Source organism: Rattus norvegicus, chromosome 1, assembly GCF_021556685.1.
Source record: "Rattus norvegicus strain SHRSP/BbbUtx chromosome 1, alternate assembly SHRSP_T2T, whole genome shotgun sequence".
Lineage (NCBI taxonomy): Eukaryota > Metazoa > Chordata > Mammalia > Rodentia > Muridae > Rattus > Rattus norvegicus.
In genome coordinates, this window is record NC_141534.1 from 532,281 (window position 1) to 604,369 (window position 72,089).

Here is a 72,089-nt window from a genome sequence, read left to right on the forward strand (position 1 = left end):
CAAATTCAAAAGTCTACTGATAGAACTAAGTAGTTTTAAATATACAGTTCTGCAGAAAGGGAACCCTGGCATAGAGAAAAGGCATAGATGCCATGTTGGGAGCGATGCCCTTGAAGCCCTCCATTGTTGATGTTATTATTATGGTTAGAATTAAGTATGACTGGGTTCATGGAAAATCCCCAGCCAGCTGCAGAAGACTAATACAAATCAGGTGGTCAAGAAAAATAATAATATGATAAAGACACCCTGCTGACTAATAGATATGACAAACCTGTGACCTTTCTGACATCCTGCCCTAACCCTGACCACAGGAATATTGTGTCCTTGGCCTGTGTAACTGTTTCTTACTCTCCCCCTCCCTCTGTTACCCATGTTATGGTATAAATTCAGCCTTGGGAAGAAATAAAATTGTCGCCTTGATCAGACTCTTGTCTTGGCTTCCTTCTTCACATCCTGTGTCCCCCATTCTCTTCCAGGTACACCCCTGCACCAGTCGTTTACAAATGGTGCCCAGTGTGTGGCTGTTTGGAGGTCTCCTGGAGGAGAATGTCATCCCCAGTGAATAGGCAGGCCTGTCTTTCTTGTTTGTTAGAGCCTTTGCTCCCCCTCAGAGCTTTTGCTCCTCCTTGGAGCCTTTGCATTCATGGACTACCGACCTTGGTTCAGAGGCTTGGTGTGTGTTTCTCTATGGATGACACAGATCTCAGTGGTGAGTGATGGGACAAGCATTCTACAGTTACCTTTTGTGACAGGACTCAGGGAGTCATTCAAGATGCGAAGAATAGGGATAAAAAAAAAGAAAAGAAAAAAGAAAAAAGTAAAGAAAAAATTTTTAAAAATGCTTAGATTTTGTAGAGATATTTGTCCATAGTTCCCCCAGGAGGAAACAATTAACACAAAAGATAGTGCAGAGTTAGTGATTGTTTTTGTTGCTGAAATATGCCCTCTGTAATGAATAAAAATTGTGTGCTTTTTGGGTTTGAGGTTGCCTCTTCCTGTATGGTTGGGCAACCCCACTTACCTGGATTAAAAACCTTATACCCTCATGCTATTGCAGTGGTCACTTTGTCAATCTGTGCTCTGTGGGTGGCGCTCCTGAGGTAGGGCCACTATGGGGTCTTACAACATTTTGGTGCACCTGCCAGGAACTGTGCTCCCCCAGACTACAATTGATGAGGATATCGGAGGTAAGCTCTAGCAAATCTGTGTTTTGTGTTCTGTGTTACTTTCTGTTTTGTCTCTGTGTTGTGTCTCGTCTTTGTTTCATGTTGTCTTGTGTTTGTCTTCGTCTGCTGTCTGAAGAGTTTGAGTCCCCCCTGGAGAGAAGTTAGAGTCCCCTTGGTGGTTGCTGTGGGTCCTGTGAGGGGCTTATGTCTGTGACAGGCAGACGTGCTAGTTGTCACAGGCCACAGGCCCTAAAGGATGCTCTAGGAGGAGAAATAATCTAGAGGAAACTCTGGTATCTCGTTGGGAGGTGCGATCAGAGATGGTCCTCCTCTTCCTGGAAGCAGCTAAGGTTAAGCTGCAGTTTGGGCCAGGTACTGAAGGTATCAGGCATTTGTGGAAATTGCTTATAGGACGCCTTGTCTTGGTCTTGTTTGTCTAGTTTGTTTTCTGCGGTATTGTCGAGTATCTTTTTGGCTTTTGCTTCACTTTTGGACTTGGACTGATGACTGTGTTTGAAATCATGGACTTTAGACTGTGTTTAAATCATGGAACTGTTTGTTTTGTTTGTCAAGGAATGTTACTTGGTCCTCTTGGTGCTTAACTTGGAAATGATTTGCTTGAAAGAAATTGTTTTCTGCCAGGGAGTTTTGTCTTTCTCTCTTGAGCCTCCTCCCCAAGAAGAGATGCCCCTCCTTTTGAACCCCTTGCCCAGTCTAGCAGATGTTAACAGTTTATCACACATGTATATGAAGGACTCCAGGTTAGCGAATGATCTTGTCTGAAGTAGGCATTAACAAGAACCTGAAAGCTTTGCCTTGGATCCTGAAGAAAGAATCTCCCTATTGCTTAGACATTCATAGATTCTAAGAAAGGGAAGCACAGAGTGAGGAAGTGTGGGGCTGAGGGTGGCAGCTAGCAAGCAAACTGCAGGCTGCGCACAGGCAGCTGCGCAGCTCAGGCCAAGTCAGCGTAAGAGGAGTTTCAAGGTGATGAGCCCGGCTGGGGTTGAAGCTTTAGAGCAAAAAGATAGATTATTATGAGACTTTTGGCCCTGAAAAAAAAATTGCAGTTGCTGCCTTCAGTGGCCAGACCTTCAACACTTGCTCACAGAAGGAGAGCATTCATTAAGAGAAGTTCTTTAAGGGAGCTTGCCTTATCTGCTGGCCCTATTCCAGGAGAGGAGTTGATCTCCAACATTGAGTTACCTTCCCCGTTAGTCATCATTGACATAGAGAGTGCCTCTGGTTCTAACCCTGCAGCAGTCAGTTCCTGCCCCTGTGGTCAAAATGCCCCAGGTTGGGGGTCAGGGGAGCCCCTAAAGTATTTTCATAAAGAGTGTGCAGCAGACTGTGAATAACTTTGTTTTGCCAGACAGAACAGGCTTTACTCTAGGATGATAAGAGGAGAAAGTCTTGGCATTGGCTCTTCAGCTTACTCCAACTGGAGGCTGTGGCCAAGGTCAGGATCAATGTTTTCTTTTCCATGGTCCTCTAAGCCAGTAAGACAGCTTGGTGAAGGACTGTTACTGAAGTCCTGGGAGGGCTGTAGTTCTATTAAAGATCAGTATTCCAGTGTTAGCAAACTCTATATTGGATATAAGAGGCAGGAAGCCCAACTCAATTGTGAGACTGCCTCAGGAATGGCAACAGAAAGAGTCCTTATAGTCAGTTATCTCTAACTATAGCTTACTCTCTGATACCTGAGGCTTCAATCGGATAACACCCTCCTGGGCAAGTCCCCCTTCAATACTCAGATGCTATTCTCTCCTGGTCTCTTGGCTCAAGTTCGCCAGGCACGTCTGACTGCCTGGAAGAAAATTCCCCCCTAAAGTGGATGAGCCATACAATTCTTTTGTCAGCTGCTTGGCATCTAGCACCCAGGTCCTAACCATCTTCCATCCTTTTGTTATTAGTTCTTACTGGAAGCCTAGTGATGTTTGGAGACTGGATCTCTTGAGAGGCAGAGCCACCGAGCTGACACTGAAGGGAGGTACTCCTTAAGCAAAATCTAAGTCCAGAGAGACAGCCGGTAACAGATCAGCTGCCCCTCTGCTCACCATTCTGTTTCACAGGCACAAAGCTTGCATTTGTATTTGCAATGGCCTTTTCATTCCAAGAAAGCTGCCTCGTTTGTTTAGCTGTGTGACTGAATGATATTTGTCACCTGATCTGGTTGTTCCACCATCTCTCTCCAGGCCAACCTCTAGCTTTCTTGCCTGGCCCCTTTCTCCTGTTCTTAAGAATTTTATCACCTAATACACTGCATTGCTTGACTTATAATATTTCCCATCCTACTAATATACATGTCCCAGATTCCCATTGTGAAGGTTCTAATTCTAAAACAAGGGGATGGTGCATCCCCCTAAATATTAAATTTACCTCCGCGGTTTGAAACCAGGATTGGACACATGGATATACTTGGGGTCTTAGAATGTTTCAATCAGGTGCTAATACAGGGATTATATTTACCATAAAATTGTTCAAAGAACCTGGACATTCCTACTCCTCGGCTTCTGGGCACTGATCCAAAGAAGGAGCCCAGGGAGGCACTGAACATGGCACAAGGTACACGAGACTTCATCTACAGCCTGCACTTCACTGAGAGGAGCTGCTTGCCCAAAGAAGTGCACCACTTCGAGACCATTGCCATCGCAGAAGAAAAATTGGAAGCCCTACCACCCCACTCCAGGACAGCTGTATTCTTCTACAATGTGATACCTTTTGTAGGGTTGACTTTTTGGATAATGCAATTATGATTGTTACATGAAACCAAATTGAATTGTCTATTGGAATTATTTTGTGAATGTCAACAATGGCAGTCAACATGTTATTTTTCCTTCTATATATCAACATATTATTTAACTTTCAGTTATTGATACTGTACTGTGCTGAGTTGGGGTTTGCTTTTTTCTGACATAACATGCATGGGATAACTATTAATGTCTTTATTTTTTCCCTGATGGTTATAATTCAATGCTGAGGTTTCTCCAAATTATTTAAAATGTTTAATATCAGTTAAAATTGTAATTCTCTGCCTGGTGGCATCCTTTCTGTGATATTTTATGAAATTCTGGTTTGTGAGAGAAAGTCAGTGCTTAGATATTTCCTGTGTCTTAGAATATGGTTAAAGAAAACATGAAACAAGTCAGAAAAGGCTTGGAAGAGAGAAAATGTGAAAGAGAAAAAGCTGAGAACTGGTATCAAAATTGGTCTCTGTTGGGTCCCCCAGTAGGTCTTCTTTTGCTTGTATCTTTTGGCCCTTGGACATTTAATTGTTTAACCATCTTTGTTAAATAACATGTAGATAATATAGCAGCAAAACTTATTCAGGTATATTGTCATAGGCTAGCTATGGAGGATGCTTTGATGATGGCCAAGCTCACCTACACATCTCCTCCCAGCCCAGGCAAGGACATTTTTTGTCCTTCAGCCAAATGAGGCCAACATTCTTTTCTGCCTGCTGTCCTGATGCCTTTGCTGAAAAATCAACAAATCGTCACCCCTGCGTGCTGAGCTGGACAGTCAATGATGGGTAAGAGAGTGATATATTCAAGAATAAAGGGCCTAAGACAGGAGGGCCGCCATTAGCTGTTGCCTTATCCCATGACGGATCCTGGCCACAAGATTCTCTTGGCTATGTGACAAATATTACTCCAACCTAAGACAGACACAGTTCCCGAGGGGCTCATTCCAGGACATCATGGCCATTTGGCCACCTTTTCATTTGACTATAAGGAACGGGGAGATGTTGGGAGCGATGCCCTTGAAGTCGATCATTGTTGATGTTATTATTATGGTTAGAATTAAGTATGACTGGGTTCTTGGAAAATCTCCAGCCAGCTGCAGAAGACTAATACAAATCTGGTGGTCAAAATTAAAAATAATATGATAACATTTGACGTGTTAAGATACCCAATGTGATGACCTGTAAAGTTTCTGAAAAACCAACATCCTGCTGACTAATAGATATGACAAACCTGTGACCTTTCTGACAACCTGTAAACATCAGCCTACTCCCCGACCATACGAATATTGTGTCCTTGGCCTACATAAATGTTTCTTACTTCCCCCTTCCTCTGTTACCCATGTTTTGGTATAAATTCTGCCTTCGGGAAAAATAAAATTGTCACCTTGATCAGACTCTTGTCTTGGCTTCCTTCTTTGTGTCTCTTGTCCCCCATTCTCTTCCAGGTACACCCCAGACCCTTCATGTATAACATTTGATCCAGTTGATAAGATATAATTGTCCACCTAAACATACAAAACCCTGTACACATTTATAACATCCTGTAAGTTACAGTGTGGAATCAACATCAGCCTCCATATTCTATTTTGGTGGCTTCTCTCAGTCTCCTGCTCTCTTGAGTTCCTGGTTCCTTCTCTTCCTTCAATCTTTTCTCCAACCTGTCCTTCCTTCTCATCCAATGACAGGCCTCATTCTATCTTGTGCCTGCCTCACCTGTGACATCACCCCACACAGGGAGGCTCTAAGATGAATGACCGTAACACAGTTTTCACAGTATTTTGAATTCCCCTATACAATGTCTAGAAATACAGTTTCTCCTACAGGATATGGAAATTCATATTAGAGTGTCTATGGATCTTGGAAGACTGCTATCAACTGAAGTAACACAAATATTTTGAAAAATACAATGTTAACATACATACATTAAAATATTTTGTATACCTAATTCTAATTTTAATTTTAATTACACTTATTGTATTTTTAATTTTTTTTTGGTTCTTTTTTTTGGAGCTGGGAACCGAACCCAGGGCCTTGCGCTTCCTAGGTAAGCGCTCTACCACTGAGCTAAATCCCCAGCCCTGTATTTTTAATTTTTATGTTGGTTATTTTACTTATTTACAATTCAATCGTTATTCCTCTTATAATATTCCCTTCCAAAAAACCCCTATTCCACCTGGTTCTATGAGGTGCTCCCCCATCAATCCATGCATTCTTGCCTCACCACACTAGATTTCTGGTAAGCTATACATCAAGACTTGACAAGACCAAGGGCCTACCTTTCCATTGATGCCAGATAAGGCCATCCTCTTCTACAAATGCAGCTGGATCCATTGGTACTTCCGCGTTTATTTCTTGGTTGGTGGCTTAGTAACTGGTAGGTCTGGGAGTTCTGCTTGAATGATATTGTTCTTATTGCCTTGCAAATACCTTCAGTTCCTTCAGTCCTTTCCCTACCATGTCCATTCCTGCCCCTGTGCTATATCTGATGTTTAGGAACAAGCATCTGCTCTTTAATGATAAGGCTTTGGCAGAGCCTCTCAGAAGACAGCTATATCAGTCCCTGTTAAGAAGCACTTCTTGACATCAGCAGGAGTGAGTGGGTTTGGTTGCAGCATACGACATGGATCCTCAGGTGGAACAGTCTCTGGATGTCCTTTCCTGCAATCTCTGTTCCCCTTTTTGTCATTGTATTTCCTTTAGACATTAGTGATATTGGTAAAAATGCTGAGAAGTGTGAGTGGTCTCATTCCTCAATAGGAGGGAGTGCCTTATCTCTCCAAATGGTCTCTACAGGTTCTCTCTCCCTTTGTTGAGTCTTTCAGCTAAGGTCATTCCTATTGCATCCTGGAAACTTCTTGCTTCCATGGAATCTGGGACATTCCAGTAATTACCTTCAGTTTCCAATTCACCATTCCTTTATACCTCTGTTCAAAATCCTTTCCCATTTGCTTTCCCACCCTTTTTTTCCATCCTTATTAAATTGGGTATTTCTTATTTACATTTCAAATGTTATTCTCTTTCCCAGTTTCCATGCCAACATCAACCTAACCCCTCCCCCACCCTTCTCTATTGGTGTTCCCTCCTCAGTACTCCCACAATTACTGAACTCTCAAACAAGACTCCTGTTCACTGAGAGTCCAGCCTTAGCAGGACCAAGGGCTTGCCTTCCACTGGTGCACTTACTAAGCTATTCATTGCTACTTACCTATTTGGAGCCCAGGATCAGTCCATGTTTGAGATTCTTCCCCACTTTTTCTTCTATTAGTTTGAGTGTATCGGTTTGATGTAGAGGTTCTTGATCTACTTGGACTTAAGCTTTGTATAGGGTGATAAGCATGGATCAATATGCATTCTTCTACATGTTGACCTCCAGTTGAACCAACACAATTTGCTGAAAATGCTATCTTTTTTCGATGGGATGGTTTTGATTCCTTTGTCAAAAATCCAGTGACCATAGGTGTGTGGGTTGATTTCTGGGTCTGCAATTATATTCCACTGTTCTATCTGCCTGTCTTTATACCAACACCATTCAGTTTTTATCACTATTGCTCCATAATACTGCTTGAGTTCAGGGATAGTGATTGCTGCGGAAGTCCTTTTATTGTTGAGGATAGTTTTAGGTATCCTGGGTTTTTTGTTATTCCAGATGAGTTTGCAAATTGTTCTGTATAACTCTCTGAAGAATTGGATTGGAATTTCATTGGGGATTGCGTTGAATCTGTAGACATCTTTGGGTAAAATGGCCATTTTTACTATATTAATCCTGCCAATCCATGACCATGGGAGATCTTTCCATCTTCTGAGATCTTCAATTTCTTTCTTCAAAGGCCAGAAATTCTTATCATACAGATGTTTCACTTGCTTGGTTAAAGTGACACCGAAGTACTTGATACTATTTGGGACTATCATGAAAGGTGTCTTTCCCTAATTTCTTTCTCAGCTTCTTTTTGTTTTGTGTAGATGAAGGCTACTGATTTATTTGAGTTAATTTTATACACAGACACTTTGCTGAAGGGATTTCTCAGGTTTAGTAGTTCTCTGGTGGAACTTTTGGGATCACTTAAATATACTATCATATCATTTGCAAATAGTGATATTTTGACTTCTTCCTTTCCAATCTGTATCCTTTAATCTCCATTCGCTGTCTGATTGCTCTGGCTAGGACTTCAAAAACTATATTGAATAAGCAGGGAGAGTGGGCAGCCTTGTCTAGTCCCTGATTTTAGTGGGATTGCTTCAAGTTTCTCTCCATTTAGTTTAATGTTAGGTACTGGTTTGCTGTATATGGCTTTTGCTATGTTCAGGTATTGGCCTTGAAATCCTGTTCTTTCCAGGCTTTTATCATGAAGAGGTGTTGAATTTTGTCAAATTCTTTCTCAGCATCTAATGAAATGATCAAGTGGTTTTTATCTTTCAGTTTGTTTATATGCTGGATTAGGTTGACAGTTTTCTGCATATTAAACCATTCCAGCATACCTAGGATAAAGCCTACTTGATCATGATGGATGATTGTTTTGATGTGCTCTTGGATTCGGTTTGCAAGAATTTTATTGAGTATTTTTGCATTGATATTCATAAGGAAACTTGATCTGAAGTTCTCTTTCTTTGATGGATCTTTTTGTTGTTTAGGTATAAGAGTAATGGTGGCTTCATAGAATGAATTCACTAGCACTCCATCTGTTTCAATTTTGTGGAATAGTTTGGATAGCACTGGTATGAGGTCTTCTATGAAGGTCTGATAGAATTCTGCAGTGAACTCATCTGGATGTGGGCTCTTTTTGGTTGGGAGACTTTTAATGACTGCTTCTATTTCTTTAGGAATTAAGGGGTTGTTTAAATGGTGTATCTGTTCTTGATTTAACTTTGGTACCTGGTATCTGTCTAGGAAATTGTCCATTTCCTCCAGATTTTCAAGTGTTGTTGAATATAGGCTTTTGTGGTAGGATCTGATGAGTTTTTGAATTTCCACTCACTCTGTTGTTATGTCTGCCTTTTCTTTTCGGATTTTGTTAATTTGGACACACTCTCTGTGTCCTCTGGTTAATTTGGCTAAGGGTTTATCTATCTTGTTGACTTTCTCAAAGAACCGGCTTTTGATTCTGTTGATTCTTTCTATGGTCCTTTTTGTTTCTACTTAGTTGATTTCAGCTCTGAGTTTGATTATTTCCTGCCTTCTACCCCTGGGTGTATTTGCTTCTTTTGTTCTAGAGCTTTTAGGTATGCTGTCAAGCTAGTGACATATGCTCTGTCCTGTTTCTTTCTGCAGTCACTCAGAGCTATGAGTTTTCCTCTTAGCACAGCTTTCATCGTGTCCCATAAGTTTGGGTATGTTGTACCTTCATTTTCATTAAATTCTAAGAAGTCTTTAATTTCTTTCTTTATTTCGTCCTTGTCCGGGTTATCATTGAGTAGAGCATTGTTCAACTTCCATGTATATGTGGGGATTCTTTCCTTATTGTTATTGATGACCACCTTTAGACTGTGGTGGTCTTATAGGACACATGGGATTATTTCTATCTTTCTGTATCTGTTGAGGCCTGTTTCAGACCGATTATATTAAAAAAAAAAAGATTTCTTAAAAGCACATCTCTAAAAATCAAAGAGATCGTAGCCTCTCCTTAGTGGAGATCTCCTGTTCTCAATATGTTTAGGTTTGTGAGAGCTCATTTGCTACCAAAACTTACTAATTGGTATTGCTTTATGCAGTGTTGTCCTGTGGTACAAATACTATCACTAGATATTACTTAATTTTATTTGATGATTTATGAAAACTTTTTTATGACGAAGCAAAATAGACATGTTGAGCACCATCTAACATTTTAAAACTATCAAATGGTCAATAAATCAATTTATCCTTTTATTTCTGAAGAACATTTAAATCTGGTCGAACTAAAAGAACATAACACTTTTGGACAAATATGCACCCTAGCAACCCTGCATTAGAAGCCAAGATGGAGAAAACCTCCACAATAACCATACCCTTCCCCCTGGTGCTGTGGTAGACAGGAAGGAAGGTGATCCAAACACTGTAGAAGACCAACATGCTAAATGTTAGGAAATTGGCTTCATTGAATCTGTCAGGAATGTTCCTAGCCAAGAAAGCCACAGTGAAGCTCCCCAGAGCCAAGGAGCCCAAATATCCCAAGACAAAGTGGAAGGCAATGACTGAGCCTTTGTTGCAAATGATGATTATCTTTCCATGTTCAGATTGTGTATCTCTGTCAATAAATGGAGGAGATGTCACCAACCAGATTGCACAGAGAACAAGTTGGATTAGGGTACAAATGGGAATGAGCAAGTTAATTGCCCCTTTTATCATCATCCTTCTTATCCTTCTCCCTGGTGTAGTGAGCTTGAAAGCTGTGACCACAGTTATTGTTTTGGCCAGCACAGTAGAAATAGCAACTGTGAAAAATATTGCAAATGTGGTCTGCTTCAGGATGCAGGTGGCCTGGTTGGGATGTTCAATGAAGAGCAATGAGCAGAGAAAACAGAAGGTTAGAGATATAAGCAGGATGTAGCTGAGAATGCAGTTATTGGCTTTCACAATGGGAGTATCCCTGTACTTCACAAAAGTGACTAGTACTAGAGTTGTGATGGCTGAGAAGGACAGGGCCATGCAGCCTAGAGCCATCGCCAGTGGATTTTCATAAGCGAGAAATGTCACAGCTCTTTGGAGGCACTTGCTTTGTTCTAAGTTGGCGTATGAATCATCTGGACACCGCACACACTGTTCCATATCTGCTGGCAAAGAACAATAATCCCTTATAAGATATCATGATCATGTAGTTAATAATCATATATTTGTTTTATTCAGAGGATATATTAATAAATAGCTTGGTGTTGAGAATATATTTTGTTCATTATTGCTCTAGGGTCTACTAACTTAAGATTGCTGTTAATTAACCTATGCTTTGTGAGGGAACAAATCGTTATCATAGAAAATGGAAAAGTTATCTCTTAAACAAAAATGAAATAAAAATATGATGATTACTAATATGCATAATCTCAGTTCATTTTATTTCTCAAACTATAAATTTGCTCTTGCCGACATATTTTTTGATGCCGGTTGATGAAAACCATTAGGTATTGTGTTTGCTCTGGGAATTGTGCACTTTGTCTGTATCTATACATAGGCTTGTGAACATACAATTCCTCATCCAAATGCTGTTTGTGTAAAGGAATATTCTCATTTTTGAAGCCGTATTGCTCATAAATTTATGCATGTCCCTCTTATTGTGGCATCTTTTCCTTTCCCCCAACTAAACTTTCCATGATTATGGGTATAGAAAGTTATGGCATGAAGATTATTGATATTGACATTCATCCTGCTTTCCTTAGTTAGGCTGTAATTAATGATAAGCACTCTCCCATTTCTTGTGGCATTCTTTAAATCATCACTCTTTTCCTAATTCTTTGATAGGAAATGCCTAATCCTTTATGACATGTAAGTTCTTAAAATATGTTTCAATAGAGAACACTTGTTGTTCTGAGCATCTTGTCTCTGTCAGGGACTAAGCTGGGTGACACAAAGATATTAGACAGTACATTTAGTCAAGATTCTTTGTACAAAGAATGAAAAAAGAGCAAACATCTGCTTAGGCTACACCTAAAATTATTTTTTAAAAATTGTAACACATGTATGTCCCACTAAATATTTTCTGCATAATATAAAACCATTAAGCATTGTATTGTGAGAGACATGAGTTGTTTGTAGAAGATATTGCAGGTAATTTACTGGGTCCAAGTGAAAATGATATTACTTAACTAATTAAATTCTGAAACATGGAGATTTTTGGGCTGTAGTTTCCATCTAGGTCATATCATATTTCTAGTTTGTAAAGAGAAGGTATTCAAATTCATCATATTTTCTTCTGCATGCAAGCATGTACCTGTATCATTGGCAATCTCATTTTCTTGGCACTGTACACAATCAAAGCAGCAGTCGGCTGTTTGTTTCTGATGGCTTTTTCTGAATCCTGCAGTACATGTCTCACTACACACTGAGGAGGGAACCTGAGGCAATACACATACAGACACACAGACACACAGACACACAGGCACGCACACACATATAAATATAAATCATATATAATAATATATATACATGAAATATGCACATTATATATGTTATATAAATATGTATTCAATATGTATGTCTGTGTGAAGATCTTGAATACATCATATATAAAATGAACTATAGATTAGGAGAGAACCTGAGGCAATACACATACAGACACACAGACACAAAGACATCCAGACATACACACACATAGACACACACACACAGACACACAGACAGACAGACAGACAGACACACACACACATATATAAACATGAACTATGCACATTTTATATGATATATAAATATGTATTTAATTTGTATGTGTGTGTAGTTCATGATTGCATCATATGTAAAATGACACACAGATTAATATATGGGATATTAACAGATATATTCCTCTGATAATTTATTATTTTGTATTACCCGCCAATGCACTGAATGTCATACAATAATTACTATGTCATGTAATATTATATATGTAACATTTCATGTGTCAGAATCTAAATTTTGTCCTTGCTAAACTTGTTAATTCAAATGGAACATTTTTGGCATCAGTTTTTCTCTCAAGATTTAGAAATATAATAATAGGAACACTGAGTTGTAAGGAGAGAGAAGGTAGGATATATCAAGAATTGTTCAGTGAGTAAGAACAAAGAATTTCATATAAGACTCTCATACAATTAATGATAATTGCCTAAGTGTAAAAGAAAACTTTAATCCCTATTCCATCCCTCCCCCTGCTTCTATTAAAGAGCTTCTCCAACAAATTGGACACCCTGGCTTCATTGATCTAATATTCTTATATTCTGTGGCATGCACCCTCCACAGGACCAAGAGCCTCGCTTCACTCTGATGCCAGATAAGGCAATACTCTGCAGAGGAGGGGAAACTGGGAAGGAAGATAACATTGAAAAGTAAATAAATAAAATTAATAATAAAAATCTGTAAATTAGAAAAAGAAAAGTTTGAATCTGGAAAAATACTTCTCTTAATCAATCCATTCTATACTCAATTGGGCTACAACTATGTTCATATAATCAGATAAATTCATTGTGTATATATATATATATATATATATATATATATTGCTATAAATTTAATAAATATATTCCTGTAGTATGGGTAAATAGTCACATAGATGCAATTGAACATGGGATTCAGAGTCCTTTGATCCCTATGACCAGATTACATGAATTTCAGTGTTATTAAATTTTGGTGCTTGTAACTGAGAATGGTCATTTGCAAGTGTATTAATTGGTCTTAACCACATGGATATTATTTGAATGTTTGCTATTTTAAAATTCAGATATCTTTAAAAAATAAAAATTGTAATATACCTACCAATGTTTCTCCTGTGACCCATTCCCAGTCTTCACATATATGAAGTTGTTGACTCTGTGGTAAACAAGGAAAATAGCTTCCTATTTTCACTTTTAATCCAAGGCCTTGTGGAAAATTCCAAATGATGAAAATGTCATACTTGGCACACTGATTTTCCTTATGATTCATGTTCACCAGTTCTCCAACAGGGATAGTAAATACCCTAGTTTTAAGCAAAGAAGCCACCTAAAGGAGATTAATCATTATATGATTATATATGCATATCAATACAGAGAATGCCAAATTGAGAATGTCCCATAATCTTTTAATGTCTTTCAGAAAAGACAGGTGTGTTAAATTAATCCCATGTAGTAAAGTATATGATACTGCATTATTACAAGTTATAATTACATGTTATACTGTATAATTAGAAGTTAATATACTTCAAATAAATGTTTGATGGTTAAAAAAGCTAGAATAAATGATTACCACAGAACAAATCACATGGTATGTGTGTGTATGTGTACACATGTCTGTCAAAAATTATATTTAAAAGCTGAAGCCAAATAAATATATAAGAAATAAGGGGAAGTTATAACTCTGGAAGTTTTGGAAGTAATGAATGGTATGGGATCAATCATATACATACTGCATACATGTATGAAATAATCATTAACTTAATGAAATGTGCACTCTTAATCATATGTGTTGTTATAAATAATTATTAATTTAAATGAATAGCTATTATTGGAGCACATGTACTTATTTTTGAGAAATTCTTTTTGAGAAAAATATTCTAGTCTATTCATCACTTAAGGATTTTATGATAAGACTCTTGGCTCCTTTTGAATTTTGACCTCATTCGGTTAAATGTTTAAACACATTTTCACATAATTCACTTATATTTATAAAAATGTATTGTCTCCTATTAAAACTATCACTGTGCATGATATATACCCATATAAAAAGGTCATTTTGGAGTTTTTCAGTATAGAAAACTATACACTGAGAGATAACCTCTAACAAATGTATGTGAACTTCTCAGCAGCCTGAAAGGTCACATTGCTATATCTAGGCATAATGAAATGTAAGAAACGTTACCTGCTGACAGTCAGTGAATAGTCCTTTGGGTTTGGCCATTTCCTGAGACTCTATTTGTTGAAAAATGAGTTCATGGTAGGTGTGGGCCACAGCATACACAGCATTATACAAATTGTAACCTTCTTCACTCAGGACCATGTCGAATGTGTGCTGCGTTAACCATTCCAATGGGTTGCTGAATGTAAAACAATCCATTTTCTTCTTATTCTTTGAGATTGAACAGTTAAAATGATTCCACTGCAGCATAGACTGTGAAATATCTACTGGATACATAGATGTGTTTATTGTTTCCATAAAATTTCTAAATATAGCGATGTCATTGTGGTGGTGGGCAAAAGTGACAGTCCCGTGGGAGAAATCAAGACTGAAATCTTTTTTGTGTGTGATGACATCCCATTGTGAGGTTGTGATCCAGATTCTCTGTGCACCTAAATATGCCCATCTTCTAAAGCTGAGTTCTAGATTGGAGTTCATTTCGCCATAAATAATAACAACCTTTGCTGAAGATGTCATAAGTTGTTGGTCATATATCTTAACCCTTGTCTTGAATATCTGCATGGTTTCTGGGATCATATTCACAAAAGCTAAACAGATTGCATGCCTTTGCATTTCTTCTCTCAAGTCTGAGAGAAACTGAATACCTTGGTCATCATTTGAGATGACCAGTCCTATCCAAGTCCATCCAAAATGAAACATTAAGGAGACCATGCCACGGAACAAATATGTGTCCTTGGTTGCTATCTGATAGATATAGGGAAACTGGTCATGGTCACTCAGGTTAGGGTTAAATGATCCAAAGAAAATCTGAAGAGTATAGAAGAGAGGATGAAACATCCACATGAGGAATATGATTGTTAGGAGGTTTAGACATATATACAAGTAAAGTTACTCACCGTTCAGAACTCAGATTGAGGGTAGTAAAATTAAACTGTAGATATCATATATTTTTCATATTATATTCTAGAATATTCCTGACAAATCTGAATGTTCTATAGAACAGTTTTTCCTGTTTGCCCAGGATAGCTATACAATCTGATTATTTTATTTTGTGTGTGTCTGTGTGTGTGTGTGTGTGTGTGTGTGTGTGTGTGTTTGTGTGTGTGTAGCAGCATACCCACAAATGCATGGGGTCCAAGTTTTCTTTTAGGCACATATAAATGGAATTTAAAAGTTGGTAACCTGTCCAGTGTCACACATTATTACCTTTGGTGTCCTTGAATAAATTGACAGTTTTAAGGAAGTTGTCCATGATGGTCCTGTCAGGTGTACATCACAACGTTGCTTTATTCCACAGAAATAATTAATTCGTTTGAAATTGTTGCTTTGATGTGAATATGCTTCATCCAGAACTCCCATTGTATCTTCACACAGGCCAACAATGATGGTAAATATCAAAACATGTTGGATAAAAGATAAGGATTCTTGTTGATCTCATCGGTAGCAAAAAACAGTACCAGAAAAAACTCATATTTTCTTGCTGGTATCCTAAAACCAAGCATAATGATGATTAAGGGAGATGTATGAAAAATAAAATTTCAGTTGCAGTTAAGTTTGTACCACAAGACATTCTAAATCTCTGTCTAAATGTCATGAATTAAGTCTCATAAGTTAGAGATCTTAAGATTTGAATACAATTTAAGAATTCATAGACCTAGGACACTAACATATGATAATTTTTTTAATTGTGAAAGTCAATAAGGGGACTATTTTATCACTGAACACCATCTTCAAACTACATTAGAGCCCAATTGAGTAAAACTGTTATAGTATAATCATGGATATGTAATTCCACAAATACAAAATTAGAAGCATGACTTAAACTACATATGAAATACGTAACACATTTGCATTATATTTTTAGTGTTTAAATGTACTTCATATTCAAATATGTTAATAATATTTAATATTTTTTGAATAATATATTACATCAAAAATTTTGTTCAACTTTTATATTCATACACTTTTGCACCCTAAAATATCATTAATGCATATTTTATAATGTCTATTACTCATGATCCTATACCTAATGTTGCATACTAATTTGTTTCAAAACTCAAAATATCCTTTGAGTATCAAGCAGAGTAAAAGAGCATAAAATATTAAAAAGTGAATCATTTAGAAATATTTTCAAAAGGCTTTATATAATAATTCCTAATGTAGAGTAAGTGTATGCAAAATGAATTATGTATCTGTGTAGATTATCTAACAGTCAGTTTACTTCGAAAAGCGTATCAGTGTTTTTAGGAGAGAATTTATAGTATCAGTAAGGACATTTTTCAAATTTCAAATTAGCGAAAACTCTTTCAAGTCAAACATTATGAAAATGCTAATTTTATGCATAGTGAGAAGCATTATCAATAATATTTCCTGGTCCATAGATCATGCATTTAATAGTTTTAACTGTTAGTATTCAATAAACAATAAATATTCAAAGATATATTCCACTTAAATTTATTTATTCATTTCAAGTACATAAAATGATACAATAAACTATGTAACCTGAGTAATATCTTATAGGCTCCATTACACATCAACTTAAAGTTACTTTTCAGTGTGTTGTTACTATTTTAATTTTGTAAAAGTGGATTGAGATTTCTCTTAACACTTCAGGCTTCTTAATTCTTTAAGATTCTTTAAGAGTTGTCTGAGCAGTAAGATCTTCTTTCACTTGGAATGTGTTCCTCTGCCCAAGCACAGTTGGCAATTCATCTGTTCATCTCTTACTATTAGCAATTAACTCTCATCAGGAGTAAAACACCAAACGTGCTCTTTTGCTGAAATTAGCACTTTTCAATTAAATGTTTGGAGCTAAGTTTTCCTTTCTAAACCGTAAAAGTGTATTGACGCAATTCACATATTTGTAAACTTAAATCTTACTATCACTTATGGAAGTGTCAGTAATGAGAATGTCCACTATTTTTTCCAATGAGATCTGGAATGATAAAGAATGCATCAGAAATGAAATTTCTACTGACCTAACACAGAATTACAACAATGTGAAGCCACAACTACTATTACAGTGTACATAGTATACTGTGGCTATCAATTCAAAAATACTTTGTTTAAATCCCAAAGCCACAAAAATTGAATAAGAAATGGGATGAGAGTCAGTGATATAAAAGTGTAGGAAACTTCAGTTTATGAAAGAATGAAGTCCCAAGCACATTGATTAGCTAAAATTTGAATGATTTTAACACCCCTTCTCTCATGATCTGCAGCCACTAATGATAACATCTCACACTTGGAATCTAAGAAGTATGTATCCACATTTAGAACAGCTTCTTATCCACAAGAAGTACATTTATTCTCCTAGATGTTCTCTAATGTTACATATTTTTAGAAATTAAGAAAAATATTGAATATCTATATAATGCAGATAATAATTCTAATATGTGCATAAGTGTTTGCATCACTGGATGAAAAGATATTCTGGTAACAGTATAAGAATTCTGGCAGGCTTTTCCATATTCAGTGACAGCCCCAGAATGATAGGAGAGGCTCATTTAAAGACTATTTTATAATGCAAAGCACATATATGTGATCATAATATATATGTAATAATATACATTTAATCATATATAGTAGACATCCTTCCACCACCCCACCACACATATTTCAATGTATAAGTGTATGCCCAACTTTTAGAGGCCAAAATTAGATAACCATTTTATTGAGGCCTTTACATGCATGCTTATACAGGAATGGTTGGCAGAAAGTTGAAGAGAGACAGTGATGCAGCCACTAGCCATAAGTGGGAATTATGAATTCAAGGTAAAAATAAAAACATATTTCAACATATGATATCAAAAAAGATTTAAGTGATAGAATCCAGGCTCTCTCATTTTCCAGCTTTGTGAACTAGCGCCAATGGAGTAAACCTAAGGTAAACTGTGACATATTTGAAAATATTAAAATAGTGATTGAAGTTATAATTAATTTTCTGTGGTTCCTAAAGTTACAAGGAGAAAAAAAAGGACAGAATCTCACAGGTTGTGTACACAGTGACATCTTTCTAATTCATAAATTGAAGCAGGAAATAATGTTAATAATTTACCTAAAATTAATAATGCTATTATAAAAATTTTCTTCAATAGGGCTCTCGAGTGTAAAAAGGACAAAACCGCAGTTACTTCGCAAATCTCCATCATTATCTTCACTCCTCTTTATTCTCCAAAAGCAATTGGGTTCAGTCAAGCTGCACAAGATGAAAGAAAACTTCAGGGAAAAAAGGCAATAGTGAAAGCACACAGCTTCTTCATGTCTGCTAGGATGTAGGATGGAGCAATTGTGAAACCTGATTCTTATGTAGGCAAACATAACACACACATTTACACCAGTTTGTATATTTTAAGGCTTCTGCTCTCTGGAGATCCACTTAATTATATTCAACAGCTTCTTTCCATTTATCATATGTTCTGTTCCCTGGATACAATGGAAAAATTCTGGCCTCAAGCTGTACATCTGAGGTCTGAAAACTTTTGATCAAAACATTTCCAAAAACATGTTTGGAGATAATGTTCTCCATCCACAGCTGTCATGATTTCATTAACATCCATGCCATAAATATTCCAAAGGGCAATTTTCTCTTGAACAGCTACAATAGACCATGTGTCAACAGCAATACATATGAACCCAATAGATTTCCTCAGAATTTTTATATAAAGACACGAGTTGCAATGGCATAAATGTTCCATATCATTTGGACTTTGAGTTGAATAATGACACATTATGTCTTTCATTCCCTGGTGTAGGGAAGGGAAGTTTCACATTCAACATTGAGCCAGGAATTGAGAATTTTTACAAAATCTTCTCAGATTTCCCTTGATTCTTATCATCTGGAGAATATGTCATTATGCTAAATCCAAAAAATCCTGGAATCATATAGATTCAACACCCATCCTGTCCAATATCAGTTCCTATGCAGACATTTTATGAGCTGTAATGCTGATCACTTGCCTGATAATCATTCCTTGACACTTAAAGACATTTGGTAAATATTTTTTTTTCTTTGATGTTTGTTCACACCTCATTAAGATGGTTGGGAACAAATTTATATTTTTTATTTAAAGGAATGAAAGTATATATCTGTCGTTTATGAGGGAGAATTTTATTGCTAATGTTAGCATTTAACATTTATTTTTTATGTCTAGTTGGTATTTGTTTTGAAATGGTATTGTCTTTGTTTACATTGCAACAAGACAGATGTATGTCTGATATGTAGGTTGTTGTCTATAGGTAGGAGAGGACTGGTACCAGTTAGGTCAATGCCATGATTGTACAGTAAAAAAATAAGATAAGAGACACCGCCCCGACCTGAAAGGACCAGATCAACGGTTCTCTGCACCCAAATTGCGTGGGAGGAAGAGCTAAACCTTCAGAGGAGCAGACAAGACAGAAGAGAATACACTCTGCCCACATTTCTGACTAAAGAGGAAAACACCTAATGCCATCTGGGACTTCGGTACACGGGGGCTCCCGGAAAAGGCATTGCAGGCCCTCCTGGTTGCAGCCCTCACAGAGAACTCAAAAGCAGGCCCCCATGAGCAACTTGAGCTGTGGGATCACAGGTAAGACCAACGTTTCTGCTCCAAGCGACCTGCCTGGTGGACTCAGGACACAGGTCCACAGGAACAGCTGAAGACCAGTAGACAGGAAAGACTACACACCCGAAAGCAGAACACTCTGGTCCCATAACTGGCTGAAAGAAAACAGGAAAACAGGTCTACTGCACTCCTGACACACAGGCTTATAGGACAGTCTAGCCACTGTCAGAAATAGCAGAACAAAGTAACACCAGAGACAACCTGATGGCGAGAGGCAAGCACAGGAACCCAAGCAACAGAAACCAAGACTACATGGCATCACTGGAGCCCAATTCTCCCCAAAAAGCAAACACTGAATATCCAAACACACCAGAAAAGCAAGATCTAGATTTAAAACCACATTTGATCATGATGGTGGAGGACTTCAAGAAAGACATGAAGAACTCCCTTAGAGAAATGCAGGAAAACATAAATAAACAAGTAGAAGCCTGTAGAGAGGAATCACAAAAATCCCTGAAAGAATTCCAGGAAAACACAATCAAACAATTGAAGGAATTAAAAATGGAAATAGAAGCAATAAAGTAAGAACACAGGGAAACAACCCTGGATATAGAAAAACAAAGGAAGAGACAAGGAGCCGTAGATACAAGCATCACCAACAGAATACAAGACATAGTAGAGAGAATCTCAGGAGCAGAAGATTACATAGAAATCATCGACACAACAGTCAAAGATAATGTAAAATGGAAAAAGCTACTGGTCCAAAACATACAGGAAATCCAGGACTCAATGAGAAGATCAAACCTAAGGATAATAGGTATAGAAGAGAGTGAAGACTCCCAGCTCAAAGGACCAGTAAATATCTTCAACAAAATCATAGACGAAAACTTCCCTAACCTAAAGAAAGAGATATCCATAAGCATACAAGAAGCCTACAGAACTCCAAATAGATTGGACCAGAAAAGAAACTCCTCCCATCACATAATAGTCAAAACACCAAATGCAAAAATAAAGAAAGAATATTAAAAGCAGTAAGGGAAAAAGGTCAAGTAACATATAAAGGCAGACCTATCAGAATCACACCAGACTTCTCACCAGAGTCTATGAAAGCCAGAAGATCTTGGATGGATGTCATACAGACACTAAGAGAACACAAATGCCAGCCCACGTTACTGTATCCTGCAAAACTCTCAATTAACATAGATGGAGAAACCAAGATATTCCATGACAAAGCCAAATTTACACAGTATCTTTCTACAAATCCAGTGCTACAAAGGATAATAAATGGTAAAGTCCATTATAAGGAGGCAAGCTACACCCTAGAAAAAGCAAGAAACTAATCATCTTGTCAAAACAAAGAGAAGAAAAGCACATAAACGTAATCTCACATCCAAATATGAATATAACAGGAAGCAATAATCACTATTCCTTAATATCTCTCAACATCAATGGTCTCAACTCCCCAATAAAAAGACAAAGATTAACAAACTGGATATGTGATGAGGACCATGGATTCTGCTGCCTAACGGAAACACACCTCAGAGACAAAGACACACACTACCTCAGAGTGAAAATCTAGAAAACAACTTTCCAAGCAAATGGTCAGAAGAAGCAAGCTGGGGTAGCCATTCAAAAATCGAATAAAATCGATTTTCAACTAAAAGTCATAAAAAAGATAAGGAAGGACACTTCCTATTCATCAAAGGAAAAATCCACCAAGATGAACTCCCATTCCTAAATATCTGTGCTCCAAGTATAAGGGCACCTACATACATAAAAGAAACCTTACTAAAGCTCAAAACACACATTGCACCTCACACAATAATAGTAGGAGATTTCAACACCCCACTCTCATCAATGGACAGATCATGGAAACAGAAATTAAACAGAGACATAGACAGACTAAGAGAAGTCATGAACCAATGGACTTAACAGATATTTATAGAACATTCTATCCTAAAGCAAAAGGATATACATTCTTCTCACCACCTCATGGTACGTTCTCCAAAATTGACCATCAAATTGGTCATAAAACAGGCGACAACAGATGCAGAAAGATAGAAATAATCCCATGCGTCCTATCAGAGCACCACGGCTTAAATCTGGTCTTCAATAACAATAAAGGAAGAACACCCACATATACATGGAAGTTGAACAATGCTCCACTCAATGATAACCTGGTCAAGGACGAAATAAAGAAAGAAATTAAAACTTCTTAGAATTTAATGAAAATGAAGGTACAACATACCCAAACTTATGGGACACAATGAAAGCTGTGCTAAGAGGAAAACTCATAGCTCCGAGTGCCTGCAGAAAGAAACAGGAGAGAGCATATATCGGCAGCTTGACAGCACACCTTGAATATCTAGAACAAAATGAAGAAAACACCCAGGAGGAGTAGAATGCAGGAAATGATCAAACTGAGAGCTGAAATCAACCAAGTAGAAACAAAAAGGACTACAATAGAATAAACAGAACCAAAAACTGGTTGTTTGAGAAAATCAACAAGATAGATAAACCCTTAGCCAGACTAACCAGGCGACACAGATGTGTCCAAATTAACAAAATCGGAAAAGAAAAGGGAGACATAAAAACAGAATCAGAGGAAATTCAAAAAATCATCAGATCCTCCTAAAAAAGTCTATATTCAACAAAACTTGAAAATCTGCAGGAAATGGACAATTTCCTAGACAGATACCAGGTACCAGAGTTAAATCAGGAACAGATAAAGCATTTAAACAACCCCGTAAATCCTAACGAAATAGAAGCAGTCATTAAAGATCTCCCAACCAAAAAGAGCCCAAGTCCAGATGGGTTCAGTGCAGAATTTAATCGCACCTTCATAAAGACCTCATACCCATACTATCCAAACTATTCCACAAAATTGAAACTGATAAAGCACTACTGAATTCCTTCTATGAAGTCACAATCACTCTTATACCTAAACCACGCAAAGACCCAACAAAGAAAGAGAACTTCAGACCAATTTCCCTTATGAACATCAACGAAAAATACTCAACAAAATTCTTGCAAATCGAATCCCAGAGCACACCGAAATAATCATCCATCATGATCAAGTACGCTTCAACCCAAGTATGCAGGGATGGTTTAATATACAGAAATCCATCAGCATAATCCACTATATAAACAAACTCAAGGATAAAAACCACATGATCATTTCATCAGAAGCTGAGAAAGCACTTGACATCATCTACACCCCTTCATGATAAAACTCCTCGAATGAACAGCAATTCAAGGCCCCTACCTATACATAGTACAAGTCATATACAGCAAACCAGTAGCTAACTTTAAACTAAACTGAGAGAAACCTTAAGCAATCTCACTAAAATCAGGGATTAGAAAAGGCTGCTCACTCCCTCCCTACATATTAAATATAGTTCTTGAAGTTCTAGCCAGAGCAATCAGACAACAAAAGGAGATCAAAAAGTAGAGTTTGGAAAGGAAGAAATCAAAATGTCACTATTTGCATATGATATGATTATATACTTAAATGATCCCAAAAGTTACACCAAAGAGCTACTAAACCTGAAAAATACCTTCAGCAAACTGGCTGGGTATAAAATTAACTAAAATAAAATAGTATCCTTCCTCTATACAAAATAGAAACAAGCCAATGCAGAAATTAGGGAAATGACACCCTTCATAATAATTCCAAATAATATAAAATACCTCGGTGTGACTTTAACAAAGCAACTGAAAGATCTGTATGATAAGATCTTTAAGCCTGTGAAGAAAGAAATTGAAGGTCTCAGAAGATGGAAAGATCTCCCATGCTCATGAATTGGCAGGATTAATATAGTAAAAATTGCCATTTTTACCAAAAGTGATCTACAAATTCAATGTAATCCCCATCAAATTTCAAATCCAATTTGTCAGAGATAGACAGAACAATTTGCAAATCCATCTACAATAAAAAAAACCCAGGATAGCTAAAACTATCCTCAACAATAAAAGGACTTCCCGGGGAAATCACTATCCCTGAACTCAAGCAGTATTCCAGAGCAATAGTGATAAAAACTGCATGGTATTGGTACAGAGACAGACAGATAGACCAGTGGAATAGAATTGAAGACCCAGAAATGAACCCACACACCTATGGTCACTTGATTTTTGACAAAGGAGACAAAAATATCCAATAGAAAAAAATGGCATTTTTGGCAAAAGGTGCTAGTTCACTAGGAGGTCAGCACAAAGAAGAATGCAGATCGATCCATGCTTATCACCCTGTACAAAGCTTAAGTCCAAGTGGATCAAGAACTTCCACATCATCCAGATACACTGAAACTAATAGAAGAAAAAGTGGGGAAGAACCTCAAACACATGGGCACTTGAGAAAATTTCCTGAACAAAACACCAATGACTTATGCTCTAAAATCAGGAATCCACAAATGGGGTCTCATAAAACTACAAAGCTTCTTTAAGGCAAAGGACACTGTTATTAGGACAAAACGACAACCAACAGATTGGGAAAAGATCTTTACCAATCCTATAACTCATAGAGGGCTTATATCCAAAATGTACAAAGAACTCAAGAAGTTAGACTGCAGGGAGACAAATAACCCTATAAAAAATGGGATTCAGAGCTGAATAAAGAATTCACAGCTGAGGAATGCTGAATGGCTAAGAAACACCTAAAGAAAGGTTCAATGTCTTTATTCATAAGGGAAATGCAAATCAAAACAACCCTGAGATTTCACCTCACACCAGTGAGAATGGCTAAGATCAAAAACTCAGGTGACAGCAAATGCTAGTGAGGATGTGGAGAAGGAGGAACACTCCTCCATTGTTGGTGGGATTGCAGATTGGTACAACCATTCTGGAACTCAGTCTGGAGATTCCTCAGAAAATTGAACATTGAACTACCTGAGGATCCAACTATACCTCTCTTGGGCATATACCCAAAATATGCCCCAACTTATAACAAAGACACACGCTGCACTATGTTCATAGCAGCCTTATTTATAATAGCCAGAAGCTGGAAAGAACCCAGATGCCCTTCAACAGAGGAATGGATAGAGAAAATGTGGTACATCTACACAATGGAATATTACTTAGCTATCAAAAACAATGATTTTATGAAATTCATAGGAAATGAATGGAACTGGATAATATCATCCTGAATGAGGTTATCCAATCACAGAAAAGCACACATGGTATGCATTAATTGATAAGTTGCCATTACCTCAAATGTTCGAATTACCTAGATGCACAGAACACATGAAACTCAACAAGGATGACCAAAATGTGAATGCTTCACACCTTCTTTAAAAGGGGAACAAGAATACCCTTGGAGAGTTTAGGGAGGCAAAGTTTAAAACAGAGGCTGAAGGAACACCTATTCAGAGCCTGCCCCACATGTGGCCCACACATATACAGCCACTAAACTAGATAAAATTGATGAAGCAACGAAGTGCAGGCTGACAGGAACTGGATGTAGATCGCTCCTGAGAGACACAGCCAGAATACAGCAAATACATAAGCGAATGCCAGCAGCAATCCACTAAACTGAGAACGGGACCCCTGTTGAAGGAGTCAGAGAAAGAACTGGAAGAGCTTGAAGGGGCTTGAACCCCATATGAACAACAATACAAACCAACCAGAGCTTCCAGGGACTAAGCCACTACCTAAAGACTATACATGGACTGACCCTGGGCTCCAACCTCATAAGTAGCAATGAATAGCCTAGTAAGAGCACCAGTGGAAGGGGAAGCCCTTGGTCCTGCCAAGACTGAACCCCCAGTGAACGTGATTGTTGGGGGGAGGGCAGTAGTGGGGGGAGGATGGGGAGGGGAAGCACATATAGAAGGGGAGGGGTTAGGGGGATGTTGGCCAGGAAACCGGGAAGGGGAATAACAATCGAAATGTAAATAAGAATATTCAAGTTAATAAAGATGGAGGAGAAAAAAGCCTGTGTATTCAACAAATGATGCTGGGTCAAGTAACAGTATGCATGGAGAAAAATGCAAATAGATTGATTCTTTTCTCCTTGTGCAAAATTCAAGTAAAATTGATACAGATAATATAGTACACTTTCACAATAGCGTACTATTCATCTATTAAAAACAATGAAGTCGGCAGCAGCTCTCTGCTCCCAGACCCCCTGTGAGAGAGACCCAACTGCCTGGTCAGGTGGGCACTCCTGAGGCTGCAGAGCGGAAGAGACCACCAACACTACCCACCACTGCCCACATCCCTGGCCCAAGAGGAAACTGTATAAGGCCTCTGGGCTCCCGTGGGGGAGGGCCCAGGAGCTGCAGGACCCCTGCCTGAGACACCGCCGGAACCTGAAGGAAACAGACCGGATAAACAGTTCTCTGCACCCAAATCCCGTGGGAGGGAGAGCTAAACCTTCAGAGAGGCAGACAAGCCTGGGAAACCAGAAGAGACTGCTCTCTGCACACACATCTGGGATGCCAGAGGAAAACACCAAAGGCGATCTGGAACCCTGGTGCACTGAAGCTCCCGGAAGGGGCGACGCATATCTTTGTGGGTGCTGCCGCTGCAGAGAGCCCGTGGGCAGCACCCCACGAGCGAATTTGAGCCTCGGGACCACAGGTAAGACCAACTTTTCTGCTGCAAGAAAGCTGCCTGGTGAACTCAAGACACAGGCCCACAGGAACAGCTGAAGACCTGTAGAGAGGAAAAACTACACGCCCGAAAGCAGAACACTCTGTCCCCATAACTGACTGAAAGAGAGAAAAACAGGTCTACAGCACTCCTGACACACAGGCTTATAGGACAGTCTAGCCACTGTCAGAAATAGCAGAACAAAGTAACACTAGAGATAATCTGATGGCAAGAGGCAAGCGCAGTAACCCAAGCAACAGAAACCAAGACTACATGGCATCATCGGAGCCCAATTCTCCCACCAAAACAAACATGGAATATCCCAACACACCAGAAAAGCAAGATCTAGTTTCAAAATCATATTTGATCATGATGCTGGAGGACTTCAAGAAAGACGTGAAGAACTCCCTTAGAGAACAAGTAGAAGCCTACAGAGAGGAATCGCAAAAATCCCTGAAAGAATCACAAAAATCCCTGAAAGAATTCCAGGAAAACACAATCAAACAGTTAAAGGAATTAAAAATGGAAATAGAAGCAATCAAGAAAGAACACATGGAAACAACCCTGGATATAGAAAACCAAAAGAAGAGACAAGGAGCTGTAGATACAAGCCTCACCAACAGAATACAAGAGATGGAAGAGAGAATCTCAGGAGCAGAAGATTCCATAGAAATCATTGACTCAACTGTCAAAGATAATGTAAAGCAGAGAAAGCTACTGGTCCAAAACATACAGGAAATCCAGGACTCAATGAGAAGATCAAACCTAAGGATAATAGGTATAGAAGAGAGTAAAGACTCCCAGCTCAAAGGACCAGTAAATATCTTCAACAAAATCATAGAAGAAAACTTCCCTAACCTAAAAAAAGAGATACCATAGACATACAAGAAGCATACAGAACTCCAAATAGATTGGACCAGAAAAGAAACACCTCCCGTCACATAATTGTCAAAACACCAAACGCACAAAATAATATGAATATGAATATGAAAATAATATGAATATGAAAAGAAAGAATATTAAAAGCAGTAAGGGAAAAAGGTCAAGTAACATAAAAAGGCAGATCTATCAGAATCACACCAGACTTCTCGCCAGAAACTATAAAGGCCAGAAGATCCTGGACTGATGTCATACAGACCCTAAGAGAGCACAAATGCCAGCCCAGGTTACTGTATCCTGCAAAACTCTCAATTTACATAGATGGAGAAACCAAGATATTCCATGACAAAACCAAATTTACACAATATCTTTCTACAAATCCAGCACTACAAAGGATATTAAATGGTAAAGCCCAACATAAGGAGGCAAGCTATACCCTAGAAGAAGCAAGAAACTAATCGTCTTGGCAACAAAACAAAGAGAATGAAAGCACACAAACATAACCTCACATCCAAATATGAATATAACGGGAAGCAATAATCACTATTCCTTAATATCTCTCAACATCAATGGCCTCAACTCCCCAATAAAAAGAAATAGATTAACAACCTGGATACGCAACGAGGACCCTGCATTCTGCTGCCTACAGGAAACACACCTCAGAGACAAAGACAGACACTACCTCAGAGTGAAAGACTGGAAAACAACTTTCCAAGCAAATGGTCAGAAAAAGCAAGCTGGAGTAGCCATTCTAATATCAAATAAAATCAATTTTCAATTAAAAGTCATCAAAAAAGATAAGGAAGGACACTTCATATTCATCAAAGGAAAAATCCACCAAGATGAACTCTCAATCCTAAATATCTATGCCCCAAATACAAGGGCACCTACATACGTAAAAGAAACCTTACTAAAGCTCAAAACACACATTGCACATCGCACAATAATAGTGGGAGATTTCAAAACCCCACTCTCATCAATGGACAGATCATGGAAACAGAAATTAAACAGTGATGTCGACAGACTAAGAGAAGTCATGAGCCAAATGGACTTAACGGATATTTATAGAACATTCTATCCTAAAGCAAAAGGATATACCTTGTTCTCAGCTCCTCATGGTACTTTCTCCAAAATTGACCATATAATTGGTCAAAAAACGGGCCTCAACAGGTACAGAAAGATAGAAATAATCCCATGCGTGCTATCGGACCACCACGGCCTAAAACTGGTCTTCAATAACAATAAGGGAAGAATGCCCACATATACGTGGAAATTGAACAATGCTCTATTCAATGATAACCTGGTCAAGGAAGAAATAAAGAAAGAAATTAAACACTTTTTAGAATTTAATGAAAATGAAGGTACAACATACCCAAACTTATGGGACACAATGAAAGCTGTGCTAAGAGGAAAACTCATAGCACTGAGTGCCTGCAGAAAGAAACAGGAAAGACCATATGTCACCAGCTTGACAACACACCTAAAAGCTCTAGAACAAAAAGAAGCAAATACACCCAGGAGGAGTAGAAGGCAGGAAATAATCAAACTCAGAGCTGAAATCAACCAAGTAGAAACAAAAAGGACCATAGAAAGAATCAACAGAACCAAAAGTTGGTTTTTTGAGAAAATCAACAAGATAGATAAACCCTTAGCCAGACTAACGAGAGGACACAGAGAGTGCGTCCAAATTAACAAAATCAGAAATGAAAAGGGAGACATAACTACACATTCAGAGGAAATTCAAAAAATCATCAGATCTTACTATAAAACCTATATTCAACAAAACTTGAAAATCTGCAGGAAATGGACAATTTCCTAGACAGATACCAGGTATAGAAGTTAAATCAGGAACAGATAAACCATTTAAACAACCCATAACTCCTAGAGGAAATAGAAGCAGTCATTAAAGGTCTCCCAACCAAAAAGAGCCCAGGTCCAGACAGGTTTAGTGCAGAATTCTATCAAACCTTCATAGAAGACCTCATACCAATATTATCCAAAGTATTCCACAAAATTGAAACAGATGGATCACTATCGGATACCTTCTACGAAGCCACAATTATTCTTATACCTAAACCACACAAAGACACAACAAAGAAAGAGAACTTCAGACCAATTTCCCTTATGAATATCGACGCAAAAATACTCAATAAAATTCTGGCAAACCGAATTCAAGAGCACATCAAAATAATCATCCACCATGATCAAGCAGGCTTCATCCCAGGCATGCAGGGATGGTTTAATATATGGAAAACCAGCAACGTGATCCATTATATAAACAAACTGAAAGAACAGAACCACATGATCATTTCATTAGATGCTGAGAAAGCATTTGACAAAATTCAACACCCCTTCATGATAAAAGTCCTGGAAAGAATAGGAATTCAAGGCCCATACCTAACCATAGTAAAAGCCATATACAGCAAACCAGTTGCTAACATTAACTAAATGGAGAGAAACTTGAAGCAATCCCACTAAAATCAGGGACTAGACAAGGCTGCCCACTCTCTCCCTACTTATTCAATATAGTTCTTGAAGTTCTAGCCAGAGCAATCAGACAACAAAAGGAGATCACGGGGATACAGATCGGAAAAGAAGAGGTCAAAATATCACTATTTGCAGATGATATGATAGTATATTTAAGTGATCCCAAAAGTTCCACCAGAGAACTACTAAAGCTGATAAAGAACTTCAGCAAAGTGGCTGGGTATAAAATTAAGTCAAATAAATCAGTTGCCTTCTTCTATACAAAAGAGAAACAAGCTGAGAAAGAAATTAGGGAAACGACACCCTTCATAATAGACCCAAATAATATAAAGTACCTCGGAGTGACTTTAACCAAGCAAGTAAAAGATCTGTACAATAAGAACTTCAAGACACTGAGGAAAGAAATTGAAGAAGACCTCAAAAGATGGAAAGATCTCCCATGCTCATGGATTGGCAGGATTAATATAGTAAAAATGGCCATTTTACCAAAAGCAATCTACAGATTCAATGCAATCCCCATCAAAATACCAATCCAATTCTTCAAAGAGTTAGACAGAACAATTTGCAAATTCATCTGGAATAACAAAAAACCCAGGATAGCTAAAGCTATCCTCAACAGTAAAAGGACTTCAGGGGGAATCACTATCCCTGAACTCAAGCAGTATTACAGAGCAATATTGATAAAAACTTCATGGTATTGGTACAGAGACAGACAGATAGACCAATGGAATAGAATTGAAGACCCAGAAATGAACCCACACACCTATGGTCAATTGATTTTTGACAAAGGAGTCAAAACCATCCAATGGAAAAAAGATATCATTTTCAGCAAATGGTGCTGGTTCAACTGGAGGGCAACATGTAGAAGAATGCAGATCGATCTATGCTTATCACCCTGTACAAAGCTTACGTCCAAGTGGATCAAGGACCTCCACATCAAACCAGACACACTCAAACTAATAGACGAAAAACTAGGGAAGCATCTGGAACACATGGGCACTGGAAAAAATTTCCTGAACAAAACACCAATGGCTTACGCTCTAAGATCAAGAATCGACAAATGGGATCTCATAAAACTGCAAAGCTTCTGTAAGGCAAAGGACACTGTGGTTAGGACAAAACGGCAACCAACAGATTGGGAAAAGATCTTTACCAATCCTACAACAGATAGAGGCCTTATATCCAAAATATACAAAGAACTCAAGAAGTTAGACTGCAGGGAAACAAATAACCCTATTTAAAAATGGGGTTGAGAGCTAAACAAAGAATTCACAGCTGAGGAATGCGGAATGACTGAGAAACACCTAAAGAAATGTTCAACATCTTTAGTCATAAGGGAAATGCAAATCAAAACAACCCTGAGATTTCACCTCACACCAGTGAGAATGGCTAAGATCAAAAACTCAGGTGACAGCAGATGCTAGCGAGGATGTGGAGAAAGAGGAACACTCCTCCATTGTTGGTGGGATTGCAGACTGGTAAAACCATTCTGGAAATCAGTCTGGAGGATCCTCAGAAAATTGGACATTGAACTGCCTGAGGATCCAGCTATACCTCTCTTGGGCATATACTCAAAAGATGCCTCAACATATAAAAGAGACACGTGCTCCACTATGTTCATCGCAGCCTTATTTATAATAGCCAGAAACTGGAAAGAACCCAGATGCCCTTCAACAGAGGAATGGATACAGAAAATGTGGTACATCTACACAATGGAATATTACTCAGCTATCAAAAACAACGAGTTCCCACACCCGCGGATCCCGGCCCGCAGCAGCTCTCTGCTCCCAGACCTGGTGAGAGAGAGACCCAACTGCCTGGTCAGGTGGGCACTCCTGAGGCTGCAGAGCGGAAGAGACCACCAACACTGCTCACCCCTGCCCACATCCCTGGCCCAAGAGGAAACTGTATAAGGCCTCTGGGCTCCCGTGGGGGAGGGCCCAGGAGCGGCAGGACTTCTGCGCCTGAGACACCGCCGGAACCTGAAAGAAACAGACCGGATAAACAGTTCTCTGCACCCAAATCCCGTGGGAGGGAGAGCTAAACCTTCAGAGAGGCAGACAAGCCTGGGAAACCAGAAGAGACTGCTCCCTGCACACACATCTCGGACGCCAGAGGAAAAAGCCAAAGACCATCTGGAACCCTGGTGCACTGAAGCTCCCGGAAGGGGCGGCACAGGTCTTCCTGGTTGCTGCCGCTGCAGAGAGCCCCTGGACAGCACCCCACGAGCAAACCTGAGCCTCGGGACCACAGGTAAGACCAAATTTTCTGCTGCAAGAAAGCTGCCTGGTGAGCTTGGGACACGGAAGCAGAATTTCTCTAGGAGGCACGGTCTGTGTTTACCGGAAGTCCCACACCCGCGGATCCCGGCCCGCAGCAGCTCTCTGCTCCCAGACCTGGTGAGAGAGAGACCCAACTGCCTGGTCAGGTGGGCACTCCTGAGGCTGCAGAGCGGAAGAGACCACCAACACTGCTCACCCCTGCCCACATCCCTGGCCCAAGAGGAAACTGTATAAGGCCTCTGGGCTCCCGTGGGGGAGGGCCCAGGAGCGGCAGGACTTCTGCGCCTGAGACACCGCCGGAACCTGAAAGAAACAGACCGGATAAACAGTTCTCTGCACCCAAATCCCGTGGGAGGGAGAGCTAAACCTTCAGAGAGGCAGACAAGCCTGGGAAACCAGAAGAGACTGCTCCCTGCACACACATCTCGGACGCCAGAGGAAAAAGCCAAAGACCATCTGGAACCCTGGTGCACTGAAGCTCCCGGAAGGGGCGGCACAGGTCTTCCTGGTTGCTGCCGCTGCAGAGAGCCCCTGGGCAGCACCCCACGAGCGAACCTGAGCTTCGGGACCACAGGTAAGACCAAATTTTCTGCTGCAAGAAAGCTGCCTGGTCAACTCAAGACACAGGCCCACAGGAACAGCTGAAGACCTGTAGAGAGGAAAAACTACACGCCGGAAAGCAGAACACACTGTCCCCATAACTGACTGAAAGAGAGGAAAACAGGTCTACAGCACTCCTGACACACAGGCTTATAGGTCAGTCTAGCCACTGTCAGAAATAGCAGAACAAAGTAACACTAGAGATAATCTGATGGCGAGAGGCAAGCGCAGGAACCCAAGCAACAGAAACCAAGACTGCATGCCATCATCGGAGCCCAATTCTCCCGCCAAAACAAACATGGAATATCCAAACACACCAGAAAAGCAAGATCTAGTTTCAAAATCATATTTGATCATGATGCTGGAGGACTTCAAGAAAGACATGAACACACTTAGGGAAACACAGGAAATCATTAATAAACAAGTAGAGGCCTACAGAGAGGAATGGCAAAAATCCCTGAAAGAATTCCAGGAAAACACAATCAAACAGATGAAGGAATTAAAAATGGAAATAGAAGCAATCAAGAAAGAACACATGGAAACAACCCTGGATATAGAAAACCAAAAGAAGAGACAAGGAGCTGTAGATACAAGCTTCACCAACAGAATACAAGAGATGGAAGAGAGAATCTCAGGAGCAGAAGATTCCATAGAAATCATTGACTCAACTGTCAAAGATAATGTAAAGCGGAAAAAGCTACTGGTCCAAAACATACAGGAAATCCAGGACTCAATGAGAAGATCAAACCTAAGGATAATAGGTATAGAAGAGAGTGAAGACTCCCAGCTCAAAGGACCAGTAAATATCTTCAACAAAATCATAGAAGAAAACTTCCCTAACCTAAAAAAAGAGATACCCATAGGCATACAAGAAGCCTACAGAACTCCAAATAGATTGGACCAGAAAAGAAACACCTCCCGTCACATAATTGTCAAAACACCAAACGCACAAAATAAAGAAAGAATATTAAAAGCAGTAAGGGAAAAAGGTCAAGTAACATATAAAGGGAGACCTATCAGAATCACACCAGACTTCTCGCCAGAAACTATGAAGGCCAGAAGATCCTGGACTGATGTCATACAGACCCTAAGAGAACACAAATGCCAGCCCAGGTTACTGTATCCAGCAAAACTCTCAATTAACATTGATGGAGAAACCAAGATATTCCATGACAAAACCAAATTTACACAATATCTTTCTACAAATCCAGCACTACAAAGGATAATAAATGGTAAAGCCCAACATAAGGAGGCAAGCTATACCCTAGAAGAAGCAAGAAACTAATCGTCTTGGCAACAAAACAAAGAGAATGAAAGCACACAAACATAACCTCACATCCAAATATGAATATAAAGGGAAACAATAATCACTATTCCTTAATATCTCTCAATATCAATGGCCTCAACTCCCCAATAAAAAGACATAGATTAACAAACTGGATACGCAACGAGGACCCTGCATTCTGCTGCCTACAGGAAACACACCTCAGAGACAAAGACAGACACTACCTCAGAGTGAAAGGCTGGAAAACAACTTTCCAAGCAAATGGTCAGAAGAAGCAAGCTGGAGTAGCCATTCTAATATCAAATAAAATCAATTTCCAACTAAAAGTCATCAAAAAAGATAAGGAAGGACACTTCATATTCATCAAAGGAAAAATCCACCAAGATGAACTCTCAATCCTAAATATCTATGCCCCAAATACAAGGGCACCTACATACGTAAAAGAAACCTTACTAAAGCTCAAAACACACATTGCACCTCACACAATAATAGTGGGAGATTTCAACACCCCACTCTCATCAATGGACAGATCATGGAAACAGAAATTAAACAGTGATGTCGACAGACTAAGAGAAGTCATGAGCCAAATGGACTTAACGGATATTTATAGAACATTCTATCCTAAAGCAAAAGGATATACCTTCTTCTCAGCTCCTCATGGTACTTTCTCCAAAATTGACCATATAATTGGTCAAAAAACGGGCCTCAACAGGTACAGAAAGATAGAAATAATCCCATGCGTGCTATCGGACCACCACGGCCTAAAACTGGTCTTCAATAACAATAAGGGAAGAATGCCCACATATACGTGGAAATTGAACAATGCTCTACTCAATGATAACCTGGTCAAGGAAGAAATAAAGAAAGAAATTAAAAACTTTTTAGAATTTAATGAAAATGAAGATACAACATACTCAAACTTATGGGACACAATGAAAGCTGTGCTAAGAGGAAAACTCATAGCGCTGAGTGCCTGCAGAAAGAAACAGGAAAGAGCATATGTCAGCAGCTTGACAGCACACCTAAAAGCTCTAGAACAAAAAGAAGCAAATACACCCAGGAGGAGTAGAAGGCAGGAAATAATCAAACTCAGAGCTGAAATCAACCAAGTAGAAACAAAAAGGACCATAGAAAGAATCAACAGGACCAAAAGTTGGTTCTTTGAGAAAATCAACAAGATAGATAAACCCTTAGCCAGACTAACGAGAGGACACAGAGAGTGCGTCCAAATTAACAAAATCAGAAATGAAAAGGGAGACATAACTACAGATTCAGAGGAAATTCAAAAAATCATCAGATCTTACTATAAAAACCTATATTCAACAAAATTTGAAAATCTTCAGGAAATGGACAATTTCCTAGACAGATACCAGGTATCAAAGTTAAATCAGGAACAGATAAACCAGTTAAACAACCCCATAACTCCTAAGGAAATAGAAGCAGTCATTAAAGGTCTCCCAACCAAAAAGAGCCCAGGTCCAGATGGGTTTAGTGCAGAATTCTATCAAACCTTCATAGAAGACCTCATACCAATATTATCCAAACTATTCCACAAAATTGAAACAGATGGAGCCCTACCGAATTCCTTCTACGAATCTACAATTACTCTTATACCTAAACCACACAAAGACACAACAAAGAAAGAGAACTTCAGACCAATTTCCCTTATGAATATCGACGCAAAAATACTCAATAAAATTCTGGCAAACCGAATTCAAGAGCACATCAAAACAATCATCCACCATGATCAAGTAGGCTTCATCCCAGGCATGCAGGGATGGTTTAATATACGGAAAACCATCAACGTGATCCATTATATAAACAAACTGAAAGAACAGAACCACATGATCATTTCATTAGATGCTGAGAAAGCATTTGACAAAATTCAACACCCCTTCATGATAAAAGTCCTGGAAAGAATAGGAATTCAAGGCCCATACCTAAACATAGTAAAAGCCATATACAGCAAACCAGTTGCTAACATTAAACTAAATGGAGAGAAACTTGAAGCAATCCCACTAAAATCAGGGACTAGACAAGGCTGCCCACTCTCTCCCTACTTATTCAATATAGTTCTTGAAGTTCTAGCCAGAGCAATCAGACAACAAAAGGAGATCAAAGGGATACAGATCGGAAAAGAAGAGGTCAAAATATCACTATTTGCAGATGATATGATAGTATATTTAAGTGATCCCAAAAGTTCCACCAGAGAACTACTAAAGCTGATAAACAACTTCAGCAAAGTGGCTGGGTATAAAATTAACTCAAATAAATCAGTTGCCTTCCTCTATACAAAAGAGAAACAAGCCGAGAAAGAAATTAGGGAAACGACACCCTTCATAATAGACCCAAATAATATAAAGTACCTCGGTGTGACTTTAACCAAGCAAGTAAAAGATCTGTACAATAAGAACTTCAAGACACTGAAGAAAGAAATTGAAGAAGACCTCAGAAGATGGAAAGATCTCCCATGCTCATGGATTGGCAGGATTAATATAGTAAAAATGGCCATTTTACCAAAAGCAATCTACAGATTCAATGCAATCCCCATCAAAATACCAATCCAATTCTTCAAAGAGTTAGACAGAACAATTTGCAAATTCATCTGGAATAACAAAAAACCCAGGATAGCTAAAGCTATCCTCAACAATAAAAGGACTTCAGGGGGAATCACTATCCCTGAACTCAAGCAGTATTACAGAGCAATAGTGATAAAAACTGCATGGTATTGGTACAGAGACAGACAGATAGACCAATGGAATAGAATTGAAGACCCAGAAATGAACCCACACACCTATGGTCACTTGATTTTTGACAAAGGAGCCAAAACCATCCAATGGAAAAAAGATAGCATTTTCAGCAAATGGTGCTGGTTCAACTGGAGGGCAACATGTAGAAGAATGCAGATCGATCCATGCTTATCACCCTGTACAAAGCTTAAGTCGAAGTGGATCAAGGACCTCCACATCAAACCAGACACACTCAAACTAATAGAAGAAAAACTAGGGAAGCATCTGGAACACATGGGCACTGGAAAAAATTTCCTGAACAAAACACCAATGGCTTATGCTCTAAGATCAAGAATTGACAAATGGGATCTCATAAAACTGCAAAGCTTCTGTAAGGCAAAGGACACTGTGGTTAGGACAAAACGGCAACCAACAGATTGGGAAAAGATCTTTACCAACCCTACAACAGATAGAGGCCTTATATCCAAAATATACAAAGAACTCAAGAAGTTAGACCGCAGGGAAACAAATAACCCTATTAAAAAATGGGGTTCAGAGCTAAACAAAGAATTCACAGCTGAGGAATGCCGAATGGCTGAGAAACACCTAAAGAAATGTTCAACATCTTTAGTCATAAGGGAAATGCAAATCAAAACAACCCTGAGATTTCACCTCACACCAGTGAGAATGGCTAAGATCAAAAACTCAGGTGACAGCAGATGCTGGCGAGGATGTGGAGAAAGAGGAACACTCCTCCATTGTTGGTGGGATTGCAGACTGGTAAAACCATTCTGGAAATCAGTCTGGAGGTTCCTCAGAAAATTGGACATTGAACTGCCTGAGGATCCAGCTATACCTCTCTTGGGCATATACCCAAAAGATGCCTCAACATATAAAAGAGACACGTGCTCCACTATGTTCATCGCAGCCTTATTTATAATAGCCAGAAAATGGAAAGAACCCAGATGCCCTTCAACAGAGGAATGGATACAGAAAATGTGGTACATCTACACAATGGAATACTACTCAGCTATCAAAAACAACGAGTTTATGAAATTCGTAGGCAAATGGTTGGAACTGGAAAATATCATCCTGAGTGAACTAACCCAATCACAGAAAGACATACATGGTATGCACTCATTGATAAGTGGCTATTAGCCCAAATGCTTGAATTACCCTAGATCCCTAGAACAAACGAAACTCAAGACGGATGATCAAAATGTGAATGCTTCACTCCTTCTTTAAATGAGGAAAAAGAATACCCTTGGCAGGGAAGGGAGAGGCAAAGATTAAAACAGAGACTGAAGGAACACCCATTCAGAGCCTGTCCCACATTTGGCCCATACATATACAGCCACCCAATTGGACTAGATGGATGAAGCAAAGAAGTGCAGACCGACAGGAGCCGGATGTAGATCGCTCCTGAGAGACACAGCCAGAATACAGCAAATACAGAGGCGAATGCCAGCAGCAAACCACTGAACTGAGAATAGGTCCCCTATTGAAGGAATCAGAGAAAGAACTGGAAGAGCTTGAAGGGGCTCGAGACCCCAAAAGTACAACAATGCCAAGCAACCAGAGCTTCCAGGGACTAAGCCACTACCTAAAGACTATACATGGACTGACCCTGGACTCTGACCCCATAGGTAGCAATGAATATCCTAGTAAGAGCACCAGTGGAAGGGGAAGCCCTGGGTCCTGCTAAGACTGAACCCCCAGTGAACTAGTCTATGGGGGGAGGGCGGCAATGGTGGGAGGGTTGGGAGGGGAACACCCATAAGGAAGGGGAGGGGGGAGGGGGATGTTTGCCCGGAAACCGGGAAAGGGAATAACACTCGAAATGTATATAAGAAATACTCAAGTTAATAAAAAAAAAAAAAAAAAAAAAAAAAAGAAAAAAACAAAAAAAAAAAAAAAAAAAAAAAAAAAAACAACGAGTTTATGAAATTCGTAGACAAATGGTTGGAACTGGAAAATATCATCCTGAGTGAGCTAACCCAATCACAGAAAGACATACATGGTATGCACTCATTGATAAGTGGCTATTAGCCCAAATGCTTGAATTACCCTAGATCCCTAGAACAAACGAAACTCAAGACAGATGATCAAAATGTGAATGCTTCACTCCTTCTTTAAAAGGGGAACAAGAATACCCTTGGCAGGGAAGGGAGAGGCAAAGATTAAAACAGAGACTGAAGGAACACCCATTCAGAGCCTGCCCCACATGTGGCCCATACATATACAGCCACCCAATTAGACAAGATGGATGAAGCAAAGAAGTGCAGACCAACAGGAGCCGGATGTAGATCGCTCCTGAGAGACACAGCCAGAATACAGCAAATACGGAGGCAAATGCCAGCAGCAAACCACTGAACTGAGAATAGGTCCCCCGTTGAAGGAATCAGAGAAAGAACTGGAAGAGCTTGAAGGGGCTCGAGACCCCATATGTACAACAATGCCAAGCAACCAGAGCTTCCAGGGACTAAGCCACTACCTGAAGACTATACACGGACTGACCCTGGACTCTGACCCCATAGGTAGCAATGAATATCCTAGTAAGAGCACCAGTGGAAGGGGAAGCCCTGGGTCCTGCTAAGACTGAACCCCCAGTGAACTAGACTATGGGGGGGAGGGCGGCAATGAGGGTAGGGTAGGGAGGGGAACACCCATAAGGAAGGGGAGGGGGGAGGGGGATGTTTGCTCGGAAACCGGGAAAGGGAATAACACTCGAAATGTATATAAGAAATACTCAAGTTAATAAAAAAAAAAAAGAAAGGAGAAAAAAATGGGGTTCAGAGCTAAACAAAGAATTCACAGCTGAGGAATGCTGAATGGCTGAGAAACATCTAAAGAAATGTTCAACATCTTTAGTCATAAGGGAAATGCAAATCAAAACAACCCTGAGATTTCACCTCACACCAGTGAGAATGGCTAAGATCAAAAACTACGGTGACAGCAGATGCTGGCGAGGATGCGGAGAAAGAGGAACACTCCTCCATTGTTGGTGGGATTGCATACTGGTACAACCATTCTGGAAATCAGTCTGGAGGATCCTCAGAAAATTGGACATTGAACTGCCTGAGGATCCAGCTATACCTCTCTTGGGCATATACCCAAAAGATGCTCCAACATATAAAAAAGACACGTGCTCCACTATGTTCATAGCAGCCTTATTTATAATAGCCAGAACCTGGAAAGAACCCAGATGCCCTTCAACAGAGGAATGGATACAGAAAATGTGGTACATCTACACAATGGAATATTACTCAGCTATCAAAAACAACGAGTTTATGAAATTCGTAGGCAAATGGTTGGAACTGGAAAATATCATCCTGAGTGAGCTAACCCAATCACAGAAAGACATACATGGTATGCACTCATTGATAAGTGGCTATTAGCCCAAATGCTTGAATTACCCTAGATGCTTAGAACAAATGAAACTCAAGACGGATGATCAAAATATGAATGCTTCACTCCGTCTTTAAAAGGGGAACAAGAATACCCTTGGCAGGGAAGGGAGAGGCAAAGATTAAAACAGAGACTGAAGGAACACCCATTCAGAGCCTGCCCCACATGTGGCCCATACATATACAGCCACCCAATTAGACAAGATGGATGAAGCAAAGAAGTGCAGACCGACAGGAGCTGGATGTAGATCGCTCCTGAGAGACACAGCCAGAATACAGCAAATACAGAGGCGAATGCCAGCAGCAAACCACAGAACTGAGAATAGGACCCCCGTTGAAGGAATCAGAGAAAGAACTGGAAGAGCTTGAAGGGGCTTGAGACCCCATATGTACAACAATGCCATGCAACCAGAGCTTCCAGGGACTAAGCCACTACCTAAAGACTGTACATGGACTGACCCTGGACTCTGACCTCATAGGTAGCAATGAATATCCTAGTAAGAGCACCAGTGGAAGGGGAAGCCCTGGGTCCTGCTAAGACTGAACCCCCAGTGAACTAGACTGGTGGGGGGAGGGTAGGGAGGGGAACACCCATAAGGAAGGGGAGGGGGGAGGGGGATGTTTGCCCGGAAACCGGGAAAGGGAATAACACTCGAAATGTACATAAGAAATACTCAAGTTAATAAAAAAAGAAATAAAGTACTGACTTAAGTTAAAAAACAATGACGTCATGAAACTTGCAGGCAAATGGATGGAACTTGAAAATATTATATTAAATGAGGTAACACAACCACAAAAGAACACACATAGTATGTACTCACTGGTAAGTGGATATTAGGGGAAAGTCTACAAATATCCAAAGTACAACTCAAAAAACATATGAAACTCAAGAAGCAAGAACAAAGTGTGGATGTTTCAGTACTCCTTTGATGAGGGAAAAAATAATCATCATTGATAGAGAATGGGAGGGAGTTGGGAGAAAGAAAGAAGGGAAAGGAGAAAAAGAGGGCAGGATCAGGTATGCAGGAGTCAGGGGAGATGAAATGGAACAGAGGTTTGTAGCAAAGGTGGATAAGGAACTTGAGGTACCCACCAGAAAAAACAGATGCCAGAAAAGATAGAGGTTGCTAGAATGCAACAGGGATAATAATAGATGAAATACCGAACAAATAAGAGAAAGGACTTCGGGGCTAGAGAGATGACTCAGTGGTTAAGAGCAGTGACTGCTCTTCCAGAGGTGCTGAGTTCAATTCCCAGCAACCACATGGTAGCTCATGACCATCTGTATTGAGGTCTGATGCCCTCTTCTGGTGTGTCTGAAGACAGTTACACTGTACTCATAAACAAAATAAAATCTTAAAAAAGGGGAGAGAGAGAGGGCTTCTAGAGAACATAATGAAATGTTAGTCACGGTCTCTGTTTAAGGGATGGGACCAAACACCCATGTCAAACCTATTAACCCATAATTGCTCCGGTCTAAAGGAAATACAGGGACAAAGAGTGAAGCAGTGACTGAAGGAAAGGCCATCCAGAGACTGCCCCACAAATGGATCCATCCTATATACAACCACCAAACAAAGACGCTATCACTGATGCCAAGAAGTGCTTGCTGATAGGAAACTGATATAGCTATCTCCTTATCAATACAGATGCACAGGCTTGTAACCAACCATAGGACTGAGCAGAGAAACCACAATGAAGGAGTTGGAGGAAGGACTGAAGGATGAAGGGGCTTGTATCCCTATAGGAAGACGACAATATCAACCAACCAGAACCTTTAGATGTACATGACACTAAAACACAAACCAAAGTATACACATGGAGAGACCTTTGGTTCCAGCTGCATATGCAGCAGAGTATGGCCTTATCTGGAGACAATGGGAGGGAGGCCCTTGGTCCTGTGAAGGCCAGATGGCCTAGCATACAGGAATGCATGGTGGTGATGCAGAAACATGTGGGTGTGGTGTGGAGCATCCTTATAGATACAGGTGTGAGGAGGTAATGGGATAGGGGATTGTGAAAGGGAAACTGGGAGGAATAATATTTGTAATATAAATAAAAAATAAAAAATCAAACAAAAGGCTAGGACTGGTGGAAAGCATCTTGGCTGGACTGGTGGATGAGCAGAGAGGCCCCATGGACATATGAAAGCCTTCCTCTGTGATGAATTAATGCCAGAGCCATCAGACAGCAAGGTTACAGCACTCCTATATAATACTGATTTCTAAAAATTCAATGAAGACTCTGCCTTCTGCCTCATGAAAAATAATGTTGTAAGACATGGACTTCATTTAGCTCAACAAAGGATCCTTTAAATATTAAGTGTACAATTTCGCTCTCTCTCTGACTTTTATTAGAGTAATTCTGGTGGTTAGTGTTAGAATTTCTTTAGTGAAACAGAAAGACTGAAGGAAATTAGGATTTATTTTGCATTACATTTCCAAGAACCAACCATCACTGAGGGACATTGGGTCAGGAATAACACTAGAGCCTGGAAGCCTGATCTGAGATCAGGAAGGATTGCAGCCTCCAAACTTACCCCAAATGTTTTTGTCAGTTTGCTCCTTTATAAATCCCAGGCCCCTTATTCACCCTTGACTATGAATAATTAATTATGAAAATGCAGGTGTGCATGTAGCACCTGCATTTAATCCCATTATTTGGGAGGCAGAGGTAGGTGGATCTCTAAGGTCAAAACCAACCTGATCTATAGAGCAAGTTCTAGGAGAATTGGGGCTACAGAGAAAAACCCTATTTCAAAACATTAAATAAAATTGAAGAGAAAAAAAGTAAGAAAATGCCTTAGAGCTGAATATTATGGAGGCATTATCACAATGAAATTCTTTCATGCATGTTTATCTTATTTTGAAACAAAAAACAAACAAACAAACAAACATGGCAAGCACAAACTGTTGAATTAAAAATGGGAAATTTTTTTTCGTTTTACTAAAAAAATTTAAAAACTCCTAATGTTACTACCTTGAAGATCTGGTAGAACTCTATGCTGAGTACTTCTAGCAAAGGGCTTTTTTGTTTATATATTTGCTTGTGTGCTTTGTATTGTTTTGTTTTGTTGTAGAGTGCAGTTTGTAAAATCATTTACATCTCATTGGCTGTTATGTAACATCTATACACATAGACACCCACAAACACACACACACACACACACACACACACACACACACACACACTCACACACACATTTTCTCATTTCTCACACACTTTCCAATTTAGTGGACTTCAGATGATTCAAATTATATCCTTAAGACATTTAATTTCTTCTATCTATTGTAATGTTTTTCTATTTGTAATTTTATTTTTTCTTCAACATTTTATTTACATTTTAAATGTTATCCCTTTTCTCCCTCTTTAATACCTACACCCCCACCCGGGTTTCATTGAAGATGCTCACTGTCGGACAGGCACACGCTCTAAACTCAATACCCTGGCATTACCCTACATTGGGGGAAAGGAGCCTTCACAGCAAAAAGGACTATTCCCCCTCAGGATGCTGGACAATGCCTTCGACTGTTACAATACTGGCTGGAGTCATTTGTCCGTCCACGTGTACTAATTAGTTAGTGGTTTAGTCCCTGTAATTTCTGGTGGGTTCTGGTTGGTTGATGTTGTTCTTCCTAAGGTGTTGCAAACCCCTACATCTCCTTCAGTATTTACTCTAACTTCTCCATTGGAGTCCCCTTGTACAGTCCAATAGGGAGCTGCAATCATTCTTATCTGTATCACTAAGGCTCTGTCAGAGCCTCTCAGGAGACACCCATATCTGTTTTTTGTCAGCATGCACTTCATGGCATCAGCAATAGTGACTGGTTTTGGATTCCCCTCATAAAGGATGGATCCCCAGGTGTGGTAGTCTGTGGGTGACCATTTTTCAATCCCCTCTCTACTCTTTGTCCCTATATTCCATTTCATGAGTGTTTTTCTCCCTTCTAAGAAGGACTGAAGCATCTACATTTTCGGCTTATTTGGTCTTCAGCTTCATATGGTCTGTGAATTGTTTCTTGGGTATTCAAAGTTTTGGGTCTAATATCCAATTATCAGTGAAAGCATAATAGGTGTGTTCTTTTGTGACTCAGTTACCACACTCAGAATGACATTTTCTAGTTCTATCCACTTGCTTAAAAATTTCATGTAGTCATTTTGATGACTTTGTACTACCCATCCTGTAAATGTACCACGTTTCTGTACCCATTCTTCTGTTGAAGGACATCTAGGTTCTTCCCAGCTTCTGGCTATAATAAATGAGGCTTCCATAAACACAGTGGAGAATGTGTTTTTGTTATACTTTGGGGCAACTTTGGGTGTATGCCAGGTAGTAGTATAGCTGGGTCCTCAGGTTCTCCTATGCCAAATTTTCGGAGGAACCACCATAAAGATTTCCAGAGTGGTTCTAGCATATTGCAATCTCACCAACAGTGTAGGAGAGTCCCTCTTTCTCCACAACCTTGACAGCATCTGCTGTCACTAAAGATCTTTTCCCCATCTGTTTGTTGTTGTTTTGTCCTAAGAACAGTGTCCTTTGCCTTACAGAAGCTTTGCAGTTTTATGAGATTCCATTTGTCAATCCTTGATCTTAGAGCATAAGCCATTGGTGTTTTGTTCAGGAAATTTTCTCCAGTGCCTGTGTTTTCGAGATGCTGCCCTAGTTTTTCTTCTATTAGTTTGAGTGTATCTGGTTTGATGTGGAGGTCCTTGATCCACTTGGACTTAAGCTTTGTACAGGGTGATAAGCATGGATCGATCTGCATTCTTCTACATGTTGACCTCCAGTTGAACCAGCACCATTTGCTCAAAATGTGATCGTTTTTCCATTGGATGGTTTTGGCTCCTTTGTCAAAAATCAATTGACCATAGGTGTGTGGGTTCATTTCTGGGTCTTCTATTCTATTCCACTGGTCTATCTGTCTGTCTCTGTACCAATACCATTCAGTTTTTATCACTATTGCTCTGGAATACAGCTTGAGTTCAGGGATAGTGAGTCCCCCAGAAGTCCTTTTATTTTTGAGGATAGTTTTAGCAATCCTGGGTTTTTTTTGTTATTCTAGAAGAATTTGTAAATTGTTCTGTATAACTCTCTGAAGAATTGGATTGGTATTTTGATGGGGATTGCATTGAATCAGTAGATTGCTTTTGGTAAAAGTCCATTTTTACTACGTTAATCCTGCCAATCCATGAGCATGGGAGATCTTTCCATCTTCTGAGGTCTTCTTCAATTTCTTTCTTCAGAGGCTTGACGTTCTTAACATACAGATCTTTCACTGTCTTGGTTAAAGTCACACCAAGTTATTTTACATTATTTGGTACTATTATGAAGGGTGTCGTTTCCCTAATTTCTTTCTCGGCTTGTTTCTCTTTTGTGTAGAGGAAGGCTACTGATTTGTCATTTTGCTGAAGGTGTTTATCACGTTTAGTAGTTCTCTGGTGGAATTTTGGGATCACTTAAATATACTATATCATCTGCAAATAGTGATATTTTGATTTCTTTCTTTCCAATCTGTATCCCTTTGATCTCCTTTTGTTGTCTCATTGCTCTGGCTAGGACTTCGAGAACTATATTGAATAAGTAGGGAGAGAGTGAGCAACCTTGTCTGGTCCCTGATTCTAGTGGGATTGCTTCAACTTTCTCTCCATTTAGTTTAATATTAGCTATTGGTTTGATGTATTTGAGGTATTTTATATTATTTTGGACTATTATGAAAGGTGTCCTTTCCCTAATTTCTCTTTTCTCTAATTTCTGGGTTGTTGTTTTTTCAGGAAAATTTCCCCGGTGTCAATGTATTCGAGACAATTCCCAAATTTTCTTCTATTAGGTTGAGCATATCTGGTTTGATGCAGAGCTCATTGATCCACTTGGACTTAAGCTTGGATTAAGGTGGTAAGGGTGGCTTCATTTTCATTCTTCTAAATCCTGACCTCCAGTTGAAAGAACACCATTTGTTGAAAATGCTATATCTTTCTTACACTAGAGGGTTTTAGATCCTTTGTCAAATATCAAGTGACCATAGCTGTGTGTGTTCATTTCTTGGTATTCAGTTCTATTCTACTGATCTTCCTGCCTGTCAATGTACAAGTACCATATAGAATTTTATCACTATTGCTCTGTAATACAGCTTGAGGTTAGGGATGGTGATTCCCTCAGAAGTTCTTTTCTTATGGAGGATAGTGTTCACTATCCTGGGTTTTTTAATTGCTCTTTCTAACTCTAGGAAACACTCACTTGGAATTTTCATGGGGATTGCACTGAATCTGTAGATTGCTTTTGGCAAAACATCCAATTTTACTATATCATTCCTGCCAATGCATGAACATGTGAGGTCTCTCCATATTCTGAGATCTTCAATTTTGTTTTTCTGACACTTGAAGTTCATTTCATAAAGGTTTTTCACTTACTTGCTTAGATTCACACCAAGGTAGTTTATGTTATTTGTGACTATTGTGAAGGGTGTTGTTGCCCTAATTTCTTTCTCAGTCTGTATACCCCTTGAATAGAAGATGTCTACTGATTTGTTTGACTTAATTTTGTACCCAGCACTTTGCTGAAGTTGTTTATCAGGCTTAGTAGTTCTCTGGGGGAACTTTTTGGGGTCACTCAAGTATACTATCTCATCATCTGCAAATAGTGATATTTTGAAATTCTCCTTTCTAATTTGGATCTCTTTGACATCCTTTTGTTTTCTTATTGGTCGTGCTAGGATTTCGAGTACAATATTGAATAAGTAGGGAGAGAATGGACACCCTTGGCAAGACCCTGATTTTAGTGGGATTGCTTCAAGTTACTCTCCGTTTATTTTAATGTTGGCTACTGGTTTACTGTAGATTGCATTTACTATGTATGGGCAATGAACTCCTGAACTTTCCAGGACTTTTATCATGAAGGGGTGTTGATTTTATCAAAGCTTTCTCAGCTTCTAATGGAACTATCATGTTTTTTTCCCTTTGAGTTTGTTTATATAGTGAATTACATTGATGGATTTCCACATAGTGATCTATCCCTGCACCCCTGGGATGAAGCCTAATTGGTCATGACAGATGAATTTTTGTATGTTCTTGGATTATGTTTGCTAGATTTTTATTGAGTGTATATGAGTCAATATTCACAGCGGAAACTGGTCTGAAGTTCTATTCCTTTGTTGGATCTTTGTGTGGTTTAGACATAGGGACGAGTGTAGCTTCATTGACGGAATTGGTTAATGTTACTTCTTCTATTTTGTTGAATAGTTTGGAAACTATTGGTTTTATGTCTTCTATAAAGGTCTGACAGAATTCTGCATAATGCTATCTGGTAGTGGGACATTTTTGATTGGGAGAATTTTAGTAATTGCTTCTATTACCTTAGGAGTTGTGGGAATGTTTAGGTGATTTATTTGGTCCTGATTTAACTTTGGCCCCTGTATCTTTCTAGAAAATGGTCCATTTCATCGAGGTATTTCCAGTTTTGTTGAATATAGGCTTTTGTAGTACAATCTGATCATTTTTTGAATTTCATCAGATTTTCTTGTTATGTCTCCCTTTCATTTTTGATTTTGTTAATTAGGATACTATCTCTGTGCCCACTGGTTATTCTAGCTAAGGGTTTACCTATCTTGATTATTTTCAAAGAACAAGCTCCTGGTTTTACTGATTCTTTGTAAAGCTCTTTTTTTTTTATTATACTTGGTTGATTTCAGCTGTGAGGTGGATTATTTCCTGCCATCTACTCCTCTTGAGTTTATTTGCCTCTTTTTGTTCTAGACCTTTATGTATACTGTCTGTCTGCCAATGCATGCTATCTCCTGTTTTATTGTGGAGGCACTCAGTGCTATGAAACTTAAGATACCTAGCAGATATTTGGGATACCACAGTGCCAGACATTGACTGTTTAAAAGACAGCATTTTATTTTTTATATTTTTACAATAACATCCCAGAATCTATGCCCTTTTTCTGAATGCACCTTATACTTCAGCTACAGAACATAGAAGTACTAATGTGAAACTAACCAGGAAGTTTCCATTCTGAGAAAAATAATTCAGCTTTACTGAAGAAGTTATAAACTTTTCTGATAGTGAAATCAAATTCAGGTCCTACCCAGTTGTTGAAACACCACAAAGCCTAGAAAGAATACATATATTTTACTAGAACTGTGGCAAATATAACTTCTAATATACTCTTAACTCTTGAGGGCTTAGAACCTAACAGAGAACCACATAATGCTATTTCTGTAAAGCATACAAATTCTTAGTATCTATCCTTATCCACAAATAAGCATAGTACTGTTTATTAAGAATACAAGTTATGTTCCCATAGAGGAGGGCCCAGGAGCAGCAGGTCCACTGCATCTGAGACACCACCGGAACCTGAAGGGACCGACCAGATAAACAGTTCTCTGCACCCAAGTCGGGTGGGAGGGAGAGCTAAACCTTCAGAGAGGCAGACACACCTGGGAAACCGGAAGAGACTGCACTCTGAACACATTACTGATTCCAGAGGAAAATACCAAATGCCATCTGGAACCCTGGTGCATGGAAGATCCCGGAAAGGGTGGCGCAGATCTTCCTGGTTGCTGCGGCGGCGGAGAGCTCATAAGCAAAACCCCATGAGCAAACTTGAGCCTCGGGACCACAGGTAAGACCAATTTTTCTTCTGCAAGCCAACTGCCTGGTGAACTCAAGACACAGGCCCACAGGAACAGCTGAAGACCCGTAGATAGGAAAAACTACACGCCCGAAAGCAGAACACTCTGTACACATAACTGGCTGAAAGGAAACAGGAAAACAGGTCTACAGCACTCCTGAAACACAGGCTTATAGGACAGTATAGCCACTGTCAGAAATAGCAGAACAAAGTAACACTTGAGATAATCTGATGGCGAGAGGAAAGCTCAGGAACACAAGCAACAGAAACCAAGACTACATGGCATCATTGGAGCCCAATTCTCCCACCAAAGCAAACATGGAATATCCCAACACACCAGAAAAGCAAGATCTAGTTTCAAAATCATATTTGATCATGATGCTGGAGGACTTCAAGAAAGACGTGAAGAACTCCCTTAGAGAACAAGTAGAAGCCTACAAAAAGGAATCGCAAAAATCCCTGAAAGAATTCCAGGAAAACATAAATAAACAACTAGAAGCCTATAGAGAGGAGTCACAAAAATCCCTGAAAGAATTCCAGGAAAACACAATCAAACAGTTGAAGGAATTAAAAATGGAAATAGAAGCTATCAAGAAAGAAACATGGAAACAACCCCTGATATAGAAAACCAAAAGAAGAGACAAGGAGCTGTAGATACGAGCTTCACCAACCGAATAAAAGAGATGGAAGAGAGAATCTCAGGAGCAGAAGATTCCATAGAAATCATCGATTCAACTGTCAAAGATAATGTAAAGTGGAAAAAGCTACTGGTCCAAAACATACAGGAAATCCAGGACTCAATGAGAAGATCAAACCTAAGGATAATAGGTATAGAAGAGAGTGAAGACTCCAAGCTCAAAGGACCAGTAAATATCTTCAACAATATCATAGAAGAAAGCTTCCCTAACCTAAAGAAAGAGATATCCATAAGCATACAAGAAGCCTACACAATTCCAAATAGATAGGACCAGAAAAGAAACTCCTCCCGTCACATAATACTCAAAACACCAAACACAGAAAATGAAGAAAGAATATTAAAAGCAGTAAGGGAAAAAGTTCAAGTAACATATAAAGTCAGACCTATCAGAATCACACCAGACTTTTCGCCAGAAACTATGAAAGCCAGAAGATCCTGGACAGATGTCATACAGACCCAAAGAGAACACAAATGCCAGCCCAGGTTACTGTATCCTGCAAAACTCTCAATTAACATAGATGGAGAAACCAAGATATTCCATGACAAAACCAAATTTACACAATATCTTTCTACAAATCCAGCACTACAAAGGATAATAAATGGTAAAGCCCAACATAAGGAGGCAAGCTATAGCCTAGAAGAAGCAAGAAACTAATCGCCTTGGCAACAAAACAAAGAGAAGAAAAGCACACAAACATAACCTCATATCCAAATATGAATTAAACAGGAAGCAATAATCACCATTCCATAATATCTCTCAACATCAATGGTCTCAAATCCCCAATAAAAAGACATAGATTAACAAACTGGATATGCAACGGGGACCCTGCATTCTGCTGCCTACAGGAAACACACCTCAGAGACAAAGACAGACACTACCTCAGAGTGGAAGGCTGGAAAACAACTTTCCAAGCAAATGGTCGGAAGAAGCAAGCTGGAGTAGCCATTCTAATATTAAATAAAATCAATTTTCAACTAAAAGTTATCAAAAAAGATAAGGAAGGACACTTCATATTCATCAAAGGAAAAATCCACCAAGATGAACTCTTAATCCTAAATATCTATGCCCCAAATACAAGGGCACCTATATACTGAAAAGAAACCTTACTAAAGCTCAAAACACACATTGCAACTCACACAATAATAATAGGAGATTTCAACACCCCACTCTCATCAATGGACAGATCATGGAAACAGAAATTAAACAGAGATGTAGACAGACTAAGAGAAGTCATGAGCCAAATGGACTTAACAGATATTTATAGAACATTCTATCCTAAAGCAAAAGGATATACCTTCTTCTCAGCTCCTCATGGTACTTTCTCCAAAATTGACCATATAATTGGTCAAAAAACGGGCCTCAACAGGTACAGAAAGATAGAAATAATCCCATGTGTGCAATCAGACCACCACGGCCTAAAGAAGGTCTTCAATTACAATAAGGGAAGAACGCCCACATATACGTGGAAATTGAAAAATGCTCTACTCAATGATAACCTGGTCAAGGAAGAAATAAAGAAAGAAATTAAAGACTTTTTAGAATTTAATGAAATGAAGGTACAACATACCAAAACTTATGGGACACAATGAAAGCTGTGCTAAGAGGAAAACTCATAGCACTGAGTGCCTGCAGAAAGAAACAGGAAAGAGCATATGTCACCAGCTTGACAACACACCTAAAAGCTCTAGAACAAAAAGAAGCAAATACACCCAGGAGGAGTAGAAGGCAGGAAATAATCAAACTCAGAGCTGAAATCAACCAAGTAGAAACAAAAAGGACCATAGAAAGAATCAACAGAACCAAAAGTTGGTTCTTTGAGAAAATCAACAAGATAGATAAACCCTTAGCCAGACTAACGAGAGGACACAGAGAGTGTGTCCAAATTAACAAAATCAGAAATGAAAAGGGAGACATAACTACAGATTCAGAGGAAATTCAAAAAATCATCAGATCTTACTATAAAAGCCTATATTCAACAAAACTTGAAAATCTGCAGGAAATGGACAATTTCCTAGACAGATACCAGGTACAGATGTTAAATCAGGAACAGATAAACCAGTTAAACAACTCCATAACTCCTAAGGAAATAGAAGCAGTCATTAAAGGTCTCCCAACCAAAAAGAGCCCAGGTCCAGATGGGTTTAGTGCAGAATTCTATCAGACCTTCATAGAAGACCTCATACCAATACTATCCAAACTATTCCACAAAATTGAAACAGATGGAGAACTACCGAATTCCTTCTATGAAATCACAATTACTCTTATAACTAAACCACACAAAGACCCAACAAGAAAGAGAACTTCAGACCAATTTCCCTTATGAATATCGACGCAAAAATATTCAATAAGATTCTGGAATACCGAATCCAAGAGCACATTAAAACAATCATCCACCATGATCAAGTAGGCTTCATCCCAGGCATGCAGGGATGGTTTAATATACGGAAAACCATCAACATGATCCGTTATATAAACAAACTGAAAGAACAAAAACCACATGATCATTTCATTAGATGCTGAGAAAGCATTTGACAAAATTCAACACCCCTTCAAGATAAAAGTCCTGGAAAGAGCAGGAATTAAAGGCCCATACCTAAACATAGTAAAAGCCATATACAGCAATCCAGTTGCTAACATTAAACTAAATGAAGAGAAACTTGAAGCAATCCCACTAAAATCAGGGACTAAACAAGGCTGCCCACTCTCTCCCTACTTATTCAATATAGTTCTTGAAGTTCTAGCCAGGGCAATCAGACAACAAAAGGAGGTCAAGGGGATACAGATCGGAAAAGAAGAAGTCAAAATATCACTATTTGCAGATGATATGATAGTATATTTAAGTGATCCCAAAAGTTCCACCAGAGAACTACTAAGGCTGGTAAACAACTTCAGCAAAATGGCTGGGTATAAAATTAACTCAAATAAATTAGTAGCCTTCCTCTACACAAAAAAGAAACAAGCCAAGAAAGAAATTAGGGAAACGACACCCTTCATAATAGACCCAAACAATATAAAGTACCTCGGTGTGACTTTAACCAAGGAAGTAAAAGATTTGTACAATAAGAACTACAAGCCTCTGAAGAAAGAAATTGAAGATCTTAGAAGATGGAAAGATCTCCCATACTCATGGATTGGTAGGATTAATATAGTAAAAATGGCCATTTTACCAAAAGCAATCTATAGATTCAATGCAATCCCCATCAAAATACCAATCCAATTCTTCAAAGAGTTAGACAGAACAATTTGTAAATTCATCTGGAATAACAAAAAACCCAGGATAGCTAAAACTATCCTCAACAATAAAAGGACTTCAGGGGGAATCACTATCCCTGAACTCAAGCAGTATTACAGAGCAATAGTGATTAAAAACTGCATGGTATTGGTAGAGAGACAGACAGATAGACCAATGGAAAAGAATTGAAGACCCAGAAGTGAACCCACACACCTTTGGGCACTTGATTTTTGACAAAGGAGCCAAAACCATCAAATGGAAAAAAGACAGCATTTTCAGCAAATGGTGCTGGTTCACCTGGGGTCAACATGTAGAAGAATGCAGATCATTCCATGCTTATCACCCTGCTTAAGTCCAAGTGGATAAAGGACCTCCACATCAAACCAGATACACTCAAACTAATAGAAGAAAAACTAGGGAAGGATCTGGAACACATGGACACTGGAAAAAATTTCCTGAACAAAACACCAATGGCTTATGCTCTAAGATCACTAATCGACAAATGGGATCTCATAAAACTGCAAAGCATCTGTAAGGCAAAGGAAACTGTGGTTAGGACAAAACGGCAACCAACAGATTGGGAAAAGATCTTTACCAATCCTACAACAGATAGAGGCCTTATATCCAAAATATAGAAAGAACTCAAGAAGTTAGACTGCAGGGAGACAAATACCCTATTAAAAAATGGGATTCAGAGCTAAACAAAGAATTCACAGCTGAGGAATGCCGAATGGCTGAGAAACACCTAAAGAAATGTTCAATATCTTTAGTCATAAGGGAAATGCAAATCAAAACATCCCTGAGATTTCACCTCACACCAGTCAGAATGGCTAAGATCAAAAACTGAGGTGACAGCAAATGCTGGCGAGGGTGCAGAGAAAGAGGAACACTCCTCCATTGTTGGTGGGATTGCAGACTGGTACAACCATTCTGGAAATCAGTCTGGAGGTTCCTCAGAAAATTGGACATTGAACTGCCTGAGGATCCAGCTATACCTCTCTTGGGCATATACCCACAAGATGCCCCAACATATAAAAAAGACACATGCTCCACTATGTTCATAGCAGCCTTATTTATAATAGCCAGAAGCTGGAAAGAACCCAGATGCCCTTCAACAGAGGAATGGATACAGAAAATGTGGTACATCTACACAATGGAATATTACTCAGCTATCAAAAAAATGACTTTATGAAATTCGTAGGCAAATAGTTGGAACTGGAAAATATCATCCTGAGTGAGGTAACCCAATCACAGAAATACACATGGTATGCACTCATTGATAAGTGGCTATTAGCCCAAATGCTTGAATTACCCTAGATGTCTAGAACAAATGAAACTCAAGACGGATGATCAAAATGTGAATGCTTCACTCCTTCTTTAAAAGAGGAACAAGAATACCTTTGGCAGGGAATAGAGAAGCAAAGATTAAAACAAACTCAGAAGGAACACCCATTCAGAGCCTGCCCCACATGTGACCCATACATATACAGCCACCAATCTAGATAAGATGGATGAAGCAAAGAAGTACAGGCAGACAGCAGCCGGATGTAGATCGCTCCTGAGAGCCACAGCTAGAATATAGCAAATACAGAGGCGAATGCCAGCAGCAAACCACTGAACTGAGAATAGGACCCCCGTTGAAGGAATCAGAGAAAGAACTGGAAGAGCTTGAAGGGGCTCGAGACCCCTTATGAACAACAATGCCAAGCAACCAGAGCTTCCAGGGACCAAGCCACTACCCAAAGACTATACATGGATTGATCCTGGACTCTGACCTCATAGGAAGCAATGAATATCCTAGTAAGAGCATCAGTGGAAGGGGAAGCCCTGGGTCCTGCTAAGACTGAACCCCCCAGTGAACGTGATTTTTGGGGGGAGGGCGGCAATGGGGGAGGATGGAGAGTGGAACACCCATAGAGAAGGGGAGGGGGAGGGATTAGAAGGATGTTTGCCTGGAAACCGGGAAAGGGAATAACAATCGAAATGTAAATAAGAAATACTCAAGTTAATAAAAAAAAGAAAAAAATAAACAGAAAAAAAGAACACAAGTTATTTTCAATGGACTTATTAAAAATAAGACAATTTTTAGTTTTCTGCATTGCAGAAAATCTCTACTTGTTAACATGAAGGGATATCTAACTATGGGGTGTCCAACCCTATATGATATGTGCACAACATGACACCACGCCCTGGAGTTCACAAGTAACTTCATGTGAAGGGACTAGAAGATGGTGAAATCTTGAGCACTAGGGTTTCTGCTGAGTGGAAATATCTTCTATGTAATCATGGAGCCGCAGCTTGACAACATAATAAGTGAATTACCTAAGGAAGACATACAAAATGACATTACCAGTTGGCATGCCAAAGGGAGGGGGACATTTTCACGTAACCATACAACTAAGTGGGTAATGGCATGCATTCAACAGATGCTGAGAGATGGACTTTCATTCTTCTTCTATGTTATATGACATCCTATGTATCCTCATCATTAGGAAACATGTGTTTCACATATATCTATGAGGCTAACCATTAATATGCATAAACATTAATCAATAAATCATTAAACAAATCAATCAATTAAAAAATTACCTGTACAAAATTGTGAACTCTAAGATTTTAACCACTCTGTTCTCTATGATAGTCCTGTCAGTACGAACCACATAACTGAAGATCAGTTAAAAGATGTATTTAGGAGAAATCTAATCAATTTTTAACTGGATATTTTATGTATATACATTTCAAATGTTATCTCCTTTGCCCCCTCCTCTATCCCCCTTTCCCTCCACATTCTTCCATGAAGATTTTCCCATTCCCATGCGCTCACTCCCAATTCAATGCCCCGGCATTATGCTATATTGGGGAAATGAGCTTTCACAGGGCCAAGGGCTTTTCCTCATATTGATGCTGGACATGCCATCCTCTGCAACATAATTGGCTGGAGTCATGGGTCCCACCATGTACTTTTTGGTTGGTGGTCCTGTCCTGGGTAACTGTGGGTGGAGGTCTAGTTGGTTGATATTTCTGTTCTTCCTATGCGTTTGCAAACCCTTTCAGCTCGTTCAGTTCTTTCTATAACTTCTCCATTGTCTTCCCTGTGCTCAGTCTGATGGTTGACTTCAAACCTTATTTCTATTAGAAAGGCTCTGGTAGAGCCTCTCAGGAGACATCCAAGTCAGGTTCTTGTCAGTAAGCACTTTCTGGCATCAGCAATAGTGACTGGGTTTGGTGGCTGCATAAGGGATGGATTCGTTGGTGGGGGGGTTTCTTGATGACTTTTTGTTCAGTCTCGGCTCCACTCTTTGTTCCTGTATATCTTACTGTTAGTATTTTGATTTCCCTTCAAAGAAAGACTGAAGCATCCACATTTTGGACTTCCTTCATCTTGAACTTCATATGGTCTGTGAATTGTTTCTTGGGTATTCAGAACTTTTGGGCAAATATCAAATTATCAGAGAGTGCAGAACATGTGTGTTCTTTCATGACTGGGTTAAGTTACTCAGGATGATATTTTCTAGTTCCCCCCACTTGCTTAAATATTGTTTTTACCCATTGTTTTTAATAGCTGAGTAGTTTTGCATTGTGTAAATGTGCCACATTTTCTGTATTCAATTTTCTGTTGAAGGGCATCTGGCTTCTTTGCAGCTTCTTGCTATTTAAATAAGGCTGCTAAGAGCACAGTGGACCATGTGTCCTTGTTATATGTTGGAGCATTGTTTGGGTATATATTCTGAGGTGTAGTGTAGCTGGTTCCTCAGGTACTTCTATGCCATGTTTTCTGGGGAACCACCAGAATGATTTACAGAGTGGTTGTAGCCCCTTGCAATCCCACCAGAAATGGAGGAGTGTTTCTTTTTCTCCACATCCTTGCCAACATGTGCAGTCAACTGAGATTTAATCTTAGCCATTCTGTCTGGTGTGATGTGAAATCTCAAGGTTGTTTTGTTTTGCATTTCAATGACAACTAAGGATGTTGAGCATTGCATTAGGTGCTTCATGTCCTTTCGTTATTCCTCATGTGAGAATTCTTTGTTTGGTTTTGTACTCCATTTTTTAATAGTATTATTTGGTTCTCTGGTTGACAATGGGTTTCTTAAAGCCTCTTGCCAAAAATTTGAATTCAATTTGATAGTATATAAATGAATTAATAATTCTGAAATATGACACCAAGAAGAAAGTGAGAAGCAAAAAGACTGGAAGATGGTGTTTCTTAGAAAGGCTTATGTATTATTTATTTTATACCAGTGCCCTTGACTGAGAAAATGAGTGATGGTGTTGATTCCAGAAGATTCTACAATCCACCAAGCTTTCTAGCAAATATTCATCATAGGCAAATGAAACTTTTAAAGGTGAGAGAATCTTTGTTATTTCTTGTAAGATGTTGTCTCATCATTCATGTTAGTCATAGGTCACTGTGTAGAAGAAGATGCCTTTGATTAGCTTACAGTCCTCCCATATGCCTTTTTTTTCACAAGATTACAGGCATTTGGTAGCAAATCTACACACTTTCCCAGAGAACATTTATGTGTGTGTGACTGCTGCTGTTTTACTTGTTATGTGGTTTATATGTGGGATTGCTTGTGCACATTAGGAAGTACATCTGCGAAGTGTATAGATGCATGCCATAATCCCTTAGTGATGATTGGCTTGAAAATTGAATTTTCAGAACTAGTGTGAGTTCTTGATTTTGAGCCTAGAGAAATAAATCTGAGAAAACTTTCAAAGTATGTTTGTTGTCTTTTCATTTGTTTTGTTTTCCCATTTATTTTAAATCCTATCTCTGTGATTGGAGAGACTCATATGTTCATGAGTGCACAAGGACAAAAGAGGATTATGAAAATCAAAATATGTATTCATAGGTGCTTGTGAGCCTGGGAACAACATTCCCTTAAATAACAAACACTCTCCACAGTCCCAAATAGAGAACATTTAATATATCTATTTAAATTAAAAGCACAGATGATTACAAATATCAGATGTGATCTCGCATCACACAGCATGGTTTTAACTTTGTTTCTCTAAATCCATTCTTGCCTCATCCTTCATATTGAGAATATTACTATCATTTGCCACCATGCCTGGCATTATGTTTTCATTAAAAAGCAATTACTTAAAAAACACTTCAATCATATTGTTTTGTGCTTAAGACCCAGTCCTTGATTTATATCAAATTATGCAACAACTTCGCATTTGAATTCTGTTACTGTGCTAACCGGAAATTGGGGAATTTTAGGGTATATTTGTATTCCTGCTTATAGAATTGCATTGTAAAAACTTAAGCATGAACTAAAGGAAGCCATACAGGAGTAAAAATTACAGACTTTCTAAGTTTCCTTTTTGACACTGCACTGGGCTGACAAGACAAGTATAGCATTTCTCACATTGCATTGAGTCCAGCTACACTGATGACTAATCAAAGAAGGCCCTTAAACTCATGTTCTCATTTCCTTCTCTCAAATGGTTCTAATTTTATCAAGGTGATAAAAATTAAACAGTACAATATCTTGCATATGCTTTGTCAAATGAACCCGTGGAGATTCATAATGTGAAAGTCACAAAGAAGAAATAAAAAAGATAAATATTTAAATTAAATTAAATGAAAAAAGAGCTTGGTGAAAAAGTCATCTGTGGAAGGAACCTGATCTTAAAAATCTGTGTAAGGATTTCAAACTATTGCACATCGTATGAGTACATATCAAAGTTGACCATTGCTGATGATGAGCTCAATGATCAAGAGATATTTCTGAAAAAGTTACTTGACACTGTTTTTTTTTTTTTTTTGGTTCTTTTTTTCGGAGCTGGGGACCGAACCCACGGCCTTGCGCTTCCTAGGCAAGCGCTCTACTATTGAGCTAAATCCCCAACCCCTATTTGACACTGTTTTGTCAGACTAACAAACTTCCTTCACAGTCAGGGAAATGTGACAGTATGCAGAAAATGGAGATTTCACATTTTATATATCTCCATATATAAAATATAGAAGGTGTGTGGTCAGAAACCAGAAGCTTTAGTTCTAAATACTAGAATTCAAATTGGTAGAAATTACACTACATGTTTCCAGAGTAAAGGTAAAGAGTATAAAGATGAATGTATCCTCTACACAATTTTCCCTCACCCAAAGATACAAAACAAAACACAACAACAAACAAACCAAAAAGTGAAACCAAACAAAACCAAACAACCAACCAAATGAACAACAGCAGCAACAACAACAAATACAACATCAACAACAAAACCCAAGGGATTAGTGAAGAAGTTGGTGGGAAAGATCTTCAGTGTCAAAGGATGAGGAAGTTAGCTGTGAAGAAGAATATTCTAAGAGCATAGGTAGAAAAAAAGTTTTAGGAATATGATTCCAACAATAAAATCTGAGGAAGAATCATTACACCGTGCATGTCAGTTTGGAAGGAAGAAAGCTTGCAAAGCTTTTAGGCTAGAAAACAATTTAAAGGAATCTTTAAGTAAGAGAACAGGACACATTGTCATTGCAAGGGAAGGAAACAAAGAATGGTTGGTTATGTAGTATCAAATGGTGAGCCATGAGAACATAAATGTATGTAATTTTTGCTTGGTTCCTACAGTTTATATTTCAAAATGTATATGTATGTAAAATACATGTATGTATTCAACAATCTTTAATGATATAATAGCCCATGTGCTTTTTAGGGGTGCAGAGAGAAGGTAAAAAATGTATGTTAGAGTCAGGATATGTAAAGAAAAAAAGCAATTAAATTACACTCTGAAAAATAAACTACCAAATAACAGTAAAAAATAAAAAATAAAAAACCATTATTTTGAAAAAATGACACTATTTCACAAACTATTGTTCAGAAATAGTAGTGTGTATGTTTTTTAATCTGTGTGTTTGTGTATGTAATATGAAACTAAATAATCTTTAATTATTCCTATTTTGAGAAAATGCATGAGATTCTTCATCTAAAGTATTTTATATGTTTGCAGACTTCACTGACCAAATTTTGAAAAGGGTAATTTGTACTACATTATTTTTCTTATCAATTTTTCTCAGTTAATGAGACACTCTTACATTTCATAATGATATGGTGTGTTTTCATATAAAGATCAAGAGCAGGCAAAATCTGAACCCCATAGTCCTTTTCATACACTGTACTATTCTTAGTATGTTATTTGATATTCTGAGTATCTTCATAGTATATTATAAAGCTATTCCAATATCTCATCCATAATATATGGCATTCCAATTCCCACATAAGGCAATTTACCAATTAGCTGATGTTTTAGTTTCTGTTGCTGTAAAAAACACCATGGTCAAAACATATATGAGAAAAGTGTTATTTCCTTATGTACCATGGACACACTTAATTGAATGAAGCCAAGAAAAGAACATGGATGAAGGGATTCAATGATAGACCATGGAATAATGCTGATCACTGGATTCCTGTCCATCCTATGACAGTCTTCTTACTTATAACTCCCAGAACATCTTGCTTGGAGGTTGCCTTACCTACATGGAGCAGAATCAACGTATACTAATCTGTAATTAAGAATATTTCTTAAACACATATCTACAAATCAAAGTGATTGCAACCTCCCATTAATGGAGATTGCCTGTTCTCAATATGTTTAGGCTTCTGAGAGCTCATTTGCCACCAAAACTTACTAATTAGTATTGCTTTAGGCAGTGCTGTTCTGTGTTACAAATACTATCCCTAGATATTACTTAATTTTCTTTGATGATTTATGAAAACTTTTTTATGACGAAGCAAAATAGATATGTTGAGTACCATCTAAAATTTTAAAACTCTCAAAGGTTTGATAAAGCAATTTATCTTTTTATTTCCGAAGAACATTTAAATCTGGTCGAACTAAAAGAACATAACACTTTTGGACAAATATGCACCCTAGCAACCCTGCACTAGAAGCCAAGATGGAGAAAACCTCCACAACAACCATAACCTTCCCCTTGGTGCTGTGGTAGACAGGGAGGAAGGTGATCCAAACACTGTAGAACACCAACATGCTGAATGTTAGGAACTTGGCCTCATTGAATCTGTCAGGAAGGTTCCTAGCCAAGAAAGCCACAGTGAAGCTCCCCAGAGCCAAGGAGCCCAAATATCCCAAGACAAAGTGGAAGGCAGTGACTGAGCCTTTGTTGCAAATGATGATTACCTTCCCATGTTCAGATTGTATATCTCTGTCAATAAATGGAGGAGATGTCACCAACCAGATTGCACAGAGAACAAGTTGGATTAGGGTACAAATGGGAATGAGCAAGTTAGTTGCCCCTTTTATCATCATCTTTCTTATCCTTCTCCCTGGAGTAGTGAGCTTGAAAGCTGTGACCACAGTTATTGTTTTAGCCAACACAGTAGAAATAGCAACTGTGAAAAATATTGCAAATGTTGTCTGCTGCAGGATGCAGGTGGCCTGGTTGGGATGTCCAATGAAGAGCAATGAGCAGAGAAAACAGAAGGCCAGAGATATGAGCAGGATGTAGCTGAGAATGCGGTTATTGGCTTTCACAATGGGTGTATCCCTGTACTTCACAAAAGTGACTAGTACTAGAATTGTGATGGCTGAGAAGGACAGGGCCATGCACCCTAGAGCCATCCCCAGTGGATCTTCATAAGCGAGAAATGTCACAGCTCTTTGGAGGCACTTGGTTTGTTCTAAGTTGGCGTACGAATCATCTGGACACCTCACACACTGCTCCATATCTGCTGGCAAAGAACAATAATCCCTTATAAGATATCACATTTGTGTAGTTAATAATTGTATATTTGTTTTATTCAGAGGATATATCAATAAATAGTTTGGGGTTGAGAATGCATTTTTTTCATTATTGCTCTAGAAACTACTAAATTAAGTTTGCTATCTATTTACCTATATTTTGTGATGGAACAAATCATCATCATAGAAAATGGAAATGTTGTCGCTTAAACAAAAATAAAATAAAAATATGATTACTAATATGCATAATCTCAGTTTATTTTATTTCTCAAATATAATTTCACTATTCAGAGACAAAGTTAGTATGCTGACTTATTTATTGATGCCGGTTGATGAAAAACATATATTTCTTTTGCTTTTGGGCTTTGTCTGTATCTATCCTTAGGCTTGTGAACATACAATTCCTCATTCAAATACTGTGTGTGTAAAGGAATACATTCATTCTTGAGGCCTTATGCTTCATAAACTTATGCATATCCCTCTTATTGTGGTACAATTTCCTTTCCCCCAACTACAATTTCCTTGGTTATGGCTATAGAAGGTTATGGCATGGAGATTATCGATATTGACATTCATCCCACTTTCCTTAGTTAGGCTGTGATTAATAATAAGTACTCTCCTATCTCTTGTTGCATTCTTGAAATCGTCACTCTTATTCTAATTCTTTGATAGGAAATGCCTAATCCTTTATGCCATGTAAGCTCTTAAAATATGTTTCACTCGAGAACACTTGTTGTTCTGAGCATCTTGTCTTTGTGAGGGACCAAGCAGGATGACAGAAAGATTGTACACTGTACATGTAATCAAGATTTTTTGTACAAAGAATTGAAGAAGAATAAACATTTGCTCAGGTTATGCCTAAAATTATTTTTTAAAAATTGTTACACATGTATGTCCCCCTAAACTTTTTCTGCATAATATAAAACCATTAAGCATTGTATTGTGAGAGACATGGGTTGTTTGTAGAAGATATTGCAGATAATTTACTGGGCCCAAGAGAAACTGATATTATTTAACTAATTAAATTCTGAAACATGGAGATTTTGGGATTTAGGTCATATCATATTTCTAGTTTGTAAAGAGAAGGTATTCAAATTCATCATATTTTCTTCTGCATGCAAGTATGTACCTGTATCATTGGCAATCTCATTTTCTTGGCACTGGACACAATCAAAGCAGCAGTTGGCTGTTTGTTTCTGATGAATTTTTCTGAATCCTGCAATACATGTCACACTACACACTGAGGAGGGAACCTGAGGCAATACACATACACACACACACACACACACACACACACACACAGACATCCAGACACACACACACACAAACACACACACACATACATATTTATAAAATATATATACATAAACAATGCACATTATCTATAATATACAAATATGTATTTAATGTGTATGTGTGTGTAGTTCATGAATACATCATAAGTAAAATGACCCATAGATTAATATATGGGATATTACCAGATATATTCCTCTGATAATTTATTATTTTGTATTAACCTGCAATGCACTGAATGTCATACAATAATTACTATGTCATGTAATATATATGTAACATTTCAGGTATCAGAATCTAAATTTTGTCCTTGCTAAACTTGTTAATTTAAATGGAACATTTATGTGGCATCAGTTTTTCTGTCAAGACTTCAAAATATAATAATAACAAAACTGAGTTGTAAGGAGAGAGAAGGTAGGATATATCAAGAAATCCTTGTTCAATGAGTAAGAACAAAGAATGTCATACAAGACTCTCATACAATTAATGAACTTTTCCTAAGTGTAAAAGAAAACCTTTAATCCCCATTCCACCCCTCCCTCTGCTTCTATTAGAGAGCTCCTCCAACAATCTGGCCACTCTGGCCTCCCTGATCTAACATTCTCATAATCTGTGGCATGCACGCTCTACAGAACCAAGGGACTTTCTTCACTCTGATGCCAGATAAGGCAATACTATGGAGAGGAGGGAAAACTGGGAAGGAGGATAATATTAAAAAGTAAATACATAAAATTAATAATAAAATCTATAAATTAGCAAAAGAAAAGTTTGAATCTGGAAAAATACTTCTCTTAATGAATCTATTCTATACTCAATTGGGTTACAGCTATGTTCATAGAAGCAGATAATTTCATGGTTTATGTGTAGGTACACATATATATGTATATATATATATATATACACACATATGTGTTTGTGTGTGTAGGTGTCTGTGTGTATATATATTGCTATAAATTTAATAAATATATTTCCGTAGTATGCAGTAAATAGTCACAGGGATGCAATTGAACATGGAATTCTGAGTCCTTTGATCCCTATGACCAGATTACATGAATTTCAGTGTTATTAAATTTTTGGTGCTTGTAACTGAGAATGGTCATTTGCGAGCATATTAATTTGTTTTAACCACATGGATATTATTTGAGTGCTTGCTATTTTAAAATTTAGATATATTTAAAAAAATAAAATTGTAGTATACCTACCAATGTTTCTCCTGTGACCCAGTCTTCAGATATATGAAGTTGTTGACTCTGTGGTAAACAAGAAAAATAGCTTCCTATTTTCACTTTTAATCCAAGGCCTTGTGGAAAATTCCAATTGATGAAAATGTCGTACTTGGCACACTGATTTTCCTTATGATTCATGTTCACCAGTTCTCCAACAGGGTTAATAAATACCCTAGTTTTTAGCAAAGAAACCTCCTAAATGAGATTAATCATTAGATGATTATATATGCATATAAATACACAGAATGCCAAATTGAGAATGTCCCATAATCTTTTAATGTCTTTCAGAAAAGACAGGTGTGTTAAATTAATCCCATGTAGTAAAGTGCATGATACTGCATTATTACAAGTTATAATTATATGTTATACTGTATAATTAATAGTTAATATACTTCAAATAAATGTTTGATGGTAAAAAAGCTAGAATAAATGATTACCAGAGAACAAATCACATGGTTTGTGTGTGTATGTGTACACATGTTTGACAAAATAATATTTAAAAGCTGAAGCCAAATACGTAAGAAATAAGGGGAAGTTAATAATTCTGGAAGTTTTGGAAGTAAAGAATGGTAGTGGATTAATCATGTACATACTGAATACATATATGAAATAAATGTAACCTTAATAAAATGTGCACTCTTCATCATTTGTTGTTTTATAAATAATTATTAACTTAAATGAATAACAATTATCCGAGCAACTGTGCTTATTTAGAAAAATTCTTCTTGAGAAAAATATTCTAGTCTAGTCATCACTTAAGGATTTCATGATAAAATCCTTGGCTCCTTTTAAATTTTGAACACATTTGGTTAAATGTTGAAACACATTGTCACACAATTCACTGATATTTATTTATTTATTTATTTATTTATTTATTTATTTATTTATTTTTAGGGCTGGGGAATCGAACCCAGGACCTTGCGCTTCCTAGGCAAGCGCTCTACCACTGAGCCAAATCCCCAACCCCTTCACTGATATTTATAAAAATGTATTGTCTCCTCTTAAAAATTATCACTGTGCATGATATATATCTATATATGAAATTCATTTTGGAGTTTTGCAGTATAGAAAACTTTACACTGAGACATAACCTGTAACAAATGTTTGTGAACTTCTCAGGGGCCTGAAAGGTCATATTGATAAATCTAAGCATAATGAAATGTAAGAAATGTTACCTGCTGACAGTCAGTGAATACTCCTTTGGGTTCTTCCATTTTCGGAGACTCTATTTGTTGTAAAATGAGTTCATGGTAGGTGTGAGCCACAGCATACACAGCATTATACAAATTGTAACCTTCTTCACTCAGGACCATGTCAAATGTGTGCTGTGCTAACCATTCCAATGGGTTGTTGAACGTAAAACAATCCATTTTGTTATTGCTCTTTGAGATTGAACAGTTAAAATGATTCCACTGCAGCATAGACTGTGAAATGTCTATTGGATACTTGGATGTGTTTATTGTTTGCAAAAAATTCCTAAACACAGGAATGTCATTGTGGTGGTGGGCAAAAGTGACAGTCCCATGGAAGAAATCAAGGCTGAAATCTTTTTTGTGTGTGATGACATCCCATTGTGAGGTTGTGATCCAGATTCTCTGTGCACCTAAATATGCCCATCTTCTAAAGCTGAGTTCTAGAGTGGAGTTCATTTCACCATAAATGACAACAACCTTTGCTGAAGATGTCATAATTTGTTGGTCATATATCTTAACCCTTGTCTTGTATGTCTGCATGGTTTCTGGGATCATATTCACAAAAGCTAAACAGATCGCATGCCTTTGCATTTCTTCTCTCAAGTCTGAGAGAAACTGAATACCTTGGTCATCATCTGAGATGACCAGTCCTATCCAAGTCCATCCAAAATGAAACATCAAGGATAGCATGCCACGGAACAAATATGTGTCCTTGGTTGCTATCTGATAGATATAGGGAAACTGGTCATGGTCACTCAGGTTAGGATTAAATGGTCCAAAGAAAATCTGAAGAGTATAGAAGAGAGGATGAAACATCCACATGAGGAATATGATTGTTAGGAGGTTTAGACATATATACAAATAAAGTTACTCACCATTCAGAACTCAGAATGAGGGTAGTAAAATTTATCTATAAATATCATATATTTTTCATATTATATTCTAGAATATTCCTGACAATTGTGAATGTTCTAGAAAACATTTTTTCCTGTTTGCCCAGTAGAGTTATACAATCTAATTATTTTATTGTGTGTGTGTGTGTGTGTGTGTGTGTGTGTGTGTGTGTGTAGCAGCATACCCACAAATGTACGTGGTCCAAGTTTTCTTTGAGGCACATATAAATGGAATTTAAATGTTGGTAATTTGTCCAGTGTCACACATTATTACCTTTGGTGTCCTTGAATAAATTGACAGTTTTAAGGAAGTTGTCCATGACGGTCCTATAAGTTCTACATCACAACTTTGCTTTGTTCCACAGTAATAATTAATCATTTTGAAATTGATATTTTGATATTTTGTACGTTCTTCATCCAGAACACTAATTGTACTTTCACACAGGTCAGCAACGAATGCCAATAGCAAAGTCTTGTTGGATAAAAGATAAGGATTCTTGTTGATCTCATCGGTAGCAAAAATCAGTACCAGAAAAAACTCATATTTTCTTGCTGGTATTCTAAAACTAAGCATAATGATGATTAAGCGAGATGTTTGAAAAATAAAATTTCAATTGCAGTTAAATTTGTACCACAGGACATTCTAAATCTCTGTCTAAATGTCATGAAATAAGTCTCATAAATTAGAGATCTTAAGATTTGAATACAATTTAAGAATTCATAGACCTAGGACACTAACATATGATAAATTTTGTAATTGTAATTGTCAATAAGGGGACTATTTTATCTCTGAATACCATCTTCAAACTACATTAGAGCCAAACTGAGTAAGACTGTTACAATATAATTGTGGAGATGTAATTCCACAAATACAAAATAAGAAGCATGAGTTAAACTACACATGAAATACATAACACATTTGCCTTATATTTTTAGTATTTAAATGTACTTTATATTCAAACATATAATAATATTTAATATTTTTTGAATCATATATTACATCAAAAATTTTGTTCAACTTTTATATTCATATACCTTTGCACCCTAAAAATATCATTAATGCATATTTCATAATTTCTATTAGTCATGATCCTATACCTAATGTTGCATACTGACTTGTTTCAAAACTCAAAATATCCTTCAACTATCAAGCAGAGTAAAAGAGCATAAAATATTAAAATGTGAATCATTTATAATTATGTTCAAAAGCCCTTACGTAATAATACCTAACATAGAGTAAGTGTATGCAAAATGAATTATGTATCTGTGTAAATTATCTAACAATCAGTTTACTTCGAAAAGCGTATCAGTGTTTTTAGGAGAGAATTTATGGTATCAGTAAGAACATTTTTTTAAATATCAAATTAGGAAAAACTCTTTCATGTTAAACATTATGAAAATGCTAATTTTATGCATAGTGAGAAGCATTGTCAATAATATTTCCTTGTTCATAGAACATGCTTCTAATAGTTTTCACTGTTAGTATTCATTAAACAATAAATATACAAAGATATATTCACCTTAAATTTATTTATTCATTTCAAGTACATTAAATGATAGAATATCCTATGTAACCTGAATAATAGTTTATAGGCTCCATTACACATCAACTTAAAGTTATTTTTCAGTGTGTTGTTACTATCTTAATTTTGTAAAAGTGGATTGAGATTTCTCTTAAAACTTCAGGCTTCTTAATTCTTTAAGATTCTTTAAGAGATGTCTCTACAGTAAGATCTTCTTTCACTTGGTATGTGTTGCTCTGCCCAAGCACAGTTGGCAGTTCATCTGTTCATCTGTTACTATTAGCAATTACCTCTCATCAGGAGTAAAACAACAAACATGCACTCTTGCTGAAATTAGCACTTTTCAATTAAATGTTTGGAGCTAAGTTTTCCTTTTTAAACCGTAAAAGTGTATTGAGGCAATTCACATATTTGTAAATTTAAATCTTACTATCGCTTATGGATGTGTCAGTAGTGAGAATGTCCACTATTTTTTCCAATGAGATCTGGGATGATATAGAATGCATCAGAAATGAAATTTCTACTAACCTCACACAGAATTATAATAATGTGAAGCCACAACTACTATTACAGTGTACATAGTATACTGTGGCTATCAATTCGAAAATATTTTGTTTACATCCCAAAGACACAAAAATTGAATAAGAAATGGGATGAGAGTCAGGGATAGAAAGTGCAGGAAATTTCAGTTTATGAAAGAATGAAGCACATTGATTAGCTAAAATTTGAGTGATTTCCGCATCCCTTCTCTCATGATCTGCAGCCACTAATGATACCATCTCACACTTGGAATCTAAGAAGTATGTATCCACATTGAGAACAGCTTCTTATCCAGAAGAAGCACATTTATTCTCCTAGATGTTCTCTAATGTTACATATTTTTAAAAGTTAAAAATATTGAATATCTATATAATGAAGATAATAATTCTAATATGTGCCTGAGTGTTTGCATCACTGGATGAAAAGATATTCTCTTAACAGTATAAGAACTCTGGCAGGCTTTTTCCATATTCAATGACAGCCCCAGAATGACAGGAGGGGCTCATTTAAAGAGTATTTTATAATGCAAAGTACATATATGTGCTCATAATATATATGTAATAATATACATGTAATCATATATAATAGACATCCTTCCACCACCACACCATACATATTTCAATGTATGTATGCCCAACTTTTAGAGGCCAAAATTAGATAACCATTTTATTGAGGCCTTTACATGCATGCTTATACAGGAATGCTAGGCAGAAAGTTGAAGAGAGAAAGTGATGCAGTCACGTGCCAAAAGTGGGAATTATGAATTCAAGGTAAAGGTAAAAACATATTTCAACGTATGATATCAAAAAAGATTTAAGAGATAGAATCCAGTCTCTCTCGTTTTCCAGCTTTGTGAACTAGAGCCAATGTAGTAAGGCTAACGTAAACTGTGACACATTTGAAAATTTTAAAATAGTGATTGAAGTTATAATTAATTTTCTGTGGTTCTTAAAGTTAAAAGGGGAAAAACAGGACAGAATCTCACAGGTTGTGTACACAATTACATATTTCTAATTCATAATACTGAAGCAGGAAATAAATTTAATAACTTACCTCAAATTAAAAAAGTGAGTATAAAAAATTTCAATAGGCGTCTCGAATGTAAAAAGTTGAAAACCACAGTCACCTCGCAAATCTCCATCATCATCTTCATTCTTCTTTATTCTCCAAAAGCAATTGGGTTCGGTCAAGCTGCAGATGAGAGAAAAGTTCAGGGTAAAAAAGGCAATAGTGAAAGCACACAGCGTCTTCATGTCTGCTAGGATCTAGGATGGAGCAGTTGTGAAACCTGATTCTTATGCAGGCAAACATAACACACATATTTACACCAGTTTATATATTTTAAGGCTTCTGCTGTCTGGAGATCCAATTAATTATATTCAACAGTTCCTTTCCGTTCATCCTATGTTCTTCTCCCTGAATACAATGGGAAAATTCTGGCCTCAAGCTCTACATCTGAGGTCTGAAAACTTTTGATCAAAACATTTCCAAAAACATGTTTTGAACATAATGTTCTCCATCCACAGCTGCCATGATTTCATTAACATCCATGCCACAAATATTCCAAAGGCCAATCTTCTCTTGAACAGCCTTCAAAAGACCATGTGTCAACCCCAATATATATGAACACAAGAGATTTTCTCAGAATTTTTTTATTAAGACAAGAGTTGAGAAGTTATAAATGTTCCATATCATTTGGACTTTGAGTTGAATAATGGCACATTATGTCTTTCATTCCCTGGTGTAGGGAAGGGAAGTTTCAGGTCCAACATTGAGCCAGGAGTTGAGAATGTTTACAAAATCTTCTCAGATTTCCCTTGATTCTTCTCATCTGGAGAAAGTCATTATGCTAAATCCAATAATTCCTGGAATCATATGGATTCAACACCCATCCTGTCCAATATCAGTTCCTATGCAGACATTTTATGAGCTGTAATGCTGATCACTTGCCTGATAATCATTCCTTGACACTTAAAGACATTTGGTAAATATTTGTTTTTGTTTGATGTTTGTTCACACTTCATTAAGATGGTTGGGAACAATTTTATATGTTTTATTTAAAGGTATGAATGTATATAGCTGTCGTTTATGAGGGAGAATTTTATTGCTAATATTATTACATGACATTTATTTTTTATGTCTAGTTGGTATTTGTTTTGAAATGGTATTGTCTTTGTTTACATTGTAACAAGACAGATGTATGTCTGATATGTAGGTTGATGTCTATAGGCAGCAGAGGGCTGGTACCAGTTAGGTCAATGCCATGATTGTACAGTAAAAAAATAAGGTGGGAGAGAAAAAGAAGAGAAGAAAATCAAGATGGAGACAGAGAAGAGTGATCTGCATCTGGGTAGTCTTGAATTGTCAAGGTAGATGGGGTGAATTTCTGTAACTGAATTTATATTATCTAGGTAGGCAGCTTATATCCTTATCAACTGTTTGTAAATTTATTGTTTGGATGTAATTTGGATTGAGAATTTATCATATAAATCAGATTGTTGTGGTAGAGGTTGTTGCATCTTGATTTTTATGTTTAATTGGGTATTTCTTATTTACATTTCAAATGTTATTCCCTTTACTGGTTTCCTGACCACAGGCCTCTTATACTCCCCCTTGTACAAGGGTGTTACCCTCTCCACCCAACCCCCTTACCGTTTCTCCCTACACCGGGGTTCAACCTTGGCAGGACCAAAGGCTTCTCCTTTCATTGGTGCCTAGCAAGGTCATCCTTTGCTGCATATGCAGTTGTAACAATGGGTCAGTCTGGGTAGGGATTTAGTCCCTGGAAGTTCTAATGGGGTTGCAAGCCCCTTCAGCACTTTCAATCCTTTCTCTAATTTCTTCAACATGGGTCTTATTCTAAATTCAGTGGTTTTCTGCTAGCATTCACCTCTGTATTTGACTTGTTCTGGCTGTGTCTCTCAAGAGAGATCTATATCCATTTCCTGTCAGCATGCATTTCTTAGCATCATCCATCTTATCTAGTTTTGTTAGCTGTGTGTGTGTGTGTGTGTACGTATGTATATATATATATATATATATATGTATATATATATATATATATATATGTATATATATACATATATATATATGCCACATGTGGGACAGGAGCTGAATGGTTGTTCCTTCAGTCTGTACTCTAAATGTCGCCTCCCTATAGTCTCCTATGGATATTTTGTTCCCATTCACCTCTGTACTTGATTTGTTCTGGCTGTGTCCTGTGTCTCTCAGGAAAGATCTATATACAATTCCTGTCAGCATACATTTCTTATCATCATCCATCTTATCTAGTTTTGGTGGCTGCATATATATGGGCCACATGTGGGACAGGAGCGGAATGACTGTTCCTTCGGTCTGTGCTCTAAACATTGACTCCCTATCCCCTCCTATGGTTATTTTTGTTTCCATTTGTAAGGAGTGAAGCATCCCCATTTTGATCATCCTTGTTCTTGAGTTTCATGTGGTCTGTGGATTGCACTTTGAATAATCAATCTTTGGGCTAATATCTACTTAACGGTGGATGCATACTATCTGTATTTTTCTGTGATTGGGTTACCTCGGAATATTTCTAGTTCATTCCATTTGCCTATGAATTTCATGAAGACATTGTTTTTGATAGCTGAGTAGTATTCCACTGTGTAGATGCACCAAATTTTCTGTATCCATTCCTCCGTTGAAGGGCATCTGGGTCCTTTCCAGCTTCTGATTATTATAAATAAGGCTGCTATGAACATAGTGGCGAATGTGGCTTTGTTGTGTGTTGGAGTGCCTTTTGGGTATATGCCCAGGAGAGGCCTACCTGGGTACTCAGGTAGTGCAATGTCCAATCTTGTGAGGAACCTTCTGAGTGATTTCCAAAGAGGTTGTTTCAGTTTGTAATACCACCAACAATGGAGGAGTGTTCTTTCTCCATGTCTTCACCAACATCTGCTGTCATCAGGTTTTTGATCTTAGCCAT

The 72,089-nt window shown here is 38.1% G+C and overlaps 1 protein-coding gene, 1 long non-coding RNA gene and 1 pseudogene across 6 annotated transcripts; 1 reads left to right on the plus strand and 2 right to left on the minus strand.

Moving 5' to 3' along the window:
• Nucleotides 1–410: 410 nt before the first annotated feature.
• On the plus strand, nucleotides 411–5,306 carry LOC148006784 (uncharacterized). Of its 2 annotated transcripts, none has more exons than XR_015644540.1 (3): nucleotides 411–709; nucleotides 1,058–1,187; nucleotides 3,080–5,306. It is a non-coding gene; the product is annotated as an uncharacterized LOC148006784 (long non-coding RNA). The 2 variants fall into 2 exon arrangements; XR_015644541.1 differs by having other exon boundaries at nucleotides 3,653–5,306.
• On the minus strand, nucleotides 9,773–18,607 carry Vom2r-ps112 (vomeronasal 2 receptor, pseudogene 112; annotated as a pseudogene).
• On the minus strand, nucleotides 60,567–69,384 carry LOC134484845 (vomeronasal type-2 receptor 116-like). Of its 4 annotated transcripts, none has more exons than XM_087609883.1 (6): nucleotides 69,185–69,384; nucleotides 66,343–66,628; nucleotides 65,158–65,961; nucleotides 63,959–64,177; nucleotides 62,593–62,716; nucleotides 60,567–61,450 (listed from the first exon to the last, which is right to left on the minus strand). In XM_087609883.1, exons 1-6 carry the CDS (start codon nucleotides 69,382–69,384, stop codon nucleotides 60,567–60,569), a joined length of 2,517 nt encoding a protein of 838 aa, XP_087466009.1. The 4 variants fall into 4 exon arrangements, with proteins under 4 accessions (XP_087466009.1, XP_087466003.1, XP_087466002.1 ...); XM_087609877.1 differs by having other exon boundaries at nucleotides 60,567–61,453; XM_087609876.1 differs by having other exon boundaries at nucleotides 66,343–66,634.
• Nucleotides 69,385–72,089: the final 2,705 nt, after the last annotated feature.

Bases quoted from the DNA above. Each gene is read 5' to 3' on its own strand.
- LOC134484845 (XM_087609875.1), bottom strand. From the start codon at position 69,384: ATGAAGACGCTGTGTGCTTTCACTATTGCCTTTTTTACCCTGAACTTT. The intron at 65,962-66,342 runs GTAATAATGTGT...TATACTCTTCAG, and splicing joins TTTATTCAAGGACACCAAAG to ATTTTCTTTGGACCATTTAA. The intron at 61,454-62,592 runs GTACATACTTGC...GTTCTTTGCCAG, and splicing joins TGAGATTGCCAATGATACAG to CAGATATGGAGCAGTGTGTG.